Here is a 72,089-nt window from a genome sequence, read left to right on the forward strand (position 1 = left end):
TAACGTTCTTAGCTCAATGGCTAGTTCATTTTTCTTACATTTATCTTTGTGACCCACCTTTCAGATTCTCTGTGGATGGAACCCCCATCAGAAAATTCAAGAACATGGAGTCGAACGGTGTCGCATACCCGAAGAACCAACCAATGAGGATCTACTCGAGTATCTGGAACGCTGATGACTGGGCCACACGTGGCGGGCTCATCAAGACCGATTGGTCACAAGCACCCTTCACTGCTTCCTATAGAAATTTCAACGCCAATGCATGTGTTTGGTCTTCGGGCACGTCTTCATGCGATTCAAAGACTCAGTCCACCAACAACGGATGGCTCACCCAAGAGCTGGATTCAACTGGCGAAGAGAGGTTGAGATGGGTTCAAAAGAATTACATGATCTATAACTATTGCAATGATTCAAAGCGGTTTCCACAAGGCTTCCCTCTTGAATGCAACAACACCCAACTGAATTAGAATTAGAGAACTCAAATACAAATATGCAAATTCAATTCATTTATTCATGTTTTTTTTTTTTTTCGGAATTGACTTGTAATTAGTAAATACTATATTTTTCATTGTTTATAACAAGCAAAGGATTGTTTCTTCAAATAACAAAGGGTTTCATTTGAAGACTGTCATCCTAGTGGGCCCACATAGGATTGTCCCCCGTCACAAAAATGGCTCCTATTGGATGATCATAGCCACCCAATGATTGGATATTTTGGAGCTTGAATGTGGTGATTTGCCTTTGTTATTTTTTGCCAGTCTTTGCAGGCTCCTGATCGAATGGTAGGTTCAATCAGAACAAAAGCAGGAATTGGACCTGTGCGGAATTTAAGTCGGGCCTTACATCGATCAGATGATCCAGATTGGACCATCAACCCAGTGGGTTCGACTTAAGTTCCCCATGGTCCAAGGGCTGCTTTTATTATGAAAGATCCTAACCATTCAACTAGCTAGGGGCCTGCAAATGGATGGCCAAAAATAATCCAAGGCAATCATCACATACTAGCTTGATGTAGATCGGGTCACAGGCACTTTCATGGCGGACCATGCTCAATGGGAGGCGGAAATTATCCGGATTAGCCGTATCTCACAAACCTCACAAGCAAATAGGTTTTAGATATGATTTTGGGTAGAAGGACCTACTTAAGCCAACCAACCTCATATGCCAGGTTGCCCATGCCAAATTTATTAGATTTCATTAAATCGACCGTCAAAAGTCCTGTTTAGTTTTGTTTTTACCATAAATGATAAGTTTTAGTTCGAGTATAACTTTTGATTATTTGAGTTGTAAAAGTCATGCCTGGTATTAAAAGGGAATAGAAAAGTTAGGAGAATAATGTAATTGGGCTAAATTGGACACTCACTATTTTTCCCTTAAACCACAAAGTCTAGTAGGAATAGATGTTGTCTATAAATAGTAAGTCTACTATTTATGATAAGTCACATTTTTCACGTGTTGGTGTGGAGTTTTAAGTCTAAAACTCCATCGTAGGTTTGAGTTCCTTATTTAAAGAGTTGTAATTTTATTTGTTATGATTAATCATGTTATTTCAAATTTATTAGAAATTATTCTTGCTTTTATCCCTCGTGGATTCGAGGATGTTCTATGAGGAGTCTTGAGAAATCCATGGATTCAGAGTAGTTATCCCATGAATAAGATGATGATCAACCTCATCACGTCCCTTCCTGCGCCAAGTTGTATCAAAGCAAGGACTCTCTTCAGGCCGATGGAAACTCTAACAACGGAATGGACCAAAATCTGATGAACGTTGATACAAAGATTCGTTATCTGTCGGAAAAAATGAAAGCTTTCCACCAAGAGAGTTAGATGACCATGTAAGGCCCCAAAGGAAACCCTCGACCGTATTACGGATGTGCTAATTCTGCACCAAGCCTAAGGCAACACTCAGCCGCCCGTGATCGATGTACTACACAGCTCCTTTTTCCAAGCAGTGTGTAACACCCTGAAAATCGGGGGTAAAAACCATGGGACCTCGTCCAGATCAACAATCCACTATGAAGTAGAACGTTACAACCGATCATAAGTACACACTGCTTGGATCAAACCTTCTTCACTCATGCAAGAGTAGATAAACAATAAGAGAATAAAGAAAAATGGAGAGATCTCACCGATTATGAAGATTTAGAAGCGTTGAGATGTCGAGTGCACAATAGATCACCTCTATGAGCATAACCTCCCTTCCACAAGCTTCCTCTCTCTCTCTCTCTCATACCTTTGATAGCTATAAACTTTTTAACAAACCCTTGTAAAGCTTTAGGAAACCCTCTTGCATTACCTAGAAAAGCCCTAGGAATTTCTATTTATAATTTAGGCAACTCCCTTTCTCACCTCTTGCGAAACGTAACGCCCGAAAATCGAGGGTCGAGTAAAAGTCCAACTCCCGAGTTTCAACGCATCACTTATGCAACATAGTTAATGATGATTAAATGTTATCTATATTAGTGCATAAAACATGAATAAGATTAAGCCAAATCAGCAATACAAATCCAAGGACTGTTGTAATACGCAAGCGAAAAACTAAAACAAATATGTATAAATTGATAGACTAGTTTAAGTGGCCAAAGTAAGTATGCATTTTCAGGTCAATAATTACATGTATTGTTTCAAAATACAAAATATAAAAAATGTAACAGTCCACTACAAGTATAACCCTGAAACCCCGTCGATTCAGAGCGGTCTACGAGAACCCGCCTGAATACTGCATATATGAGAATGCCTCCTCATCATCCTCAAAGTTCGACTCTGCCTTCCAGGCTACGCCATCATCTAAACCTACAACAGGGTCTAGTTGGTGTTCAAGACACCGTCCCGTAATGTGAGAGTGAGTGATCAATTCAGTGAAACAATAAAGCAAAGGTTAACATGTTATCAATTCAGTCAAGCAGTAATGATAAATCAATACAATCAAACATCTCCAGATACTCTGATTAATACAAGAATGGTATGAATAAATGATGTATGCCCTCGCTTGCACTCCCTCAGCAATCTTCATCTAACGGTCGCGCATGTCAGTCACTTCCTCGTGCTCTCTACACATAGCCAAATGCCACATGCAATGTGGTGCATAAATATGATTACCAAGTTCTTATTAGTCCTTTCATACAGCAGAATTGGGAAGCTAAGGTACCTCCCTTGTATCAATTCTCAAATGATGATCCATTCTAGGGTCGTCAATCCTAGTAAATCTCATACGATGTTACGGTTCTAGGTCACTGCAAAGGGCTCGTCACCTTATCAGTGCAGGCCTAGTGTACTCTTGTTGCTATGTAAGGGCTCGTCGCCTCTACGCAGTCTTAGCGTACGCTCGAGGTCACTACAAAGGGCTCGTCACCTTATCAGTGTAGGCCGACAGCTCGAATACAGTGTCCCATACCACCGTATTCGGCTCACGAGTCTGGGTTGCTCACTGGTCACTACAGGGAGACTCGTCACCCCAGTGTAGGCCGAACTCAACCACGGTGTCCCATACCACCATGCCGGCTCATAAGTCTTAGCGGATCGAGGTACCAAGGTTAAAGGAGTTTTCACCAGTGATTTTGGTACATAAATTCAAGCAATGCGCTCATACATGGTGAACATACATCGGGTTACTTGACGAGCTCGACTAGTACGAGCGCACGTTGAGTTGACCGACATGAAGTGCGTAAGCACTCCGTGTGGCCTAACCACCGCCGACACAACTGAAGTATGACTCGGACTCATCGAACACGTCCCGTGTGGCGAAATCAACCTCGGCCACCTATTCAATGCCTATTACCGATTGCCGGACTATAACGTAGTCCCAAACACATTCAATTATATCGTATAATCATACAAGCTAATCGTAATGAATTGATCAACAATTCCAATCATACAAGCATGTGAGCATTTGATGGATTTCAACTTATACATGAATTCACACATATACAGTGTCTAAGTAAAACAGACAAAGAATATAAGTTACATGGAGGAAATCATACACATCGTTAAGGTAGTTGAGAATCTCTTCTCAACGCCCATATAAAGTACAATTTATTACACACTTGTTCATTCAGACATTTCTACAAACACTTAGACTACATATTCCAACATACATGACGTATGTTGGTGATAGCACGTATTAGGGCAAATCCTTTCACTAAGGAATTGTCACGTATACCTCAACCATATGTCTACAACAGTTAATCATGGCAAATCCATACTTATACAAACATTTCAACGAACCCAAGAATACACTATATTCAACATAGTTCATATATATGTGTAAAGTGCAGGAACAACATGTCTAAGCATGTGATAGCAATTCAAGTCAGTCATAAATCATTAACTGACATTGAAAGCCTTGAAAACCATAACCTAAACATTTATAGTCCGCACCTTTCGCCGGTAGACTCGTAGCGAACTCAGTTTTAAAAGTTAAGTCTTGTCTATGGCATCTATAACAGGGAATAGGTCAGCTATTTCATCTATTACAATAGTTGAAAATCCTAAGACAAGTTAGGGTTAGATTTTCTTACCTAAGTATGGAGTCGGAAATACAGGAACGGCGGTTGAGTGCGTGGAGTAGCGGGATCGAATTCCAGGAAGAATCTTCAACTCTCACTCTCACTTTCTCTCTTTTCCCTTCTCTTTTCTCTCCTCTCTCCCCTAGGGTTTCTCAAATTCGTATGGGGTGAGAGAGAGAGAGTTTATTGTCCTTATATAGGCTCGGGATTGATGAAAATGGCCCCAGGGCCAAGGTATACTTAAGTTATATCCAAATACGGATCGTTCCGATCCAACGAGCACTTCCGGTGGCTCCTTTTCCACGTGCGGTCGGACTTAAGCTCTCGACTATGGATCTAGGTCAGCCGAGTTTTCGTTCCGATCGGGTTTACAGATCGACTGTGGCCATTTCAGTTTAACGGTCACGGTCACTCGATCGTGGTCACAAGTACACCAACATGTGTGGGACATTTCTCCCGATCCGAGGGTATATTTGGGTGAGATTCTGACGGTCGAATCCTTATATTTGGTCCGCAAGCGACACAACTCAGATTAAAAAAATTGATTTTTTTCTAAATATTTTCACGTTTCTCACACACTTTGCTCCAGGCTCAAGTTGTGCATTTCTAGATACAATTAAGACTTGATTTCCAAGAGAGTTGTCAAGTCCAAGAATGTGGTCATATCCGAATAGTTTCGGGTAATCGGACTTTCGACGTGCGGTCCAGGTCCGATACGGAGTTTCGTTGTGCTCCGAGAGCAACCTGGTTTAGGGATGGATTTTAGATTTTAGGGTAATGTAGCGTCAATGACTCTGCACGGTTTGGGTCTTGCCGATCATATTTAAAGTGATTAATGCTAATTTCACAAGCACTCTAGTTTAGCACTTGCTACCATTAACTTAATTTCTAAAGGTTTTGGTCCTTAGTGATTTCCCGAAATCGGACTGAATCTGTGTAACCCTTTATTGCTCGAGCTAGGCCCTCGACCGGTCGAGCAGACTCCACGAATGGTTGAGCAACCCGGACTGTGGTCGTTGGACTTCGAGTCGAGCCAGGCCTCGATTGGTCAAGCCAGTACCCTCGACCAATCGAGCCTAAGGAGAAAATCCCCATCAAATCTCCCCCTTTCTGACTCAGGAGGAATTCACCTTCTTCAAGCTGGCCAGGTTTCTACAAACCTCATACTTGTCCTTGATCAATGTCTTGGTCATCATGTCTGGCTCATTATCATCTATATGGACCTTCTCAAGCTATAACACCTTCTGTTCCAAAGTATCCCTGATCAAGTGATATCGAATCTTTATATGCTTCGACCTGGAGTGCTGACTTAGATTTTTGCTCAAGTGTATAACACTTTGACAATCGCAATAGATCATGTGCTACTCCTGCTTTAGGCTAAGTTCCTATAGGAACCTCTTCATCTAAAGTATCTCTTTACATGCTTCTGTGACTACAATATACTTGACCTCTGTTGTCGACAATGCTATGACCTTCTGTAGCTTGCTCTGCCAAGAGACTGCTCCCCCTGCAAACGTGAATATGAACCCCAATGTAAACTTCCTAGAGTCTATGTCGCCTGCCATATCTGCATCTGTGTAGTCCTTTAACACAAGTTTTCCATCACCATAGCATAGGCTTAACTTGGATATGCCTCTTAAATATCGCAGTATCCATTTCACCATTGCCCAATGCTCTTTGCCAGGATTGACAAGATACCGGCTGACAACACCAACCGCATATGCTATGTTTAGGTGCGTACACACTATAACATACATCAAACTTCCTACCGCTGAAGCTTAGGGTATCTTCCCCATCTCATCCAATTCTGCCTTTGTCTTTAGACACTGCTTGCCACTTAATTTGAAGTGACCATCCAGTGGAGTATTGGCCTGCCGCATTCATATGAAACCGCTCTAGGACTTTTTAATATACCGTTCTTGTAATAAACTAAAGTTTCTTCTCTCATCACGGGTTATCTCCATTCTTATGATCTTCTTACTGGGCCCCAGTCCTTCATCGCGACCGACTGACCCAATTCCTATTACCACCTGTCAATTTGCTTGACGTCTGTTCCCATGATAAGCATGTCATCAACGTATAATAGCGAACTAAGAAATCATCATCTGAGAACTTGCGTGTGAACACATAGTGGTCCAACTCCATTTGTCATATTCATGCCTTAACATGAATGAGCCAAACTTCTTATATCATTGCCGTGGAGCTTGTTTCAGCCCATACAAGCTCTTCTTTAGCCTACACACCATATGCTCTTTGTCCTTGACTTCGAATCCCTCTATTTGGTGCATGTAGATCTCTTCTTCTAGGTCACCACGGAGAAAAGGCAGTTTTAATATCTAACTGCTCTATCTCTAGATCCATGTTAACCGCCAACCCAAGCAACACCTGTATGAATGTCATCTTCACCATTGGTGAGAATATCTCATCGAAGTCTATACCTTTCCTCTGACCAAACCCTTTCACCATAAGTCTGGCCTTGAACCTCGTTTGTGAATTCTTCTGATCAACATTCTTTCTTAATACCCACTTATTGCTCAGAGATTTCTTGCCCTTAGGTAATTTCACCATATCATAGGTGTCATTCTTATGTAAGGATTCCATCTCCTCTTACATAGCTTTCAACCACTCTCACTTATGCTCGTTGGCTACGGTCTCAGAATAATCTTCTAGCACTCCCCCATCAGTGAGCATAATGTACTCATGCAGTGAGTACTTCTTGGACGGATGTCTGTCCTTAGATGACCTCCTCACCTGTGGCTCAACAGGTGGAACAAGTGGGGGCTACTCCCCCGGTCCATTTTTTGTAGGAACTCTCTTGTCCTCTGTACCTTACTGTACTCCTCCGTCGTCAGGCACCACAGGAGGAATAATCGGATCCACGTCTTCTAGCGCACCTGAACTAGGCTGGGTCTTCTCTGGCTTACAAATGTCTTCTATACATTGATCTTCAAAGAAAACCACATCTTTGCTCCTGACAAGCTTCTTCTCAGTTGGATCCCACAATATGTATCCAAAATTTTCATTATCGTACCCCAAGAACACACATTGCCTGATCTTCGTATCGAGCTTGGACCTCTTGTCCTTTGGTACGTGAACGGATGCCCTTCATCCTGAGATGACTGTATGATGGATCTTGTCCAGTCCACACCTTCTCAGGTACTTCTCCATTCACTGCGGCTGATGGAGACCTGTTTATCAAATACACCACCGTGTCTATTGTTTCTCCCAAAAATGTCTTGGGCAACTTCGCATGGGATAACATGCATTTGATTCTCTCTACAATGGTGCGATTCATTCGCTCAGCCACACCATTATGCTGGGGGGTCTTGGGAACCGTCTGTTCATGCCATATACCCAGGGACTTACAATACTCATGAAAGTTGCCAATGTATTCACCACCATTGTCAGTGCAGATGCACTTCAATGATCTACCTGTCTCTCTCTCGACCATAGCATGAAACAATTTAAACACACCAAAGACCTCGTCCTTGGATTTCAAAGCATAAACCCAAACCCTCCTAGATGCATCATCTATAAAAGTGACAAAATACAATGCCCCACCCAAGGTTTTTGTCCTCATAAGACCACAAACATCAGAATAAATCAAATCTAATGCATGCGCTTTATTAAAATGAGAAACAAATTTAACAAATGCAACTCTATGCTGTTTTCATGATAAATAATCAATACAGATTTTAAGAGGCATACCTGTCACATCTAGAAGGAGAGGACCTCACTGTTGAGGGTTAAATATTGCATATTAGACCCTAGTTATTTCTTGCTTTATGTACCTCAAAAACTCGACCTGACGAGTTGAGGATGGAGCGTCATCCCTCTTGGGGACTGTTGGGGGTCAAATATTGCATAGATTTAATATTCTAAAATCACCAAGGCAAGGGATGGACCCCAAGGGACCAAGATTGAGGAATTTACTCACTAAAGATCCAAGAAGATCAAGTGATTGAGTTTAAACGGGCCTGAAAATCATCCAGAATGCAAGATCACAGGGTTCTTATAATTCACTTGAAACTTTATATCTGGCCTGAGGACCATAAATTAACCGTACACGTCAAAATTTAGCCCTTGGATCAGTGTATAAGTGACCTGATGGACAAGATCAGATAATAACCATTAAAAGAGCATCTTACTCATTCTTGAGAGATTATGGCACAAACTTGACCGATGAAAAGAGCAAGAAAAATGAGGAATACCTACTCAATTTCAAGGAAACCAGATGGTACATTCAAACATAACGCACTTCGGAAGACGGTGGCTAGAATGATGACAAATCTGTAAATATAAGGAACTCCATATGCATGCACATAAGTGAGAAGAGGTTTGCTTCAACCATGGGTATTGTCTCATCACAGATGGATGGTGTGGCCCACCTAGAGCTCAGATCTACTTCATACGTTGACCTATGAGCTTACAAGTTATTAAGAAGATGATGAGTGGAGTAGATCTCCGAGAATATCATCAGAAGTGGGCTCCACCTATTTTTTGAACAAAACATATGAACAGTGTCTTTCTCGCGCAAAACGCCCAGCGGACGCACCCAAGCCAATTGGGTTTTGATAGTGGGCCCCACTCATCATTCCATTAGATGATCTGGACCATCCATTGTGTCCGGAGGGAGGGGCATGACCTTCTCTTAGGTATCCCTTTAGCTCCTTACAAACGTACACACGTGGATCACCAGAAAATGCAAGATGGACGACGAGTTGATTTGATATAGTGGACCGCACTAACACCTGATAAAAACCACTCTTTTCTGACTGATTTTTCGCTAGAAATCCAATGAACGGGTCGAATTTCTCTTATAACAATGACAATAGGTCCCACTGATGCCCAAAAATTAAGAATTCGCACCCATTACGCACGCAGTTGCGTAACTTATGCGTAAACTCCACCGACTAACCTTCCTAATATTATCAAAGGAGAGAAGAGAGAGAGGGAACGACATCCAAGGACGTGTGGGGCAGTCGTGGAGGCAAGACTAGCAAAGAAGAGAAGGAGAGAGAGAGATGGCCAGCTAGGGAGTTTTCTCCCTCTTTCTTCTAGTCTTTTTTCCTTTTCCTTTCATGTTTTTAAGAGATTTTAGCTAGATCATGTTTGGATAAACCTCTTAACTAGGGTTAAGAGGTGAAGCCTGTAGTGTGATTATGAAGGTAGCTTTGCTTTGATTCATGGTTATTGAACTCTTATGGATTATGGTTTGATTATTAAGGAATACTTTTAGTTTTTAATGATTTATTATGACTCAAATTACGGTAGATCGCAATAGTTTTGAGTATGTTCTTTTCATTATGAGATTGTGAACTTAGGAGGCCTTGTTGTTCACCATTGTCTCCTGGGCATGGTTGGGTGATGGAACCCTTCCTAACTTTCACAATTCTCTTATGATTGGCTATGAGATTGGTAAATTCTTTGTTGTTTGCCATAATCTCTTGGGCATGTTCGGTGAAGGAATCACTTCCAAATCTTTACCATTCTTATCTATTGATGATTAGATCCATGAGAAGTTAAAAGATTTGACTCTCTTTTTGCCAATTGGATAAGATAGGACTCGATTCCAATTGTGTCCTTGAATCATTACAAGGTAATTTCTCAGTTCTACAAGTGGATCCTTGGCACCCTAGTTACCACCTTTCAATTTATAGTTTTAGTTTAATCATTCACAATTATTCTCAAATATACTCGATTTAGATTACATCTTCGCCTAGTTCTAGTTCTAGTTACTTTTAGATTACGTACAAGGTTCGGTCCCTGTGGATTTGAGCTCGGTCTTACCGAGTTTATTACTATATTACAACTCTATACTTGGGGTGTGAACAAGTTTTGGCGCCATTGCTTGACGGTTGCGTTTTTCGAAATTAACTAGTTTTAGAATTAGGTTAAGATTAGAATTTTTAACTTTAGGATTAGGTTCTTATTTTTTATTTTTAGAAACTAACCTAACTTTTTTATTTTGTAGACCCTGATATAGACTCTCTAAAGTGGTAACCTCTGTCTAATTTTTTTACTTTTTCTATTTTTAGGTTTAGGGTTTTATTTGATTTTTAGAAACTTTCTAATTGTAGGATTTCTTTTATTTTTAGAAACTAACTTATTCTCTAATTTTAGAAACTTTATAACTTTAAAAACTAATTTCTTTTGTTTTCTTTTACACGATCTTAACATAGGAACTCTAATATGGTAACTTCTTTTTAACTTCTCATTTTACTTTCCATACTACTGTAGGATCTTTTCTTTTAATTTTCTTTGGGTTAGATTTAGAGTTAGGGTTTCACCATGTATATGCAAGAGTGGGAACGTCGGTATGCTAAGAAGAATAATATATATTGGGATGATGATTATGACAAAAATCAAACTATGTCTCAAAATTTTTCTAAAACCATTATCAAGAACCGACCAGAATATAATATTGCATATCAGACCTTACTGCCTGATTTTACGTACACGATAATGCCTAATATTATAATTTAATCGTGTTTTTGTTGCAGGATGTAATAAGGAGCTTTGATTAAAAAAGAGTATTAAAAGCATGGATTTAATGCTCCGAAGTCACCAGAGCAAGGGATGGACTACAGGGGACCGAGATCGATGGATATACACGCCAGAGATCCGAGAAAATTGAGAAACTGAAGCTCAAGTGACCTGAAAGTTAGTCAAAATGTAAGATCACAGGGTTTCCACCATCTACTCGGCTCGAAACTTCATACATGGCCTGAGGACCATAAATTAACCTTACACATTAAATTTCAGCCATTAGATCCTCGTAGAAGTGGCCCAACAGAGAGATCAGAGGGCGCTAGCCATTAAAGAGCATCTTGGCAATCCATAAGCGATTGATGCTCAAACTTAGGCGCTAGAAAGAGCATGAAAAATAACAAATCCTAGTGAAATTTTGTGTCATTTGCAGGTGCAATCAGGAGATACTGACGGCATAAGTTATAACAAAAGAGAAGGGCAAATTTGTAAATAGATGTGTCATGCATGGCATCAAGCGTACGTGAAGCCGATTGTATTTTTAACGGTGAATGTTGTCCATACATCGGTTAAGGTGTGGCCCACCCTGAAGTCGGATCTACTTTAAACTAGAGGCCATGGGCCAAAACTATGTATAGGAGCCGATGGAGGGAGTGGATTTCTAGGACAGGCATCGCAGTGGACCCCACCTATTTTTTGCGCAAAACATCCAAATAGAAATGTTCCCATTGGGTTTTGACAGTGGGCCCCACCCATCATTCTATTAAATGATCTGACCCGTCCATTTGCTCTGGAGAATGGCCAAGACCCTGGATATGATTCCTTTCTGGTCCCATACAAGCGATCGTGTGAATTTCTTATTCAAACGGAAGACGAACGATGCGATGAAACGTTCCGTGGGCCACACCGAATCTAACCCAAAACCAATCAATTCTAAATGGTTTTTCGAGCGGAATCTAGTGGACAGTGTGGATTTCGCAAAAGTTGGCTAAAGTGGGCCCCACCGGCCTTCGCAACGCAAGAAACTTCACAACGCCCTACATCCGTGAAATCCGGATGCTGTGGACCGTTCCATGATCGTGATCTTGGTCAGATGAATTATCTAGACCATTCAAAGCTCTCCTAAGATGCGTTTGCCCAAGGCTAAGAAGGCCAAACGGAATGGATTGTGTGCCCGGGCTGTGTTTGGTTGAAACTGGCTACACTCGATGGTTTGCTGCGCACGTGATTTGCAAAGTTGTGTAAGCTGCACTCCACCACCTCTTCTGCCGACTACAGCACTGAATTCACTCCTCCCTGCTTCCTATAAGAAGAAAGACAGAGAGGGCCGTAGAGGGGAGGGGGAATCCTGGAGATCAGGGCAACCGTGAAGGCCAGCTTGGCTGGGGAGAGATGCGGCAAACGTGAAAGAGCAAGAAGGATAGAGTTTTGTTTCTTTTTCTTTTTCCTGTTATTTTTATTTTAATTTGTTTATTTTATTTTTAAGAGATCCAGCCCATCCATGTCTGGCTGAACCTCTTAGCTAGGGCTAAGAGATGAAGCCTGTAGCGTGATGGGAGACCCTTTGCTTGTGCTTTTTATTTATACTGAATGGATGTTGATTATAGTTTGATTATGAGAATGTTTTTAGTCTTTAATGGTCTGTTGTGACTGAAATTACAATGGGTCTGCAATGGCTTTGAGCATGTTCTCTTCCTTTTTATGTTTATGATGTCAGGAAGTCCTGTTGTCCACCATCGTCTCTTGGGCATGGTCGGATGACGGTACCCTTCCTAACCTTCATAGCATGTTGATTGGTTGGTAATTAGTTTAATTCTGTTGTTTGCTTTGTCTCCTGGGCATGGTTTGGGGATGGAATCCATTCTAATTCATATACCTTTCAGCTTTTTAAAATTATATCAGAGGAAGTTCAGTTTAATTTCCATGATTTTTGAAGCAGGCATAAGATCTCCCTGATCTCTACAAGTAGATCCTCTGAATCCCTAGTTTCTTATCTCTGATTTCTCTTAAGTTTTTACATTAATCTCTCACCATTATTCATCAATTTATATTTGATTTAGATTTCATCTTAGACTAGTTCTATTTCTACCTAGTTTCAGATAACGTATAGGTTTCAGTCCCTTGGGATTCGACCTCGGTCTCACCGAGTTTATTACTACATCACAACCCTGCACTTGGGGAGTGAACAACCCATGTGGTCTAACTACTGTCGCCCACACGCACTCGCCCAAATCCATGTGTTTAGCCTCAAGATGGTCCTACCAATGGGAATTATTATCATCAATCAGACAAGAAGAAAACAATGGGAGATTATATTATGGGTGATAATATGTATTTACAACCATCAGATTCTCCTACCTATGATCCGTATGACTATGATTAGTGGAAACATCAAGATTGAAAAGATGAACCAACAACATGTTATAGTGATTATTCTCTTGGATCCCCTACATGTGAGATTCATCTAGAAACGATCCAAGAGGATTCATGTTTGGATATCATGAAAAATCGAAAACTATTCAACCAACATGTTGTGGACATGATGAAATCATTAGAAGTAATTGAATCGCACCTCAATGAGAGGAACAAGGCTAGTTTACCTCATCCTCAACCAAATCTAGAGAAACAATACGAGGAAAGTGATCCGCACTCGCTTTTGAAGAAATTTAGAATTTGAAATGAAGAGTTGGATTACGTCAATGAGCATATGGTTCAATTTCCTGATGAGTCGATCTCGATGACTGTTCAAAAGAATGGTGAAGAGATATGGGTGTCTTTCAAATATAATGATGATGACACACTTCACTCACAAGACATACTAGATTTCAATGATGAGGAAGAGGTTGGTTTATGTGAAGCTCAACTCAATTTGAGAATAGAATGTGAGGAAAGCGATCCCATTCCAAGTGTGCACTGCAGTGAATTGGACGATGATGAGTATTGGGATTCAATCTCAAGTTTGGCCCACATCAGTGATCAAGAGGTTCGGGAGGTTGTCAACCAAAGTGATTTACTCCACCTATCTGACATGACCAATTTAAATGTGGAGGATAAGCTCCTTATGACCGACCCTTCTAACTCTTGTGAGACATGTTTGGTCCACTCCCCCGAATTGAATGATGATATGATTCGGGAGATGGACGAGCCGCTTAATATGACTCTGGAGTTTGAAACCACCCAGTTGAGGCCACGACCTGAGTTGTACACTTTTGACGATTCAAGGCCCATACTGATTAGCTTCAATGCAGAGAGTCCTCACATCAATACTTCGTCTATTGACCCTTAATCATTCTGTGCAGGGCTGAAGCAAGAGAGCATACCTTCGTCTCCTTTTAAAGATGATGAAATCTCAGAGCATCTCATTACAGATTTCAATGTGGAAAATAAGTCACTCTTAGTTGAATTACCCAACTCTTTGGACGATTGCTAGGAACATTTTTCAGTTTCAAACGATCCTATGATTAAAGAAATAGTGGATGCCTCACAAGAGAATATCTCAGTAGTCATCACTGACCGAGAGAACCCTTATTCTGAAGGCCCTCCTTCACCAGATCCTAAATGTCTACCATTAAAGAAGGAGAAGCTGAAATTGAACTGGAGTCTGAAACTTCGGAATGTGTTAAGACTACATCACTTCCTGAAAATTTTTCTTAATATTATCTACTTGTAGTCTCTGATTCACCATGGGGTATTAACTCTGAAACTTTCTCTGTCACAGGTGAATCATATATGCTTTGGATACCTCAAGCGAATCAACGACAAATTTTTGATGAGGTACGTAAGTTTCTCTAGAAAGTTATGCTCCAGGGCATCCAAGCCTATTGCAAAAAAGGCTTTTGGATGATCCTGTTGAGAAACCTACTGAGAAATTTATCACAATATTAGCCAGAAGAGGAACCTTGCGGCATAACTGAGTAGTTTTTCCTCTGCTTTCATAGGACTAGGATAGTTTGCTTGATGTCGTTCTAGGATAGTTGGCTTTAAGCCGTTAGGATAGTTTGCTTGCCAATTGTTTTAGGATTGTTTGCTTTTGTTAGATTGAGTCTTGTGTCGAACCACCATCACGCTAAGATCTCTTTGGAAGAAGCCTCTTAACTTCTTCATCAGGTATTATCTTTCCATCACTTCTCTTTCAATTTTGTTGTCTCACGTGCAGTACATGCTTATATCTTTTACATTGAGGACAATGTAGATTTTATGTTGGGGATGAGAGATTAGGTTACCTAATCAGTACTTTCTTGGTCTTGAGCAAAAATTTTGTAAAAAAAATTAAAATTTTTTTCTGAAAATTCTTGTGAATTCGAAGTGATGTTGAAGGATAGTCGTGATTTTAGAATTACAAGATATGTGATGTTGGTAACTTATGACTCTTAGATTCAGTTATCTGTTAGATTTCACGATTAAGTTCGAATTGTTAATCCATGACTAGAAGTTTTAAACATTGATTGAGTCATGATTTCACATGTCACACCTAGCTTACACATTAAGGCTTCTGTTCGATATTTAATTGATAACTTGGTAATCACTAAACATAGAAGGAGCCAACCTGAGGAATTTGTTCATCATGTTCAAAGAAAATAATGAATACCCAACTAAAAAACAATTGTTTTCGGAAAGGGTTGGGCGAATGGTCTCCACCATGGGCATGCTCCCTATAGGTGAGGGCTCGTTTCCCCTCTTTAGCTTTACCTTTAAAAGATTAACATAGCATGAAAGCCATCGATGGAAAAATCAAAAGCTGGAAGAATGAAAAGTTGAACTGTAAGGCAAGTTTTGGTTTAGGTTATGGTTATCCTGAATGCTCTTGTGATTATCAATGTTATCATAAAAATAAAGAATTGAGCCTCTGATTGTGATGAGTTTAGGTTTCACTATACGTACATGGAACTCAATGTTTCGAATTGTTCTCATCGATGGATTAATGCTTTGAACTTAACAATGAAGTTTATCATATGCTTGAGTTTATGAGAAGGTAATGGCCCAACATTGATTGACTGGATTATTTTACAAAATTCATTCGAGTTTATAGAAATTATCCTGTAGTTCTCAACTTATTTTTTACATACTTGGCTCAGGACTAGCAAAATGCTGGTTGGGGGTTGTGTTGAGGTTCAAATATTGTATATTAGACCCCATTTATTGTCTGGCTTTACATACATGATAATGCTTAACGTCCTATTTTAATCATGTTTTTGTTACAAGGTTAATTTAGGAAGCTTGGATTGAAAAGGGTACTAAAAACATGGATTTAAACACTCAGAAATCACCAAGGCAAGGGACGAACCCCAAGAGACCAAGATCAAGGAATTCACACACCAAAGATCCGAGAAGATCAAGTGATTGGGTTTAAATGGACCTGAAAGTTGTCTAGAATGCAAGATCATAGGGTTCCCACCATCCGTTTAGCTCGAAACTTTATATTTGGCTTGAGGACCATAAATTAACTGTACACGTCAAAATTCAATCCTTGGATCAGTGTATAAGTGACCCGATGGGCAAGATTAGACAATAACCATTAAAAGAGCATCTTAGTTATCATTGAGAGATTAGGGTCCAAACTTGACCGATCAAAAGAGCACGAAAAATGAGGAATATCTGCTCAATTTCAAGAAAATCGGATAGTGCATTCAAACATAACGCACTTCGGAAGACGGTGACTAGAATGATGGCAAATCTGTAATTTAAGGAACTCCGTATGCATGCACGTAAGTGAGAAGAGAGGTTTGCTTCAACGGTGGGTATTGCCTCATCATAGGTGGATGGTGTGGCCCACCTAGGAACTCGACTCTCAAAATCTCAGGTGCCATGGGTGCCCTAATGACCTTCAAATTTTAATTACATTTGTATTATCTCATAAACAATGGAGAGTTTAGCAAGACATGCAGCGTAAGTTAATTATAAAACAGCATCAAGTGCCACTAAATATAAAAATATCTAAACCACAAATCTCAAGTCATCTAAGTAGGGAACTAATCCCACTCGTACATGACCTAAAGCGACTAGAGCCCTGGCTCATACCCCGCGGTAGCCCGAACTCAAACTAAAAGGATCTGCCGAAAGTCTAGAAGTAAGGAAACTCTTCCTCCCTATCTATACTCACCCCGCTCGGCTCGTCGAGCTCCGCATCACCTGCATCTAGTAAAAGGGTTGGTTGGTGTTTTAAAACATCGTCCCATAGTGGGAGTGAGTAGCTAACTCAGTGGTTACTATTAGCCTTAAGTTACAACAAGCATCAATTATACAATGAATTTAATGAAAGACATACATTCACAGATCCCTGACTGATCTTATTAATGCATATGCATGTATTATGATATGATATATGCCTTCACAACAACACTCCCTAGAACGACTTCGTCTAACGATCGCGTATGACCAACTACCCTCACTGTGACCTTAACTGCCGAGTCGCCAAATCCTAACTAATGCGATGCATGGATAATGTTAGCCGAATATTTAGTTAATTCCGTTCATCTAGCAGATTGAGAAAACTGGTACACCCCACGTATCATTGCTCTCAACTGGTTGTGAGGCCAAAGCCCCTTAACGTCGAGGCCAAGACCTCGCGATCCTTGATCCCATCGGGTTCTCCATTCCCGACTTCAAGCATATGAGGAGTGCTGAAAAGAGGGATCGCTCACGGTCACTATGGAGAGGCTTGTCACCCCAGCATAGGCCGACAGCTCGGACACAGTGTCCCATTCCACCATGCCCGACTCTCGAGACAGTGAATCGGTTTCACACGATTATCAATAGGCTTCAATGGGTGAAGGGTGTTCCAGGTTCCATACAGGCGTGAGTAGACATGGTTGGTCAGTAAGCGAACTAGACCGTGTGAGTTCAGGCAAGTACGTGATGGGAGAACTTCTAGTAAAGGCTCATGCGTCGTAGAAAATGTAACACCCTGAAAATCGGGGGTCGTGTATGCACTCGACTCCCAAATTCCTAGGTATCACTTATAACAAATTTTACATATTTTGCGTGTAATCCGATTTGAAGAGCGGTATGGAATTTCTTGAAACATGAATCACAATCACAACTAGTCTACTGAATTAAAAGTGACAAAATGTATACAAGTCCAAATTAATGTCAATAGGTCGCACAAGGCGTTGCCCAATAAAAATACAAATTGCTACGTTCAAAAAAAGATGCGCTGAGTCCCCTACTCAGCGATGCAAGTCCGCCCGCGAAGTCAACGATGAACCGCCCATCAACTAGAAATAGGATAGCTCGTCCTCCTCATCCAAGCTCGTGCCGCAAGGCTCTTCATTTCAGCGTCACCTGTAACTACTGAAGAGTCTGGTTGGTGTTTTAAAACACCTTCCCGGAGTGGGAGTGAGTGATCAACTCAGTGGGTGTTATTAGTCTTAAGTTAAACAAATATCAATCATATTATAAATTTAATGAAAAGCAACACATTCATAAAGTCCTAAATAATCTTATTAATGCATTTGCATGTATTATGATATGATGTATGCCCTCGCCACAATACTCCCTTAAGCGACTCCGTTTAACGATCGCATATGGCCAACGCTCCCTCAATGCGACCTCGACTGCCAAGTCGCCAGCCTAGCTAGTGCAATGCGATGATGATGTTAGCAAAGTTTTTAGTTAATTTCATTCATCCAGCAAGTTGGAAAAACTGATACACTCCACGTATCAATGTCCGTAACTAGTTGCGATGCCTAGGCCCCTCAACGTGCGAGGCTAGGGCACAACGATCCTTGATCCTGTCGGGTTCCTCATCCCCGACTTCAAGCACATGGGGAGTGCTGAGAAAGGGATCGCTCCCGGTCACTACGGGGAGGCTCGTCGCCCCAGCGTAGGCCGACAGCTCGGCCACAGTGTCCCATTCCATCATGTCCGGCTCATGAGTCGGTGGATCGGCTTCAATTGGTTATCAATGTGATACAATGGTTATAGAGTATTCCAGGTTCCATACATGTGTGAGCAAATAGGGTTTAAAAAAAGGTTAGTCAGTAAGTAGACTAGGCCGTACGAATTTAGGCGAGCACGTGACAGACGACATCGGGTATGAGCGACCCATGTAGTCGAACTACTACCGCCCAAATCCACAGGTTTAGTCTCAGGATAGTCTTACCAACGGGACTACCGTCTCTCTCCTTAAATTCCTGACCAACCCAAGGGTTATAATGGTAGCTCATACCATGCCAATAATCAAGGTTATCAACTAGCATGAGTAATAGCATGCATTCATATTCTCCCGACATAGAATCTCAGATTTCTTTACCAAGCAAAGCCAATCATGTTGTGAACTAAAAGTGCATGTATAAGGTGTGGGTTAGTGAGGAAACTAAGCATGTCATACATCATAAGAACACAATGCACAAGGATTTATGAATCATACATGCTATAAGAAACGTCATACACGAATCGATCAAGCCATGAACATGCAAACATTAGATTCCTATCCCATCATATGAGAGACAACAAACATGCTATAAGGAATATCCCACACGAATCAACAAGACATGAATATGCAAACATTTAACTTCTATCCAAACATGTGAGTAACAATGACATTTCATAACTATTCTATGTAAATCGAGAGGATTAAGGGTAAGATCTTTCCTAGGTTTCCTCTAAATTCTCCAAATACATCATATAAGCAATAAAAATCATTAGATTCATAATAAAATTGGTGTTAGGCCACATAAGTATAATAGTCCGCACCTATGGATCGTTGAAGGCTTGGAAAACGACCTAGGGACGCCGAACTCGGTGTCAATCGGCCGGAATCCTAAGACGATGTACTTGCATGTTAGAATCCCATGTGAATCCATCCTCAACATGAGAAATTTCTAAGAGATGAGGGTTTTACCTACTCAATCGATGGAGAGGGGTTCTTCCGGTTGTGGGTGAAGGATTTGTTGAGGAAGATGTGAGGAGTTGAAAGAATCGGCCTCCTTTGGGCCTCACTAGAGCTATGGCCTACCTTCCCTCTTCTTCACTCTCCCTTCCTCTCTTCTTCCTTTCTTCTTTCTCCCTTTTCTCTCTTCTCTCTTTTCCTTTTCTAGGGCAAAATCGTATGGGGAGAGGGGTGTCCAAAAGAAGCCCCTTTTATAATGCCAGATTTAGTGCAAATGGCCTTAAGTGTTGAGTTTTCACTATACTAGTCCTATGGGAGAGTTTTTCTAGCTTCTAGGGCCCACTATGGGGTATACATGTGGATATACACCGTAGGATAGTTAGCCCTAATGATTATCTACGTATGGAAATGATCGGCCCGCCATTTAGATGCGCCGATCGACAAATATGATTAAAAATCTGTTCAACGGTTACCGATGGTCAATCAGGGCCACGGCTATACGGATATGAGCAGAGAAATATCCTTACTCCACCAGTAAAGTTTGTTCGTAAACCGATGGTTCGAAATCCTCAACTTAGGCAAAGACCGAACACAGATAAGTGACTTAAGTTCTTGGTTAGTTTCAAGAATATTCGCACAATTCATGCACCGACCTTGTAAGTCCAAGTTAAGTGATCTGAGTCACGACTTCGACTGGATGTCTCGCGATGGACGTCAAGCCCAGTAAGACAGACGTTATTCTATAGTTTTGGAACTAATGGCCCACTAATGAGCGGCCTAGAGCTTGTTCGAAAAATCGGAGAATTTTTTGAATGAATTAGGTATTGAGATTTCTCGTAATGATTAGGGTTTGGATTAACTATGTTCATAGTGTGACCTATTTATAATTAGTGAAAGTAGAGATTTGGTCATGATTACTCTAAATCATCGGTTTTAGGCTAAAAGAGTAACGAGGTTGATTTCGTCTATTAGTCAAGATCCGGGCCTTATCCGACTTGGATTCGGTTAGATCTTTAATTTAGTTATGATTGTCTTGATTAGTTAGCGATGAGTCGGTCAAATTTGGCCCCTATGTGAGTAAATGATGGGGCTAAACTTGATGTTCAAGTGATTAGGTGGATTCGTTGGCTTCCTACGGTTGATTAATCAGACTTATGCGATTCTTTACTAGTACCACCCATGTATAAACTAACATTGAGTGCTAATGGTCAGTAAGTGATAATATAAGTTAATTACATTAAAAAAAATTCAAGGATTTTTGAAAATCCAGAATAGTGAAAATCTAGGACGTTAATCCCTTCCCTCCTTAGTTCAGCCTTAGGATAGTCCTACCAACGGGACCACATTCTCTCACCTCAGTTTCCTGACCAACTTAGGGATTTAATGGTATTCAATAGCACTTCAACAAGTTAGGAAATATCGTCTTATAAAAGTGATGTCGTGTAATTATGCATTAAATATATAAATTCAAAATTTGTTATAAATGTAAACTATTAACAATATTACGAAATAAATGTGCATGTGTGTTGTGTGGGTTAGTGGAAGTCGAGAATTTCATATATCTCATAGTACAAAAATGCACAAGGGTTAATGCATCATACATGCTATAAGGAAACATTGTACAAGAATCAAACAAGACATGAACATGCAATCATCAAATTCATACCCAATCATGTGAGAGACAACAAACATTCCATAACCATTCCATGTTGATTGAGAGGATCAAAGGTGTGGTCTTTCCTAGGTTTTCTCTAGATTATCCAAATACATCACCCACATATTCATAATCATTATATTCATACTAAAATTGGTGTTAGGCCACCTAAGAGTAATAGTCCGTACTTTTAAGAAGGAATCTCCGATTTTGAGCTCCTAGGGTTAGGTTTTTAGAGAAAATTGTTGAAAGACCTAAACAAACATACAAGCTTATGAGATTTGGGACAAACAACTATTGAAATCCTAAATTATATTTGAGATTCAACACTTACCTCTAACCATTGTCGGGAAAGCTCCAACGACGACTCCGGCTACAGTGAGGCGGCTAGAGAGGGGATGAGAGGGCGGAGGTGCACCAACACCCACACCCCAAGATCTCTCTCTTCTCCTTTCTCCTCTTTTTCTTCTCCATTTCTCCCTTTTTTTCTCTTGCTCTAGGGTAAATTCGTATCGGGAGAGGGGGTGCCCAAATAAGGTCCTTTTATAATGTCAGATTTGGTGCAAATGGCCCCAAGGGTTAGATTTTTACTATACTAACCCTATGAGAGGGTTTTTCTAATCTCTAGGGCTCACTATGAAGTGTATATATTGATATACACCATAGGATAGTTAGCCCTAATAATGATCTACATATGAACATGTTTGGCCCGCCATTTGGATGCGCCGATCGACAGATATGATTAGAAGTCTGTTCAACGGTCACCGATGGTCGATCGGGGCCGCGGCTATACGGATATGAGTAGAGAAATATCCTTACTCCACGTGTGAAGTTTGGTCGTAAACTGACGATCTGAAATCCTCAACTTTGCATAAGAGTGGACGACCTAATTCACTTAAGTTTCAACTTCTTTCTTTAGGGTATTTGTACTTCTCATGCACTCATCCTTTGACTCAAGTTGACCAGTTCTGGATAGTACTCAGGTCCGACTCCCACGATGGACGTCAAGCCCAGTAAGACGAACATTATTCTATAGTTTTGGAACTAGTGGCCTATTAACGAGCAGTAGCTTGTTCAAAAAATTGGGGCATTTCTGGAATGAATTAGGTATTAAGATTTCTCGTGGAAAATGATTAGAGTTTGGATTAACTATGTTTATAGTGTAGCTATTTATAACTAGTGAAAGTGGAGATTTGGTCATGATTACTCTAAACTGTCAGTTTTAGGCTAAAAGAGTAACGGGGTTGATTTGGTCTATTAGTCAAGATCCGGGCCTTATCTGACTCGGCTTCGGTTAGATCTTTAATTTAGTTATGATTGTCTTGATTAGTTAGTGATGGGTCAGTTAGATTTGGGTCCAATATGAGTGAATCATGGGGCTAAACTTGATGTTCAAATGATTGGGCGGATTCGATGGTTTCCTATGGTTGATTAAACGGACTTGTGCGGTTTCTTACTGGTATTACCCATGTATAAACTAGCATTGAGTGGCAATGGTCAGTAAGTGATAATATAAGTTAATTACATAAAAAAATTTAAAGATTTTTAGTGCTTCAACGGTGGGTATTGCCTCATCATAGGTGGATGGTGTGGCCCACCTAGAGCTCGGATCTACTTTATACTTTGACCCATGGGCTTACAAGTTACTAAGAAGATGATGAGCAGAGTAAATCTCCGATAATGTCATCAAAAGTGGGCCTCACCTATTTTTTGAATAAAACATATGAACAGTGCCCTTCTCGCGCAGTGCACCTAAGCCGATTGGGTTTTGATAATGGGCCTCACCCATCATTCCATTGGATAATCTGAACCGTCCATTGTGTTGAAGGGGGGAGGGGGGCATGAACCTCGCCTAGGTGTCCGTTTGGCCCCTTACAAACGTACACACGTGGATCGCCAGAAAACGCAATATGGACGACGAGTAGATTTGATATAGTGGACCGCACCAAAACCTGATAAAAACCACTCCTTCCTGACTGGTTTTTCCCCAGAAATCCAATGATCGGGTTGGATTTCTCTTATAACAACGATAATGGGTCCCACTGATGCTGAAAACTTAAGAATTCGCACCTATTACGCACGCAGCTAGCTGCGTAACTTATGCGTAAACTCCACCGACCGACCTTCCTAATATTATAAAAGGAGAGGAGAGAGAGGGAATGACATCCAAGGACATGTGGGGCAGCCGTGGAGGCAAGACGAGCAAAGAAGAGAAGGAGAGAGAGAGATGGCCAGCTAGGGAGTTTTCTTCCTCTTCCTTTTATATTTTTAAGAGATTTTAGCTAGATCATGTCGGCTAAACCTCTTAGTTAGGGCTAAGAGGTGAAGCTTGTAGTGTGATTAGGAAGGTAGCTTTGCTTTGATTCATGGTTATTGAACTCTTATGGAATCTAGTTTGATTATTAAGGAATATGTTTAGTCGAATTTTCGCTATTTTGGGTTTGCCAAAATTCCTTTAAAATTTTTTTTTAATAACTAGTCACGTCATCACTTACGGATCATTGATGCTCGAGGTGAGCTTATACGCGGCTGGTACCGATAAAGAACTGTACAAATTAAATTGATTAACCGTAGAAAACCAATGAACCCAACTGATTACTTGAACATTAAGTTTAGCCCCATAATTTATTCACATAGGGCTCAAATCTAACCGACCCATCGCTAATTAATCAAGACAATTATAACTAAATTAAAGATATAACCGAAGCCGAGTCAGATAAGGCTCGGATCTTAACTAATAGACCAAATCAACCACATTACTCTTTTAATCTAAAATTGACGATTTAGAGTAATCATATCCAAATCTCCACTTTCACTAGTTATAAATAAGTCACACTATGAAAATAGTTAATCCAAACCCTAATCATTGTCCACAAGAAATCTCAATACCTAATTCATTACAGAAATGCTCCGATTTTCCGAACAAGCTCTAGATCGCTCGTCAGTGGGCCACTAGTTCCAAAACTATAGAATAATATTCGTCTACTGGGCTCGACATCCATCGTGGGAGTCGGATTTGGGTAGTGTCTAGAACCACTCAACTTGAGCCGAAAGACGAGTGCATGAGAAATGCAAATACCCTAAAGGAAGAAGCTAAAACTTAAGTGAATTGGGTCATTTACTCTTATGCAAAGTTGACAATTTCAAACCGTCAGTTTACGACCAAACTTCACACGTAGAGCAAGGATATTTTCTACTCATATCCGTATAGCCGCGGCCCCGATCGACGATCGGTGACCGTTGAATAGACTTCTAATCATATCTGTCGATCGGTGCATCCAAATGACGGGCCGATCATGTCCATACGTAGATCATCATTAGGGCTAACTATCCTACGGTGTATATCAATATGTACACCCCATAGTAGGCCCTAGAGGTTAGAAAAACCCTCTCATAGGGCTAGTATAGTAAAAACCCAACCCTTGGGGCCATTTACACCAAATCTGGCATTATAAAAGGGCCTCATTTGGGCACCCCCTTCTCCCATACGAATTTCATGCCCTACCTTGGGTGAAGGAGAAGAGAAAGAGAAAGAGAGATGGAGAGAAAATGAAGAGAAAGATAAGGGAGAGAGTGTTTGTGTGAGTGAGGAAAATTTTGATGCTTGTAGGGTTGGTATTTCCTCAACCAAACTGGTGGCTACTATAAAACCTCCACCAAATCTTTTGTAACACCCCGTACTTTCCAGTACTCGAGTGTTACCATGTAATCTAATTTAGTATAAATACAAGCCTAGCTTAAATGAACCTTCACGTTCATTCTAGCCTAAATCCAACCCTTGAAAACAATTCCCATTCATACAACAAGCCACCCATTCGTCAATTTCCAAGACGGATCACCATACCACCAGAGATACCTATTTTTAGTATCCCAATTCACTAATAGACAAACCTAACCCTACATCATCTTATGTAAGGCCTAGATTAATGGACCTATTACTCGCCAGGACCGTGATATCCCATCGGTCATGTCATCAATTGAGTTACATAAAGTAGATTATTTGATACAACACAAACTATTAGGTTCCCCTTAAACAGTTCCTAGGACTCCTTAGTACCAGGTCAATCATAGCTGATAAAGGTCTGACTGTTGGTTCATCAGGGTCATCAATTATTATTAGTTAAGAGCATAAATCAAGTTATAGGGCCACCAGAATGTTATATTAGCCTTATTCTTGGACTCATGGCCTTACATGGACCAACAGAATGAATGGTCCAGGTGGATCAGATTTGAAACCCATCCAACCATCAAGTTATAAAATCAATCCTTAGGTTGTATTTTGACAACCCTAGAAAGTAGTAAAACCGTCTAATGTGGACTGTGAAAGACTCTGACAGTAAATCATCTTGACATTTGTAACCAACTTGCCATATCCACCGTTCATCAAGTCAGTGGCATCTTGTTCAATGAACAAGCGGTAGATTGTGTGAATCTGACTACTTGATGGTAACACTAACTGATCATGTGCACCTAGACTAGGTTGGAGTCCTTTAGGACCGTTGATCATTGTCAGTGAGTTAATCAGACCTTAAAACCCATTTAAGACGAGCTAAGATCCTATATGAACCTTGGAGATCAGATTTAAAGATGATCTAAGCATTGAGTTGATGGAAACCCCCAAATATGACCTAAGAGTCATGTAGTGAGGCCCAGCTATGGTTTAGATATGCCCCATCCCTGCTTAAGTGTCCCACAACATGATTAAAATAAAATCAAATAAGTTTATTATAAAGTAACAAAAAATTATATCTTTCGGGTAATTGAATATATCGTTAAGACTCGCTTAAACAGGTCCTAAGGCCATTTTAACCGTTGATGTTCGATTTGCGATTAATCTAACCACCAGAACGATGATAATCATCAGTTAAAGGTCAAGATTTGGTTGGCATGGCCCACCTAAGCCTTGTATTAGCCTCATCTATGGTCAAATGACCCAGATGGGCCCATAGAGGAGCACAGACGGAGTGGATTTCTCACAAACATCACGGTGGACCCCAGACAGGTGTGGCATGTGCACCATGGGGGATGCACTCGTGGTGCACTATACCAGCAGGAGCAGTCAAGGCTACCTTGACCGGTACTTCCCTTAAAAAGAGAGATGATGTCCGTGTTGTCGATGGTGGCCCACAAGCCAGGGCTCACGTCCATGATCAGAGCCGTCCATCTTAAGTGGACGGCGTTTCTGACTAAAATCCACTTGATCCCACAGCTGGGATCACGCATGCATATGCATGAATTTTACTGTAAGCGGGTCCTACAAGCACCCCATTTCCAGAAACAGAAACTGCCAGCTGGCACGATCTGCGTGAGCCCTCCTCCCTCAATCTTAGCCATCCACGTGGCCGAATCCTAGCCCTACAAAGCTAGGATCTCAAGCAAAGAAAGAGGGAGAGAAACAGTAGCCGCACCAACTCCCTGTTTTCTCCTAGCTTCGAACCCACCGCTTAAACCTCCATGGAGCTTCGATTAGAAGCATCCATTAGCATCGTTGCAGTGATTCAAACAACCCAGAAGCCCCGTTTTGAGGAAATGCTCACCGAGTCGAGATCCACCATTAGAGGAGCTCGTCTTCCCCGACAGTTCTGTTCGTTCAACGGTGCTGCTAGGTGCTGCGTTTAAAGGAAGGAAGAAAGGAAATGGAATGAGAAAGAATAGAAGGAGGAAGGGAAATGAAGAGAATGGAGAAGAAGAGAGGGTGCGGCGTGGTGCTGCACTGAGTCACCACTTGACTCGCTGGCAGTTCCAGGTGGCGAGTCAGCACAGGTGTGGTGAGTCAGGGATAACTGAGTTCGATCTGGGCTGGACTGGAAGCTCAGTAGATTGACACAGGAGAAGAAACAAAGGGAGAAGGAGAGAGAAAGAGAATAGAGAGAGTTGGATGGTGGAGTTGCACCACATCACATTTAGTGGACCGAGTCGCTGACTCGGTTTAGGTTCGGGGCAGGCCGGTTTCGGCCCTGCTGTTGCTGACTAGGAAGTGAGAGCAATGACAGGGAAGATAAAAAAAGGAAAAAAAAGAGAGGGAGAGAAATAGGACGAAGAGAGAAGAAGGAAGAAGAAACTAGAAGGAGAAAGGACTGAGTTAACTCGGTTGGGGCCGAGTCCAGTTGGGTCGAGTCCAGGTTAAGCTGGGCTTGGGTCTAGTCCAAGTGTGGCTGGACATTCCATCAAAAGGAAGAGAAGAAGAAAGGGAGGAGAAGAAGAAAGAGAGAGAGAGAGAGAGAGAGAGAGAGAGAGAGAGAGTAGAATTGAGCCGAGTCAACTCGGATGCCGAGCTGAGTTGGTTCAAGACCAATCAACTATAGGTGACTTTTCTCTCAAACATTACATTGAGACTATAATTAGAACATTAGTAGATTATTTATGCTATAACTAGCTATTATAAACAAAAACTATATTTACCAAATGGAAGTAGTTTAATTGTCACTCTCAAAGATCATCGTTAACTATAGATCTTAGTATTTGGTTATTATTATTAGTATTACTATGATATTTGCAATTATATAACATGGATAACTATTAGGAGATTATCCATGCCTATATTAGTTATTATAAATAAATAATAAATTTTATGGTTATTAAATATTAACATTTTATTTATCATGCTTGAGTATTATCATTGATAATAGATTGTACAATTTAATATCATCACGATGATTATCGTTGCTGGGATAGATAGCGTTAATTGTAAAATTGATGTTAATAAATATTTTATAACTATTAAATTATAATTATAATTAATTACACACCACTAGGGTTCAACCTTAAAGATCTAGCCTAAACGTAAACTCTAGGATAAAATCTTAGACCTAAGCAACCTAAACTTAAGTAGTGTGTGAGATTGAATCTAGAATGGTATTCGATCCATCGTATAATAATAATAATAATAATAATTCAGGATTCAAATCTTAAAATCTAATTTTAGGACTAAACTCAAGGACGAAACCTTAATTATACATCAAATCCTAAGAATAATCAATTCAAACCTTAGGCCATGAGTCCATGGAACTCGAATCTAATTGTACAATTTCATAACTCATGGTAGGGTCGACCATAAGGGTGCATACACTTCCTAGCGATGACGTAGACGGTACAAAACATCAGGTGATCATTTCTTCCCCTTGAGCTTTCCATTTTCCCATTAACTTAAGTGATAGTTTTTATATTAATTTATAATTGATATCTCCATTATATAACCACATGTGTTAATTGTTGGAATTGAGTTGCTACATCACATGCTTAATGTTTATCATGTATATTTAATTCATACTATTGGATTACTTGTGAATTGCTTCTGGGATTTAAACTGGTACATTAGTGAGAAACCTCCACTTACAAATGTACACACATACTTGGGATGTAACTCAATTGATGGTGATGGCAATGGACCTTCGATCTAGTGGTTATTGAGTGATGGTCTAGATGGATCATTGATGTGAGCCTACCATACAGGGTTATTGTGTCTAAGTGGGTTTTAAGGATGGTCTTTTATCGCATAGTTTTGATACTTGCCCTATGTGGCTTAGTTTTAATAATTGCCCTATGTGGCTTAGTTTTGATATTCGCCCTACGTGACTTTATTTTAGTATTTGCCCTAAATGGGTACGATGTTTTATTTTTTTGCAACCATGCGATGGTAAGCCCAATATACTGAATATGATTGGCCACTAGTCGATGAGTTCCATTAAACATCCTAAGGTGGTAGTCTCATGAGCTAGGAATGATGGAATGGGACACTATGCGTGAACTATCAGCCTACGCTGGGTGATGAACCCCCCGTAGTGACCTTTGAGCTTTATTAAACTGGCTGGTTATAAATGAAATAATAATAGTTGGGCTAATCATGCATTCATAGCATACAGGTGATGATGAGTAGCTAATTCTAGATGTTGTAGCACGTGCCCTTAGTCGTGGTATCATTTCACTAGCTCCCAGACCATCGACTATTGACCCACTTTTGGTGAGTTTGGCACTATGCATGTACTATGTACTTTCGCTTGTGACCGACCACATTGCATGGGTTTTGCCCAAAAGCCAACTGGATGAGCATCCCCAGTTGATGTGCACTCATACATCCATGCATTAAATAAGACTGTAGTTTGTATTGTCTTGTATGACTTGTTATTTTTTTAAAAATTATACTTGTCTAAGGCGACGATTTGTAATCTTGAGGGGAATTCACACTGAGTTGGCCACTCATCCATCAAATATACAACCGTACATGTAGTACAGGTGGCTTAAGTGATATACAAGTTCAGACTGATGAGGAGCCGTTGTGATGGTCAATGATGCGTGGTTATACTCGTCAAGGAAGCTGCACGACCTTGCGGCTTTCGTTTATATATATTTTCTTTATATCTTTCATGTATGCAAATCTTGTAATTGTTAACTTTGAGACATTGGTTTGTATAAATCATTATGGGCAACCTCTTGAACATTCTAAATATAAATGTAAAATTTTCTTTTAGTTGATTTGTCCATCTACGCTCATCTGCTTACTCTGATAAAGAATACACACACACACACACACACACACACACACTACTTGTAGAGTTGGTATTTCCTCAACTAAACCGATGGCTACTACAAAACCTCCCCCAAATCCACCCATGCTAAGAATCGGAGCTAAGAATTGTATATTTTCCCTTCAATTAAGTAACCTAGTGTAGATTTCTAGTCATTAATGTTGTTTTTCTTGATTTTGATTTAGGAATTGGTGGTTTTACCCAAATCCCCAAATCCTAAGATCTCAAAGAATGGAAATCTCCTCTTAAGGTGCAGACCATTATCCCTAGGTGGCCAAGTACCAATTTTAGGATAAATTTAATGATAGTGGATGATAGATTGATACACATGAGTAATTTAGAGAAAAACTAGCTAGGAACCTACATGCTAGGTCTACCCAACACGCATGCGATGATAAATTGATGTTTGTATGGTCTTTGATTCGTTTGAACATGAAATGTGTGTTGCATGTCCATTCTTGCATTTGAAATTTGCATGTTCTTCCTTGTTATATGCATAATTGCACTTTTCTTGCTGTATAATTTTCTACACTATGGATGATGTGTTATCTTTTGCCTCTTAGGAAATTCGGCACCATACGCACACACATCTAACTTATGCTATTAAGAATAATTGCATTCATTCTAATATTCTGAAATTTCTATGTTTGATGTATTGTACACATAATTTGATCCATATTTGAAGATGAACTCTTAGCTGCTTAGGTGTGATACTGAGTACAACCCATTTTCTGGGTTGGTTAGGAAACTGAGAATTATGAGGGTCATTCTATTGCTTAGACCGTCCTGTAACTAGTCCGACTGATTTGGATGGACGCAAATGGGCGACGGTAGTAGGACTACATGGGTTGCTTGCACCCGATATCATGCGTTGCGTGCTCGCCTGAACTTGGACGGTCTAGTCCACCGACTGACCAACCATGTTTGTTAACCATGTTTGCTCACGCCTGTTTGGAACCTGGAACACCCCTCGCCCACTAACGCCCACTGACAACAGTTAGAAATTGATCCACAGTCTCGTGAGCCGGGCATGGTGGAATGAGACACTATGTCCGAGCTGTCGGCCTACGCTGGGGTGACGAGCCTCCCCGTAGTGACCGCGAGCGATCCCACTTCCCAGCATTCCCCATGTGCTTACAATCAGGGGTGGAGACCCCGATGGGATCAAGGATCGCAGGGTCCTGGCCTCGCGCGTTGAGGGGTATGGGCCTCACAAATGGATGAGGGCATTGATATTGTCGGGGTGTACCAGTTTCTCCAACCTGTTGGATGAACGGAATTAACTAAATACTCGACTAACATTATTCATGCATCGCATTAGCTAGAATTTGGCGACTCCGCAGTTGAGGTCGCAATGAGGGAGTGTTGGTCATGCGCGACCGTGAGATGAAGTCGCTTGAGAGAGTGTTGTGGGTGAGGTCATGCATCATACATAACTCATGCATATGCATTAACAAAGACTAGTTAGTGATTTATGAATTTATGCTTTTCATTAAATTCATCATGGAATTGTTATTTGATGTAACTTATGGCTAATGACACCCACTGAGTTAGCTACTCACTCCCACTCTGGGACGGTGTTTTAAAACACCAACCAGACACGTCATTAGATGCAGGTGAGGTGGAGCTCGACGAGCTGAGCGGGGTGAGCATGGATGAGGAAGAGGAGCTTCCCTGCTTCCAGACTTTCGGCGGATCCTTCTAGTCTGAGTTCGGGCTACCGCGGGGTATGGGCCAGGGCTCTAGTCACTTTGGGTCATGTATGGGTGGGACTAGTTCCCTATTTAGATGATTTTGGATTTGTGGTTTGGATATTTTTATATTTAGTGGCACTTGATACTGCTTTATGACTTACTTATGCTTCATGCCCTGCTAAACTCTCCATTGTTTATGAGATCATCCACTTTGATTCATGGTTATTGAACTCTTATGGATTTTAGTTTGATTATTAAGGAATTTTTTTAGTTTTTAATGGTTTATTGTGACTCAAATTACAGTAGATTTGCAATAGCTTTGACTATGTTCTTTTCATCATGAGATTGTGAACTTAGGAGGCCCTGTTGTTCATCATTGTCTCCTGGGCATGGTTGGGTGACGGAACCCCTTCCTAACTTTCATGATTCTCTTATGATTTGCTGTGAGATTAGTAAATTGTTGTTGTTTACCATAGTCTCCTGGGCATGGTTAGGTGACGGAATCACTTCCAAATCTTTGCCATTCTGATCTATTGATGATTAGACCCATGAGAAGTTCAGAGATCTGACAAATCCCTTCTTACCAACTGGATAAGATAGGACTCTGATTCCAGTTGTGTCCTTGAATTATGCAAGTTATCTTCCCAATTGCTACGAGTGGATCCTCGGCACCCTAGTTCCATACCTTTGATTTTTATAGTTTTAGTTTAATCATTCACCATTATTCCCTTCAATTTTCTTGATTTAGATTGCATCTTTGCCTAGTTCTAGTTCTGGTCACTTTCAGATTACGTACAAGGTTCAGTTCTTGTGGATTTGACATTAGTTTTACCGCGTTTATTACTACATCACAAACCTATACTTGGGGTGTGAACACTCACTCGTGTGAAGCCTTTTTTCACTCATGTGGCACAGACGCCTATGTCACATGTCATAGCTAAATCTTCGCTGCGTTCAACCCACCTTTGCACACACCGACACTTGCCTTATAAAGGGTGCAACACTTCTTTCTTCTGTGATCAACGAACCCTTGATGAGCTTCTAACGCGCCCACCAACAAATCATCTTTCATAGCCATCATCATCCAACCTTCCCGTCGACATCAAGTTGAGGCGAAGGTCCGAGATATGCCTGACATCCCTAAGAACCAATGTGCCCCACATCGGTCTTCACACAAATATCACCGACCCTACGATCTTTGATACGCTAGAATTTCTCATCTTCATAGTCCCAAAGTCACCTGACTTGTAGCTTGTGAAGAAATCCCTATGTGGAATCGTATAAAATGAGGCTCCCGAGTCTATCACCCGATCGGTGTCCCTGACTCGTAGTCATGAGACAAACATCATGATCTACGAAAGAATAACTATAATGTCATCATCTGAAGCAACCGCAGTGGACTCGATCGTCTTTCTCCTTTCCTTTTCCTTTCTTGTCGTTCTTCTTACTACGACATTCATGCTTGTAATGGCCTTTCTTGCCATAATTCCGGCATTCAACATCATTCCTGATACTCGACTTACCTCTTAATTTATCTTGGGCCTTCCCGCCATTCCTATTCTTTCTTTTGCCCCGCTCCTATGTCACAGGGACTTCTTGCTGAGTAGACCCCTGAGACTTCCTCCTTGTCTCCTCATTGAAGAGACAGTAGTTACCTGTTTCATAGACACCTTTCCGTCTTAGCGCAGAGTTACTTAACGATACCACCAACATCATCACCTATATCAGGCAATGAGCTAAGCAATAACAAAGCCTGTAATTCATCATCTAGGACTATCTTCATAGCGGAGAACTGGTTCAATATATTATTGACTTCATTCATGTGCTCAGCCACAAAACCACCATCTTTGAACTTGCGATTCACAAGCCGCCGTATCAAGAAAATCTCATTACCGGCTGTTTTCCTTTCATACAACCCTTGTAATTTCAGTCATTGGCTATCAGCTGAGGTCTCCGTAGACACATGGTGGAATACAGAATCGTCCAACCATTGTCTAATAAACCCTACTGCCTTCCGGTCCAATTTCTTCCAATCATCATCTGTCATATCTTTTGACTTTTCTGATATGCCTTAAATTAGAGAATATAAGTCTTTACAATAAAGCAAGTCTTCAATCTTAGCCTTCCATATGGTCCAGTTAGAACCATTGAGGCTGATCAACCTTGATGAACCACCTTCCATAATTCAGAACCGATTCCACTCCGTTTAATGAACTTAGCTTTGATACCACTTTATTGGGGGTTTTCCACAAAAACTTAGGATCTAGCCTCCTAAATCAAACTAGAATTATGGGATAATAAAGCAATGAAATAAATAAAAGCATAAACCACACCATACAAGAGATTTTTACGTGAAAAACTCTCAAAGAGATAAAAACCACGGGACCTCGTCCAGATTAACAATCTATTATGAAGTAGAACGTTACAACCTTCTTCACTCACGCATGAGTAGATAAACAATAAGAGAATAAAGAAAAATGGAGAGATCTCACCGATTACGAGGACGTAGAAGCACTGAGATATTAATTATATCGTAGATCACCTCTATGAGCATAACCTTCCTTCTACAAGCTTCCTCTTTCTCTTTCTCTTTCTGTCTCACACCTTTGATAGCCCTAAACCCTTTGGCAAACCCTTACAAAGCTTTAGAAAACCCTCTTGTATTACCTAAAAAAGTCCTAGGCACTCCTATTTATAGTTTAGGAAACTCCCTTCCGCAAAAACCGCCTCAAATATACACAGTCCGTACAAAATCCGAACATGAATCTGCGTAACCTCGACTGGTCGAGAAGAGTCCTCGACCGGTCAAGCGGCCCTCTCGACCGGTCGAGCACCTCCCTCGACTTTTCGAAAAGAATGGAAGCTATCCACTGAGAGAGTTCTTTTACCATGCAAGGGTTACAGGTAACCCTTGATTGTCTTGTAGATATACTAATTTTGCCCCGAGCCCAAGGTACTGCTCTACCGGCTGTGGTTGTTGTACGACATAACCCCGATTTTCGTAGAGCATTACCAGTGGTGAATTGTAGGGCTACACCTGATGATTCGGGCTCTAGCGATGAGGACCTTGATGAAGGCTTTACCCGACAACAAATCCATGGAGGCAATCATCTAAATCAAGCTGAAAAATACTATCGAGGTAAGGTTGAACTTACTAGTTTTAACGGTTTATTACGTATAGAATATTTTCTCGACTGGCTAGCCGAAGTAGAAAGATTTTTTATTACATGGGCATGTCAAAGAATAAAAAGGTGAAATTATTAGCATTTAAATTAAAATATGGTATTTATGCATGGTGAGAGAAATTATAACTCTCACGTGCTCAACAGAACAAGGCGACCATCTCATCATGGCCATGGATGAGACGCGATTCATCCGAAGTGATTACGAGTAGGTATTGTTCTCGTAATACAAAAATTGTTGACATGGGAATTGAACCATAAAAATTTACACTAAATAATTCCAACAGTTGAAAACACGAAGCGATTTGTCAGAAACTGAATCACAGAAGATATCATGATTTATAGGTGGGTTACAATCAGAGAATTATGATCGAGTTCAGATGCACTTGAAAGGGCTATGTTGATAATCATAAGTATTGTAAAATTTTGGTGTGCCAAACCAATTCAAGTTTGTTTCTTGATTTGTATCAAGCTTGTACATCTATATGCAGCAGTCTCTGCATGTAGGCGTTATTAGAATGACTCATCCAGCCGACCATTCATTGATCAGATTGGACCATCCACCAGTGGGGCCCGACTTAAATTCCCCACAGGTCCAATTCCTGATTTTGTTATGATTGATCCTACCCATTCAATTAGGAGCCACAAATAGACAACAAAAAATAAAACTGGCCAATCAACACATTCAAGCTCTAAAATATCCATTTATGGTGGGGCCGACTAGACAGACAGTCCCAATTGATGAGAGAAAATGAATTCATCTACTGAATTGCAGCATGAAAATGTTGAATTTAAAATGAAACCGTTTGTTATTTAAAGAAGATAATCCTTTGTTGGTTATAAACAATGAAAAAATAGTATTTACCAATTACACGTGGATTAAAAACAAATACATAAATGAATGAATTGAATTTGTAGATTAGTATTTTGGTTTCTGTCTCTAATTCTGCTGGGTGTTGCTGCATTCAGGAGGAAAGCCTTGTGGGAATCGCTTTGAATCGCTGCAGTAGTCATAGATCATGTAATTCTTTTGCACCCATCTCAACCTCTCTTCCCCTATTGAACCTAGCTCTTGGTTGAGCCATCCATTGTCGGTAGATTGAGCTTTTGAATCACACGAAGACGCGCCCGACGACCAGACACATGCATTGGCGTTGAAATTTCTATAGGAAGCAGTGAAGGGCGCTTGTGACCAATCGGTCTTGACGAGCCCACCACGGGTGGCCCAGTCATCAGCGTTCCAGAGGCTCGAGTAGATCCTCATCGGTTGGTTCTTCGGGTATGCGACATCGTTTGACTCCATGTTCTTGAATTTTCTGATGGGGGTTCCATCCATAGAGAATCTGAAAAGCAGGACCACCAAGCCAATGTTAGAATAATACACACACCGTTGAATAATGGATTGATTCAGTGTAAAACACCTACAGTAAAACTTTGCTATTGGTGAATGGGAAATGGGCCTTTCATTGTTTCAACATTCTATGAAGTGTTGGGATCAAGTGGGAAATAGGCCTTTCTTCAGTAATGTGTGTATGAATTAAGAAAATAAGAAGGCTTACATGATGTGCTGAGGATTCCAGAGGATGGAGTATGTGTGGAAGTCGGCAGTTGGGTCAAACCATAGGTAGAACTGTTGCTCTCTGTTTCCCTTTCCTTGTGTGAACACATTGGTGTGGAGAATGTAAGGGTCTCGGCTAAGGTTGTCTAGGAATTCATAGTCGATCTCGTCCCATGTTGGTCTTTGTGATGTTAGCTGCAATGCAATCACTTCAATAAACATGGGCTTATAGAAATTGCAAGGTTACATTTGGATGCTCAACTGAACTCAATTGCAATACTCCTATTCGCTATAGTAGAAATGAATATAATGGAATATGGTCATTTCCAATTTATCGAAACAAATTTATTGCAATTCAATTCAATTGTCCATCCAAACCAGCCGAAAAATGGATTGTGGCATTGAAACTTACGTAATATGCTGTAATGGTGCCAGCAGAGTTGCCAGGGACGAGCTTCAGCTACATATCGATATTTCCGAACAGATATTCGTTCTTGGATTTGAATCCGGAGCCGGAGGCCTTGTCGAGGGAGAGAGTGAGTAATTCGCCATTGTTTAGGATTCTGACACGGCCGTCGCCAAATGTGGAATCGAAGTCTTGGTAGAAATTAGCAGTATAAGCAGGTATTAAAGAGGAAGCTAATAGTAATAACGGTAACATTAAAAGAATATTAGAAGAGGAAGAAGAGGCCATGTCTAGTATATGATGGGAGGAGATGGGGCAACTATAGTGGAAAAGATTGTGAGAGAATGAGTTGTGTGTTTGATGTGGAAGAGAGATGGATGTAGGCATTTTTATAGCCGTGGGTAGGGAAGGAGAGACATAAAGGGCAGTGGAAGGTCCCTTTCGCTGTAATAGGGGAACGGATTGGCTATGGTTGGTATTATGTGGGCCCCACCATGATGTGTATGTTTCATCCATGCCATCCATCTGTTTTTAAAAATAATTTTTAAGTATGTATTCAAAAATGAGTTATATCCAAATCTCAAGTGGACCACATTACAAGAAACAGTGTTGAATAAGGGTCAACCATTAAAAATATTTTGGGAGCCATAAAAGTTTTGGATCAAGCTAATATTTGTTTTTTCTCTTCATGTGGACTTGTATGACCTAATCAACAGATTGGATGTCAAATAAACAGTATAGTGGGCCTTAGGAGGATTGTAATGATTGATATCCAATCACTATTGTATTCATGTGGTGTGGTTCACCTGAGATTTATATCCCTATTATTTTTGGTATCAAGCAATAAAATGATCTATAAAAATGGATGAACGGATTGGATGAAACACATACATCATGTTGGGGCCCACCGAGCACCGACCACCAGCCACGGAGCTGGTGTCAGGGGGAGTAGCCAATCCGTTTCCGTCTACAGATGGAGGGAGAGCGAAGGCGGCTTCTTGATCCCGTGGGGCACACACCCGGCTGTTTCCTAATGACACGTCCTATTTACAAGGGACGGATGCGGATTGGCTGGAGTAGGTACGTGTCGGCGAAGACGAGCACTTACGCTCCTCGAGCTCCGAGTTCTACGAACGGTTCAAAGGATATCAAAGTTTTATGGGCCCCACGTTGATGCATTTATTATACCTACACCGTTCATCAATTTTTAGAAATCATTTTAGAGCATTTTCATAAAACGAATCATATCCATAGATCATCCGTACCACATCATAAATAGCATTGGAGATAATGATTTTCACTGTTAAAAAATTTAAAGGACCCACCATAACGTATATTTTCCATCCAATATGTTCATAAGGTCATAAAGACCTGAACGAAGATTTCCTATTGATCCAAAACTTTTGTGACCCTAGAAAGGGTTTCAATGGTAGACGTTCAATCCCCTACTGTTTTTTGTAGTGTGGTCCACTTGATAATTACATTTTTCTTATTTTTCTTCTCAACTCTTAATAAGAGCTCGCCAAATGTATGGACGGTTTAGATATAACACATACCTCATGATCAGACCTGGCAATGTTGCTATAACACCAGCCCATCCCCTTCCCAGATGTCGCCGACTCACACCCACCGCCACTGATATTTTACTTGTGGTGCGATTCGCTCGAGTGGTGGCTGAGGAGATCATTTGCGGAGTTAATGCCAGCGTGGCTAATTCACGGGATATCTTGTCTGCTAGTAAGTCTGCTTTAGAAATTATCAGTTCTGACCAGTGATCAAATGGGCCACATGTATGTGGTTAAAATTAAGTGTTTGAAGGAATATGATCAATGGAATGGATTCTACACATTGGTTGGCCAGATTTGAGGCTTGAAGTATCTTGAATTTTGCGAAAGTCAAGGGATCCTTGTGATTCGCATGATAAATGGTATGGATTTTAAGGAAGTTTGTAAGTTGTCACGCGCACTGCGAATACTATCTTCCATCTCTACTTGCGTGAGTGAACACAGAATGACTATAACACTGAAGCACTGGATCATACCTTTTAAGAAATCCTAACATTTGATTAATGTTTGTGAAAATAAGACGGTCAGATATTTTTAATGTTTAACTGTCCCATGGATGTCCAAAAATATCCTCTGCTAGCTCAAAAATATCTTTTGCCCCCACCTCATTCTTGTTCCGAGACACGCCACCTCCCATAGTAGCCCACAGCTATACGTACATCTGTAGCAAAAAACAAGGCGAGGAATGATACTTAGCCGTCATTAGGCACCGTGGATTGGAGGGAATTGCGAATCTTCTAGTTGTTTGGCAACATAAAGTAACTTGCGTTTTCAATCCCCTCTTTGAGGGGTTTGTAATCCAAGGTAAAAGTTTGGATTACACCTATAATCATTTCAATGATTGCAAGTGTAACATGTGTATCACTATATACTATTATTATATTGGACACATGGCCTACTAATGATGATCAGTACCGTCCAAACATTGTTTAGCACTATCCAAACATTGTCTATGTAAATCAACGATTAAAAATCGTTGGTTAGTCACTCAGACATGATCTTGTGCTTGTGGCCCATTTGAGACTTAGAATTTCTTCAATTTTAGGCAAAGCATATATTTCAGCGGGCTTATCACAAACATTGTATTAAAAATTACATATCTCACTAACTAGAGATATTAAAGCTGATTTAGTAATTAAATTCAAACTCCTGTAAATATACCATGGATAGGTACTTTTAATTTAAAGTTGATTCACACTCCAGGGTGCCAAACACATGGGGAGGATTGCAAATCCAAGGGGTTTCTAATCCTAGGGGTTTCAAATCCAAGGGAGCGTGGATTTGGAATCCCTAGATTTAAAATCCTTTCGATGTTTTTGGCACCTTGGAGTATGAATTAACTTTAATCTAAAAGTAGCTATGCATGATATATTTACAGGAGTTTGAATTTAATTACCGAATCAACTTTAATATTTCTAATTAGTGACATATGTAATTTTTGATACAATGGTTGTGATAAGTTTACTGAAATATATGCTTTACTCGAAAATGATAAAATTCTAATTCTTGGATGGGCCACAAGCACAATATCATGTTTGAGTGATTAACCAACGATTTTTAATCATTGATTTACATGGACAATGCATAAGTGATTAATCAACCATTTTTAATCGTTGATTTATATGGACAATATTTGGACGGTGTTGATCATCATTTGTGAGTCATGTGCTCAATAGAATGATAGTATAATGACAAACATGTTACACTTGCAACTATTGAAATGATTTCAGGTGTATTCCAAGCTCTCACCTTGGATTACAAACCCTTCAAATAGGGGATTGAAAATGCGAGTTACTTTATGCTACCAATCAGCGAGGAGCTTTGAAACCCCATCCAATCCACGGGCCACGGTGCCAAACAACCTCTAAGTATCACTCCTTGCTTCGTTTTTTCCTAGCTGTGGGCTATTACGGAATACTACATATGTACGTATAGCTGTGGGCTACTGGGGGAGGTGGCGTGTCTCATAACAAGATCGAGGTGGGGCAAAAGATATTTTTGAGCGAGCAGAGGATATTTTTGGACATATAAACATTAAAAATATCTGACCGTCCTATTTTCACAAACATTTGTTCAGTAATCAAAGGTTAGGATTTCTCAAAGGGCATGATCCAGTGCTTCAGTATTATATTCATTCTTGGCTCATTCACGCAAGTAAAGACGGAAGATAGTATCCGCAGTACGCATGACAAGTTACAAACTTCCTTAAAATCCAGACCATTTATCATGTGAATCACAAGGACCCCTTGACTTTTTCAAAATTCAAGATACTTCAAGCCTCAAATCTGGCCAATTAATGGGTCGAATCAGGTTCATTGATCATATTCCCTCAAACCCTTAATTTTAACCACATATATGTGGCCCATTTGATCACTGGTCGGAGCTGATAATTTCTTGATCAGACTTACTAGCTGACGAGATATCGCATGAATTAGCCACGCTGGCATTAACTCCGCGAATAATCTCCTCAGCCACCACTCGAGCGAATCGCACTACAGCAAAAATATCAGTGGCGGTGGGTGTGAGTCGGCGACGTCCGAAGTAAAAAGCCGTTGAATGTCGTCTTTATCTGTGGGCCCACATAATGAAGAACCCGTGTCCGCTTTTTCTCCGTCTGTCGCCAACTCATAGAGTGAAAGGGAGCCTTCCAATGAAATCGGATTGCGTGCTGAGTTACTCAGTACCCTTTTGTCGTACTGAGTAAACTAATCCACTTCCCCTTCCCATGCATTTCATGGAGACGGATTGGCTACTCCCCCTGACACCAGCCCCGTGGCTGGTGGTCGGTGCTCCGTGGGCCTCATAATAATGTATTTGTTTCGTACATTTTAATATATCATTTTATGATTTAATGAAACAAATGGTAGGGAGATTAATCCCAGGTGAACCACACGACAGGAAAACAATATTGATTGGATATCCACTAATAAAATCCTCCTAAGGCCCACTGTACTGTTTATTTGACATCCAATCGGTTGATTGGGTCATAAAGGCCCAGATGAAGGGTAAAAATAAATATCAGCTTGATCCAAAACTTTTATGACCCCCAAAACGTTTTTAATGGTCACTGTTTATTCAACACTGTTTCCTATAATGTGGTCCAGTTGAGATTTCGATATACCTCATTCTTTTACACATAACATAAAATGATCTATAAAAATAGATGGACGGCATGGATGAAACACATACATCATGGTGGGGCCCACAGAGCACCGACCATAAGCCAAATTGGCTACTCCCCCTGCCCATCCGTTTCCTTAAGGAAACAGTGTGGGCCCCACAGGATCAAGAAGCCGCGTTCGCTCTCCATCCATATGTAGCCAGCTAATACAGCGAAAGGGATCTTCAACTATCCTTCATGCCTCTCCTTCCCTAGCCGCGGCTATAAAAATGCCCACATCCATCTCTCTTCCACATCAAACACACAACTCATTCTCCCACAATCTTTTCCACTATAGTTGCCCCATCTCCTCCCATCATATACTAGACATGGCCTCTTCTTCTTCTACTAATGTTCTTATAATGTTGCCGTTATTAATATTAGCTTCCTCTCTAATACCTGCTTATGCTGCAAATTTCTACCAAGACTTCGATTCCACATTTGGCGACGGCCGTGTCGGAATCCTAAACAATGGCGAATTACTCACTCTCTCCCTCGACAAGGCCTCCGGCTCCGGATTCAAATCCAAGAACGAATATCTGTTCGGAAATATCGATATGCAGCTGAAGCTCGTCCCTGGTAACTCTGCTGGCACTGTGACAGCATATTATGTAAGTTTCAATGCCACAGTTCATTTTTCGGCTGGTTTGGATGGACAATTGAATTGAATTGCAATAAATTTGTTTCGATAAATTGGAAATGACCATATTCCATGATAGTCATTTCTACTATAGCGAATACGAGTATTGCAATTGAGTTCAGTTGAGCATCCAAACGTAACCTTGCAATTTCTGTAAGCCCATATTCATTGAATTTATTGCATTGCAGCTAACATCACAAGGACCAACATGGGACGAGATCGACTATGAATTCCTGGGCAACCTTAGCGGAGACCCTTACATTCTCCACACCAATGTGTTCACACAAGGGAAGGGAAACAGAGAGCAACAGTTCTACCTTTGGTTCGACCCAACTGCTGATTTCCATACATACTCCATCCTCTGGAATCCCCAAATCATCATGTAAGCCATCCTATTTTCTTAATCTCTCTCATCTTTTAACACCTATGGTTGAAGTGATGGGGCTGAATGTTACAAATAGCGAAAATTCATTGTGAGTAATCTGATCCACCATAATGATAGTTTGGTGTGGGTAGTGTTTAACATTCACCCGTAGAAAACTTTTGCTATAGATGTTTGGGACTGGGTTGCATTTATTAATGTTTTTAGATCAATGGCTAGTTTATTTTTCTTATATTTTTCTCTGTGGCCCACCTTTCAGATTCTCTGTGGATGGCACCCCCATCAGAAAATTCAAGAACATGGAGTCGAACGGTATCGCATACCCAAAGAACCAACCAATGAGGATCTACTCGAGCCTCTGGAACGCTGATGACTGGGCCACCCGTGGTGGGCTTGTCAAGACCGATTGGTCACAAGCACCTTTCACTGCTTCCTATAGAAATTTCAACGCCAATGCATGTGTCTGGTCATCAGGCGCGTCTTCATGTGATTCAAAAGCTCAGTCCACCAACAATGGATGGCTGAACCAAGAGCTAGATTCGACAGGCGAAGAGAGGTTGAGATGGGTGCAGAAGAATTACATGATCTATAACTACTGCAGTGATTCAAAGCGGTTTCCACAAGGCTTCCCTCCCGAATGCAACAACGCCCAATAGAATTAGAGAGAGAACCACTGTGCAAAAATCTACAAATTCGATTCGTTTATATATGTTTTTTGTTATTCGTCTGTAATTAATGATACTTTTTTTAATTATTTATAATAAATGAAGGATTATCTTCTTTCAATATCAGAGTGTGCCATTTTAAGTTTAACATTTTTTGCATACTAAAATTTACTGCAAGGAAAACATTCTCTCTCATCAATTAGAGTCATAGAACAGTTCCTACTTCCGTTGGTATATTGGGACTGTTTAATCGATCAATCCAAACCGTCCATTAGTTTCATTACACATCAGATATTACACTAGTATGGAATAACCCAACGCATGAAATTACTGAATTAGAACAAACCTCAGATGGATGAACCTACTAGGCCAACGGTCCATTCAACACACGTATTGCCACATGTACAGTGTGGATACTGTAAACCGGATTCAGAACTAGGATCAGTTGGAAGCTTGTGTCTTGATCAGCCGTGTCTTGGGCTGGTCTGCAAGTAGGCGTAGGAGTAGGTAGGCCTAAAATTTGAAAGTGGGCCTAGCCCAGCTTAGGAGTACGTGGTTCCAGCCCAATGGCTACCCATGATCAGCCCTGGCCCACTCTTATTAGCCTCAAAACTCTTGACCACATCCTACCCTCTGGCCTTTATTGGTGCAGGGGAGGAAGTGATGAGGTCAATCACCATCTTCCTAAGAGATAATCAAGAAACTCTCAGGACTCGGATGACTTCCTCCATTTCACTAAAGATAAAAATAGAAATAATTTCTAATAAATTAAAAATTAATTAATTGATGATAAATAAATAAATGAAATTACAATCCTTTAAATAGTGATTTCAAACTCAGGAAGAAGTTTTAGACTCAAACTCTCTAAAAAAGTGACAACTTATTATTATAGGCTGTTATGATTCCTATTAGACTTTATGATTTTCGGCCAAAAATAGTAATTATTCAATTTGGCTTAACCATGCAATTCTCTTAATTTTTCAAGCCCTTTTCATGTTGGGCATGAGTCTTACAATTCAAAGGATTAAGACTTATGATCAAATTAAAACTTACTATTTATACTAAAAATGGATATAAAATGGGTTTTTGATTGTCAATTTGATGGATTTTCCCAAATCCGGCGTGGGCAACCCAGCCTAGTAGGATTGGTTGGCTAAAGTAGCTTCTCCTACTCCAAAAGCATATATGATATGGTCGAAAAAGGTATTCTAGTTTGGGGAATACAACCGTCTTCTTTAAGATTCTGACAGTCCTAATCATTTTCACATCCGACTGAGCCTTCTCTGGTCCATCTTGGCCATGAAAGTGTCCGTGACCCGCTCTACATCATTTATCCTCAGCCCAAATCAAGCTCAGATGAGTGAGGTCTAGGGCGCCGCTATCCACCGTTTCCTCATGTCCACCCTGCTTCTAGCAACCTGGCTTAGACTGGGGCTGTTAATGGGACGATCTGGCCCGTCAAGCTTTTGGACTTAGCCCACTCTGAGCTGGGTTCGGACTGAAGTATGAGGCCAGGGGCGGAGCCGGGGCCTAAAATTTAACCTAATTTTTTAAGTGGACCATGACAAAGAGGCAGTCACCCCTGCCCCGTTAAGGGCTTTTTGAACATTTTTGTCATATATCATCTATGGTGGGTCCCCGTTATGAACATCCCAGATCTTTCACAAAAGTGGGTGTGCATTTTCTGGCTAGATTTGGGCTCTTTCGTTAGTCCGAAGAAGGGCCGGGCTGGCCTGGGCTCTTTCCAACTTCTCAGGAGAAGGCGACAAATATGCACGGAGTTCCCAACAACGAACAATGACAGTGGGAGATGTTTTATAGACAATCTCATGTGTACCAGTGGGAGTTATTTGATACTCTACACCGCATGTTGCTTGATACGCCAGCACCCAGAAATTAAACGCATGGCATACATCAACTCAAATTAATCCGATTAAGCAGTCGATCCCAAAATCAGATTGGTTGAACAATCCTGGCCTTTGATTAGTAGAAACCTATCTGTTGAAGCAAAGATCATTTGATTTTTGTTGCTCTTGACCGTCCAATTAATGCCTCACAATCCTATTGTATGAGAATCAAACAAGTGTAAATTTCTGCTTAAAGGTACTTCTAAAGAGGGCATTGAATATCAAAATCTCCCGTGAGCCTAAGCTTTATGGGGACCACTGTGATGTCTAGAGTCGGTCGCGGACACTTTCATGGCAAAGATGGATAGAGAAAGCCCAACGGGAGGCAGAAATGATTAAGATTGTCGTAACCTTAAAAAAGTCACATCTCAAAAATCAGAATGAGCTTTTCTATGATTTTTAGGCTGGAGAAGGTACTTTATCCAACCAACCTTGCTATGTAGGTTTCCCATGCTGGATTTGTGAGATTCCATCAAATCAACAATTAAAAGTCCATTTTATTTTCATTTTTACTATAAATAGTAAGTTTTAGTTCGATAATAACTTTTGATACTTCTAAGTTATAGGAATTGTACCCAACATGAAAAGGGCTTAAAAAAATTAGGAGAATAACGTAGTCAGGCCAAATTGACAACTTACTATTTTTGGCTGAAAACCATGAAGTCTATCAAGAATGGTGACGGTCTATAAATAGTAAGTTTACTACTTACAGTAGTCTAATAGGAGTGGTGACCATATATGAATAGTAAGTTTACCATTTATAATAAGTCACATTTTTTTAGAGAGTTTGAGTCTAAAACTTCGTCTTAAGTTTGAACTCATTACTTAGAGGACCGTAATTTTGATTTTTTTTTTTTTTTTATATCATCAATCAAATTTCTTTTGAATTTATTAGAAATTATTTCTATTTTATAACTCATGGATGTGAGGAAACTCTCTAAGAAATACTATAGATCTCTATGAATTTAAAGTGGTAATCCCCGAGGAAGTCGGTGATTGACCCCATCACCTCCTTCCCTACGTCACATCAATTCCGTCCATCCATTTTACTTGCTCATTTTATGACATGATGACGCAGGGATGAACGTGATGAGTATAACTGCTCCGAATCCACGGAGCTTCTCTGGACTCTTCACAGAGACTTTTCGAATCCACGAGGAAAGAAAGCAGGAAATAGAAATAAACTCTAATAAATTTGAAATTGATTAATTGATCGATAAAAACGAGTTCACAACCCTTTAAATAGGGGTACCAAGCAATGAGAAAGAAATCAGAATCAAACTGCAACTAAAACTCCTAGAATCCACGACTTACTATTTATAGACGATCGTGATGTCTACTAGTGCGCAAGGTTTTCGGCCAAAAATAGTAAGTGTCCTATTTGGCTTCACCAAACCGTTCTCCTAATTATTCTAAGCTCTTTTCACGTTGGATGCAACTCTCAAAGCCCGATGGATGAAGAGTTATAATCAAACTAAAACTTACTATTTATAGTAAAAACGAAATTAAAATAGGGAAATGACCGTCGATCTAGGGGTATTTCGCAAATCCAGCTTGCGCAACCTGGCATAGCGGGGTTGGTTGGCTAAAGTAGCTCGTTCTACCCCAAAATCATATATTTTACGCCTGATAACTCATTCCGGATTATGAGATACACCCAATCTAAGGTCCGACGGTCCGGATCACTTCTGTCGTCGACCGGGCCTTTTCTGATCCATCTTGGCCATGAAACTGTCCGCGACCCGCTCTACATCACATGATCTAAAAAAACGAGGCAAATTAAGAGTTCAAGTGGGCCATACTACACAGGAAACAGTGCCCACCTTTGAATTTTAACTGGGTCCACATTACCATCTAATCCATTCATAAGGTGATTGGGACTTGTATGAAGGGAAAATTCAAATATTAGTCTAGTCTAAAACTTATCCGCCCCTGAAAAGGTTTTAATAGGAAGTGGATTGTGTCCTACCCCCACCGGATAATAATGTGTATAGGCAGGGCTCTGTGGGGCATAATGTAATGTGTAGGTTTTATCCACACAGTTCATCCATTTTGTCGAATCATTTTAGGTCATAAACTAAAAAATGAGGAAGATCCGAAACTCAAACGGATCACACAATGTAGATTGAACATCCATTGTTAAAAACTTCTTAGGAGCTGTGGAAGTTCTGGATGAAACTAATATTTCCGTATGACAGGATGGATGGAAAATAAACGTCACGGTGGTTCTTAGGAAGGTTTCAACAGTTGTCATTATCACTGCATTTTGTGTGATGGGGTCCAACCTAAGCTTTAATCTGACTCATTTCGAAGCTCATACCCTAAAATGATGAAGGAAAATGGACGGATGAAACCCATGCATCATGGAAGGCTGCACAAAGCCCTTACCTGAATGGATTATCATCCAGGCAGGGCACAACGCGACATTCAATGGCCATTGTTTTTGTGATGGTCCTTGAGATGATGTCCTAACATAAGTTAGCATAATATTAGAGTATAACTGGCGTCCATCTAAGCTAGTGGCTTATAATTTGAACGGTTTAATTTGAATTATTCACATGCCACATTGCCACGTAAGTAATTTTGAAACAATTGCTCAGTGTCTGCATATTATACATCAACCCTGGCTAGAGTATTAAAGTTCTTCTCATAAATAAAAGATGGCGGTGGGAAGCCCAGCAGCAATTCAAAAGTCAAAATTTGAAAAGCACAATTCCAAATGCACACACAATCTTTTCCTTCATATTAATATTTCTATAATAATAAATAAAAAAAGGAAGGCACATGATTTCTCAGGAGTACAAAAACAATGAAATAAATACCATATCAATAATAAAAATAATTTTAAAAAAAAAAAGAAAAAGAAAAAGAAAAAGGGTTGGATGCTATGTCCATCAACGGTCACATTTTCTAAGAGGATGTGGAACTTGAACATTCAGGAGGAAGGCCTTGTGGGAAACGCTTAGAATCAGTACAATAGTTGTAGATCATGTAATTCTGCTGCACCCATTTGATTCTTTCATGGCCCGTTGAGTCAAGCTCTTGTGTTAGCCATCCATTGTCAGCTGTCGAAGTAGAGTTGGAACTGCATGAAGACTTGCCTGATGACCACACGCATGCATTGGCACTGAAATTTCTGTACGAGGCTGTAAACGGCGCCTGAGACCAATCTGTCTTGACAAGCCCACCACGCGTGGCCCAGTCATCAGCGTTCCAAAGGCTCGAATGGATCCTCAATGGTTGGTTCTTAGGGAATGGGACACCTATCGACTCTGAGTTCTTGAATTCTCTTATGGGTGTGGTGTCCACTGAGAAACTGAAAAGATGGTACACAAGCAAACGTTAGTAACTATGAAAAACTATCCAATTTGAATATGATCTGGTGTGAGACAACCATAGCAGAAATTTATTATGGGTGAATGTGAAATGGGTACCACTTGGTGAGGATGAAATAAAGCCCATGGATCATGTAAAAAAAAAATTTAGATTTGTAAATTCGTAATTATAAAATTTTAAAATTAAAATTAATTGTAAAAAGAAATTAAAACAAAAATTAGAAATTTAAATAAAGAGGAATTTAGAAAACTTATTTAATTCGAAGTGCTACATTTATACGGACGCACTCAATGTATGAATACCAAAGAAGTCATAGACTTCAAAGGTTGCCTCTAGCTGTTGGATTTTTTAAAGAAGAAATATTTTTGTTTTCCACCTCGCATGTGGGTGTATCCACACGCAAACTACACCACACCACACCGCACCGTGCCACATCAACAGCCCGATGCACATGTGTGGTTCATGACATAGATTGGGGTTGATGGCATAGCCCCCAGACAACCAAATTCACGTGCCCTTGACTAGGGGCCTGAGTCCTATGCAGAATCTTCTTCTTATAAATTCAAATTTTCTTCTTGCCTATTCAATGTGTGACTAAATCCACACCACTATGAGATAAAATGCTTTTCTTGCTATTTAAAAATTTTAAAGTAATTTTTTAAAATTATATAAAATTATATATTTATTTATTTAGAAACATCAAAAATACAACAGCCAAAGTCTGATGCTAATGCTGATTAGATTCACACACAGCCAACTTTCGATAATGCTGTAGTGGCATATCATTTCTTTTGATAACTAGCTGGCGGTAATTTGATCAAGTGTAGTCAATTTCCACCAAAGTGCAATGCTCGCTCACGACCAACTTTCATTATGGGTGTTTTGAACAAGATATAAAAAACTTACAGTATGTGCCGAGGATTCCAAAGAATGGAGTATGTATGGAAGTCTGCAGTGGGGTCGAACCATAGGTAGAACTGTTGCTCTCTGTTTCCCTTCCCTTGTGTGAACACATTGGTGTGGAGAATGTAAGGGTCCCCACTAAGGTTGCCCAGGAATTCAAAGTCAATTTCATCCCACGCTGATTCTTGCGAACGAAGCTGCACCACATCAATGAAATAATCAGACATCCGCTATGGTAAAATTACTAGGCACATTGAAAAAAAATAATTCGTACTTGTATAACTTTTCTATTAGGTGGGCGATTACAGATTAGATTGATCATCCAATGAGTCTTAAAGCATATATCAGAACTCCAAGAATAAAGAATGCATGCATATGTGTGTTTGTATTATATATAAAAGGGTTGTTTGAATGCATGTAAAATTCTAAGTTGTAAATGTAAAAATTCTATCAGGTGTGGGCTTTATTGATTAATGGTCTGTATTACCTTAAGAGTTTGATAGTGTAATCGGGAATGCCAGTGGACCCTGTAAGGGGTGGTGAGATACAATCGTGTCAAACACAGTGTTCTACTCGAACTGGGATTACAAGCCTTAGTGAGAGAACTTTCAATGAGTTTCAAACTATTCAATCATTTAAACTATATAAACATAATTGGGTCCCAAGCCTACAGTCAAGCTTACAACGATGGTGTCTCAATTAGGTACGTACGTCATTATTATAGTTATCAGATCTCCATAGTCAAGTTCTTTGCAATTCCACATAAAATTTGCGGTAAACACTATCAATCTTATATTTATAACTCAACTGTCATGTTTACAATCTACCAAGTTTAGTTTTAAGATACAAAGTATTTATAAAAAATAAATAAATAAAAAAGACTGTTGGGTCTTTAATTAGATAATTGAAATTGAAAACCCAATCAAATTTAAGAATTCTAAAAGCTCTTATAAACGGTAAATGATTTTAAGAACATCCAAACGACCACTATTTAATATGGACACTCACGTAGTATGCAGTAACAGTGCCTGCAGAGTTTCCTGGGACGAGCTTCAGCTGCATATCGATCTTTCCGAATAGATATTCATTTTTCGATTGGAAGCCAGAGCCAGAGTACTGGTCGAGAGAGAGCGTGAGCAGTTCGCCATTGTTTAGGACTTTTCCACGACCGTCACCCCATGTGATATCGAATTCATCGTAGAAATTACCAGCATAAGCAGACATTAGAGAGGTTGCTAATAGCAAAGCTACCCACAGAATCCTATCATTAGGAGGAGAATAAGAGCTGGCCATTGTTGCAGGAGATGGTAGAAATTGAGAAGGAATGGGAATGGTGTTTGTGTTTGTATGGATATTTGAAATATGGGTCTGGTCCCATTTATAAGAAGTCGTAGGGCCTGTGGCACACAGATGTACATTTGAACTTTCAATGAAAGTGTGAAGAGACATGACGGGGTGATTCGCGAAAAGAGGTGGGCTACTGCACGTGCCCAGCATGACACGTGTGGGCGATCTGGGTCACTCATCAGGTGGGTGTGTTTGAAGGAGCTGTGGTCCAAACGGGGAGAAGTTCATGGGTATATTATATATAGACCGTTTTTCATCCTTTCTCTAACAGTTTATTCTTATTGTACATTTATGGCCCACCTGATCAAATTAACAGCCTGGGTTTTTGTTGAGAGAATGATAATGGTATGCTTCACCTGATGAATGGTCTGGATCTAACATGCGTGTCCCATTTCAGAACATGTGCTTCAATTCACTTCATCAATCTCTTCTTCCGCGAATATCGTGTAAATTTTGAAACGCGTAGGTGGGTTTGGGTTCGACGGAGTGGTATACAGCTAGCTATCAGGGCGTGGGTTTGGCTGTCTCTTTTGGAATACCGGTTGCAGAAAGAGCATGCGCTCTGTGGGCCCACCCCAATGTTTGCATGACATCCAATCCGTCCACGCGTTTCCAAACATGTTTTTCGATCCTAATCTCGAAAAATTCATGCCGATACACAATCAGGTGGGCCACACAATAACGAAGAGTAGGGATGCGACCCCACCATAGAAACTTCATGCGGCCACCATGTTGTTTATGTTCAATCCATCCTGTTCATCTTGTGGGACACAACAAGATAAATGTATTTTTTTAAAAATATCGTGATCCAAATATCGTATGGGCCACACAGAGTGAATTTAGAGGTTTTAGACGTGATCTTAAATTTCTTAATTGGTGTGGCCCATTTAAGCAGATATTGATCTGATTTTTGTTATTTAAGGTTATAATGCTCTGTTTCAATTGATAAACAGAGTGGATTTTACACGCACATCATCATGGGTCCAACAGAACTGAGTCTCGAACGCGCTTCCAACCATAGGTTGTCGAAGATTCTAGATTTCCAGTGCGTCTCCGTACCACATCTTTCCGCGTACACGCGCTTCCAGGGTGAGGGACCACATTAATATATGTAACTTAAATCCACGCCATCCATCCGTTTTGAAAGCTCATTTTAGGACATGATACGAAAAATGAAGCAGATTTAATTCTCAAGTAGAACACTCCATAGTAAGAAGTGATAATTGAATACTTACAGTTAAAAACTTCTTGGAGCTCCTGGAATGTTTATTTTCCATCCAACTTGTTGATAAGGTCAAAAATACCAGTATGAAGGTAAAACACAAATACCAGCTCGATCCAAAACTTTTGTGGCCCACAAGAAATTTTTAATGGTCAATCACCACTGTTTCTTGTAGTGTGGTCTCCTTGAAATTTAGATCTCCTTAATTTTTGTATTTATATGTTAAAAGGAGCTATAAAAACGTATGGACAGAGTGGATGTAAGAAAAATAAATCAAGGTAGGCCCAGGGATCGACCGACCTTAGTGAATCCTGCGATCCACCGAAGCCGTGTCCGGAACCCGGGGTGAGACCGTGAGAGAGAGACAGGACGCGCATAAACAGCAGGCAACAGCTGTGATTTTTGTAGCGTTTGATAGTACACTTAAATGCAATCGTCTCAATCACAGCATACAATTAATATCTTTTCCATCTTTGAATCTGTACCACTGTGAATGGTGCACAAGATGAGATTAGGTGGTCCCTGCCCTCGCTTCACTCATCACATGGGCCACGTATATATCAGAAAATCGATGGCTGGTAATAAATGAGCAACGGTCTGTCTTAAATGTTGAATTGTCATCTAACTGATGAATCGATTGGCCTTGGGTTTATTTCCAAGAAATGTTCTTTGTGGGCCTACCTGATGAATGGCTCTGATCCTTCATATGTATGCCATGTATGTACTTTTTCCGCGAATTGCTTCTTCAATCTATAGCTCGTGTAAATCACCTTGCCGTTTGTTGCCTACCATGCGTATATGGAGTCGTGATATTGACATATTCGTCCGTCTAGAACGGTTTGAGGCTGTCGAGCGCCCCACCAACCACATTTGATTTTTATAAAGGAGAGGTGAGACACGTGTAGAGATATCGGGGGACGGCATACCTGTAAGATATCGAGAACACTCATCAGGCAGAGGACCGTTCACATTGTACCCTAGCTGATGAATGGCCCAGATCTCTGCCACGTGTTCAGTCCCCTCACATGTGGGGCCCCCTAAATGGATCACGAACCATTTTCAAATACCGACTACGGCAGCAGATGTTTGGAGTTTTATTACAGGCGGTTGTGGGAGACCAGTCTTCATGAGATAAAATGAGAATAGTTCTAGTTGGCTTATACGAACTGAGTCAGCGAATGAAATTGGACCATCCATCTGGTGGACCCCACTGTCCATTGTCATTTGCCAAAGAGTTCTAGTTGGCTTACTCGAACTGAGTCAGCCAATGAAATTGGACCATCCATCTGGTGGACCCCACGGTCCATTGTCATTTGCCAAAGTATCCAATCTAATTGTTGAGGCGTAGAATATGTTTGTTCCACAACTCTCGCGCATGGGCCCATCTTAATGTTTTTAATGATCGAATCCGTCGGTGAGGGTTGATCCACCGTAAAATTGAGATGCTTCTGAAATCAAGCCGATCCAACCAAGAGGATGACCCCAACGTTAATCAGAGGTTTTTTGTCTAACATGGTGTGGCTGAGAGTGATGTTTTTATACCAGCCTGTCATCCAGTAGGCGCCAGCATGAATGAATGGACGCGGATAGAAACGGATTGGCTACTCACCCTGCCACTAGCCAATGTCTAATGGTCGGTCCTACGTGTGCCCCACCATGGTGCATGTGTTTCATCCATGCCGTCCACCCATTCTTCCATATCATTTTATGGTATGAGCCCAAAAAAGAGGTTGATCCAAATCTCAAGTGGACCGCACAGGGTTGATTGAACGCCCACCGTTAAAAACTTCTTGGGGGCCAGAAAAGTTTTGGATCAAGCTGATATATATTTTTTCCATTCATCCGAGTCTGTATGACCTAATCAACAGGTTAGATGTCAAATAACCATTACAGTGGGCCCTAGGAGGTTTTTAATGGTGGACATTCAATCACAACTGTTTTCCCATGGTGTGGTCGACCTGAAATTTAGATCTAACTCATTTTTGGGTTCAAGCTCTAAAATTATCTTTCAAAATGGATGGACGGCATGGATAAAACACATACATCATGGTTACCTCATTTTTGGGTTCAAGCTCTAAAATTATCTTTCAAAATGGATGGACGGCATGGATAAAACACATACATCATGGTGGGGTATACATAGCACCGATCACTAGCCACCTGGCTGGTGGCAGCGACACTAGCCAAAACGGGTCCGACGCGGATTGGGTACTCCCCGGCCATAGAGAGGAACGGACAGGATCTATGAGGGTCCACCATTGTGTGTGGATTTTATCGACACTGTCCATCCATTTTGAAATATCATTTCAGGGCAAAAGCTCAAAAATGATGCAATTCCAACTCTAAAGTGGACCACAAAGTGGGGATTAAATATCTAGAAAACATTTTGGGGGCCACAGAAGTTTTGAATCAAGCTGATATTTGTGTTTTCCATTCTTCCAGGTGTATGCGACCTTATAAACATGTTGGATGGAAATTAACCTTCATGGTCGGCCCTAGGAAGATTTCAACGGTGGATGTCATCATCACTACTGCTTCCTGAGGTGTGGTCCACTTGAGCTTCAGATCTGCCTCATTTTTGGGCTAGTTCCCTAAAATGATATGAAAAATTGGATGGGCAGTGTGGATAAAACCCATGAGTGGCTCCTCTGCGTTCCTGTCCATTCCTAACCAGGGATGGACGGGCTAATTAAATCCAATCGGCGTCCTATGGTGAGTGGTGTGATGGCCCAACGTGATGATGGGCGTATTGGCCTGAATTTTGGGGGCGTCACACGTTTAAGGTGGGGCTGCTGGGCCTATTAAATTCCGTACGTACAATATGGTGGGCCCCACCATCACAGTGTTACTTTTAATTGTGGGGTATTAACCATCCGTCCAAACAGATAGATTCAACCGCTGGTGTGAATTTTGGTTGGGGTGATCCAGACCATCAGTAGCCTCCAGAAATAATACATCATCAGGGTGCAAGTGTGCCACGTTGAAACCTTTCTATAAATCCAGCCGTAGAATGATATGCCAGCAGTCCGAATTCTTGATACGTGCCAGGTCAGCTAGATGAGCGGATAGTATTGCCTGTCTGGCCAGTGGCTTGAATCTCATACACGCGTCGAATGCCGGCACGTGTGAACCGCCAATGTACGTGGATCAGACCAAATGCGTAAGTCCGGTTCGGTTTCCATCACGGATGACGTGGCACTAGAAAATTTCACTCATTACGTGTGAATACCAAATCAACGGACCGAAATCGTTAAGAACACCTATTTTATGGAGCCGCGTAAAACACCCAAGCTCTTTGGTGCCCAGCATGTTTTATATGTAAATCCACCCCGTCCATCAGGCGAGAACCATTATTTTAACCGTACATACAAAATGTTAGCCTAATAAAACAGTAATGAACCACATCTACGGGAACAAGTAAACTGCATTTAAAACATCTAAGCTCTCACGGTGTGGCCCACCTAATAGCTAGATCAATCGAATTTTTGTATTTTTCACCTCATCCTGGTAAGTTTCACCTGATTAACGGGTTTGATGAAAGATAAACTCCGATGGTGGCCTCACACACAAACCTACGGTCGGCTTCCCATCCCCGTTGTTCCCTACGGTGCAGCCCACCTGAGTTTAAGATCTCGCTGATGTTTTGCTCCAGGTTCTAGGATCGATGACAAGAAACTGATGAACGGAGTGGATTTCATATATACAAGTTGGTGGCCCCCACAAGGTTGGTGATGTAGAGGACTCCGGTCCTGATCAACTAGCCAGTCTGAGAGAGCCGGTCATGGCACGTTGATGACTCCAGGGACACCATCCTCACATCACCAGCCACAAGCATCGATGGGCTTTTAAAAATGTTGGGCTAGGCCCATCTCGAGCTTTGCTTTTTGGCAACGGGCCAGGCAGCCCGTCCGACCTGGCTTGGAGCATTTAGCTAGGCTGTGGGCCACACATGTATGGCGTGCTTAATCTTCCGGCCTGATTTTGGGCTCAGGACCTTTTAGCCCGACCTGGCCCGGTTGATTTGTATATGTGTTTCATCCAGCAAATATCCATTCAAATCACCGGTTAGGTTGCACATGAATTTGGATGTAGACGGTTGGTTTCATTTTCTCTATGAATTTTTATTTCTTCATGACGTGCATGTAAGACTTTTATCAGGTGAGTCACACGTGATCATCAGTTTAGATTTGACTGTTGAATTATTTAGATGGAGCGATTCACTAGGCCCATTATAAGTATGATAGTTGTAAATAAGTTTGAGGCAAAACACTTGAACTGTGGTCCCTATACACAATTATTAAGCGGGATGTAAAAACCTATAGTGTGAAGATCCTATAAAAAAAGAAGTGTGATAGGTAACCTTTTCTAGCCACTTTTTTTAATAAATAAATGTCTTGCTCCTCTCAGCCACATAAGAGAGAAAGCCCTAATTCTATTAAGAAGTTCTAATAAGGGTGTGGAGTGCGGAAGATCAAGATTCCCATCAATGACATCTAGACATCAATAATGTCTTTCTAATCAAGTACACTTTTAAGATAAAATCATTAAATCTTCATTATTGATGTATAGACGATCATTCAAATTTGCAATTCAGGGTTTCACAATGCAATTCATCTTATCAACGAAAAGTTTACAAAAATAAGGATTTGATATATCTTTAGGCAGGCCCATTCTAGGAGAACTCCTAATTGCATTGGAACACTTGGTCAGTCCAATCTGATGATACAAATTGTTCATTAGGTACAGCACATATGAAATTGGCTACCATGCAAACATCACACCAAGCTTCCTATCAATGGTATTTAATACAGATAGTTAAGATCACTTACACAATAATAAGTCCAACTGAAAATTTGATCCATCTATTTGTTACGGCCCATCATGGATTACTTATGATTTTGATGAATCATTTTTGTTAGATATAAACCATCCCATCAGTGGCTTTGGAAATCAATGGCTGGAGAAAGTAAGGCCAAATCAAGGATGAATAGGTTTATTACACCCTGATCCATAGCTCAAGTGGTAGACCGAGTGAAAGATACCTCGCTTCAACACTGAGGTCTTGGTATCATTTCCCTAGTGGGGGTGGCTAATAGTGAAGTGTGAACTGGCTGTGGGGTGTACTAACAAGCTAACCAAAAATAAAAAAGGATGAATAGGTTTATTGGATTCGTATGATTTTTCCATGATACCCCTATAAAATGTATTCTGGACTCTATATATGCACAGTTTAAATCAATCAATTGAACCATCCAACTGAACCGACAAAACTAGGAGCACTATAACTCAAATCCAATTTATTTCGAGTCACCCAATATGAAAGTAGGACACTAATAATCAAGCTAATCTAACGATCAATTGATCCACCTGTTGGTTGCCTGGTTTGTTTTAAATTATGCAGGCATGCCAGAATCGATATAGCGGCTCAATCTAAACCAATCAACTTTGACCCCAAGTACCAAAATAAGCAAATATGTCCAATATAAATGTATATGACCAAATTCTGAGTAGATTGGTTGCCTGCTCAACCAATAGCAGAATTTAATAATGATCGGGTGATAATCGGAGGATAGTGTTCTTTCGCTGAAGATGCATTATTTTGTGCCTCTCACAAGAAAAGACTTTCAGAATACCAGTGTAAATCAAATAAAAAGAAAAAACTGATGATCGGTCATTAATTAGGAGCGGCGGCAAGAATACGCCTCTTGAAAGAGCCGCTTGATATTAGATAGAGAACAAATCCAGTGTGTGTGCATAAACTTGGATTACAAGTAAGATTATAGCTAAGAATTACTACTACCGTATTATTATCGTTACTCCTAGGACAAGAAAAGATAAAGAAAATTAATAAGATAAAATTTGATTTGTTGGTTGGTTGATCAATTATTGAGATGATGATTCTGTTACATTTCTCTATTACTTATAAAGTTTTATTGTAGTTTATTCTTCCAAATCCTTCTTTTATTATTGTAATGGTTACAACAGTTGAAAAACCTCTTTTTATCCATTTTTCTGTTATGTTTTTCATTTGCAACCTTTCCTCTTCCAAACACTTTTTAGTGACCAAAGTTTTGTTTAAGCTGTCGTTAGTTGCCATTTACATCCTTAAATAGCTTGATTACGCTTCTCGCGTATCAACTGCAACACTCCGTCAACCACCCTCTGACTTATAAAGGTAAACTAGTGTTAGCTGTAAACCTACGAAAGTGCTCCAAATCTTTGAATATCCTTTCTTATCCACATTATATTCCTTATACAATGCCACATGTCATTCTCTTATTGGCTTTTTCAATATTGTCAGAATTAGGGTACAACACCACCATCATTGTCCTGACTCTCATAATCCTTGAGTTTGATAGCATATGCAAAACATGGTGGGCCTAAACATAGACAACTTGGAAAAATGTCTAAGTTAACAGGATAGCTTACCTAATAGTTTCATTGACCTCATTTTTCAGCATCCAACTTTCATGGTAGGGTGACATAAGAGTAGCTCTAGCCGTAGAAAAACAATGAATGACCATCTAAAAGCATCCAAGTTCATGTGTGGGCCACCTAATGGTTGGATTGACCTGACTTTGGGCATCCTACTCTCACGAAGCAATCATTTGGAACTGGTCTAATACCACACACACCTTGTTGGGCCCCATGCGCTCACCTGAATAAGCTCATTCTTCCGAGGAGTTGTTGAGGAGCAGGCCTCATTTTTCTTTTTTGCAACTTTCTGTTTGACGCCGGAATTGTTAGTGGGTCGGCCTGTCCTGCTGGGCATTTTCAGGCCTCGACTGCTTTGTAATAAAAAAATAAATGTAGGTGGGGGCTTTGTGGGACCCACCATGATATATGGGCTTTATCTGCATTGTCTATCTAGGTTTTATCTGCATCGTCTATCTATTTTTCTAATAAGTTTTTTTTTTTTTTTTTTTAATATAAGCCCAAAAATAAAGCAGATCCAAAGCTCCAAGTCAACCACACTATAAGAAGTAGCGGTGATGATGACCCTACCCTGAAAACTTCCAAAGGGCCACCTGATGTTTATCTGCATCTAATCTGTTAACAAAAAGTCATATAAACCTAAGGAAAGGAAAACACAAAAAACGGCTTGATCCAAAACTTCGGCAACTTTAGCTGCTCACAAGAAGTTTTTAACTATGGGCATTCAATACCCATTATGTGGTCTACTTGAGCCTTAGAGCTGCCTCGTTTTTAGGTTCAAGCACAGAGGGCCTACTTGGATACCACCAAGTAAGTTACTTTTTCTACTTGCAGTAGTAGATAAGTTATTTTAGATCAGTATGTTTGATTTATAATTACCTATAAATAATTCTTTGCTTAAAAAGTACTTAATCATTTCAGTTATATTTTCTATAGCTTTTATACTTCTAATATCTCCGAAGAGAAGCAGTAAGAGAGACGATAGAGAGAAGTTGTATCAGCTTAGTAAGAAGAAATTAAGATAAGCTATTTGAAGCATAAGTAGCTTTTTTTCACACGCAGTCGCATCCCTGCACATTCATACATGTGCGGTTTCACCGCAATGGGTACTTGAACCCATGACCTTGTGTTGAAACTCTTGTGAGTCTGTCATTAAAGCATAACTTATTTTAAGTAACTTACCATCCAAACACCCCCTAAAATGGCACCTCCACTCTCTTGAGGCAAGGGTTCTATGCGGCCCACTGCCATGTATGGGTTTCATCCATGCTATTCATCCATTTTTCCAGATTATTTTAGGTTATCATCCCAAAAATGAGATAGATCCAAGGTTCAAGTGGACCACATAATGGGGATTGAATGCCCACCATTAAAAACTTCTTGGGGCCACAGAAGTTTTGGATCAAGTTAACATCTATATTTTCCTTTTATCCAGGTCTATTTGACATCATGAATAGGTTGGATGGCAAATAAACATCAGGGTAGGCTCTGTGAAGGTTTCAACAACATTATTATCACTGCTGCTTCCTTATGGTGTGGTCCACTTAAACTTTGAATCTACATTATTTTTTGGCTCATAATTTAAAATGATCTTTTTAAAAAAAATAGATTAATGGCATGGATAAAAACTATACATCCCGCTGGACCCACAGAGGCCATGCCTGTACCAATTTCCGTCTAGCAGAAACAGGACACAATCGCTCCTCTAAGTCGGGCTGTCAACGGGCCAGGCCTAGGTAGGTTTCAGCCCGCATTTTGAACTGTTTCGGGCTGGGCCTATTCGAATTTTCAATTTTCATGCCCGAGCCCGCACATTTACACCCCTGCCTCTTACATTTATAGAGATGGAACTGTGCCCCGCAGGATCATAAATACCTGTGTTTGTGTGTGTGTGTGTGTATCCATTGATTGGACCTAGGGCTGCAACTTGGGCCAGGGTCGACCTGAACCAGATTAATGCAACCCGAGTTTGGGTCAGATTGTTAAGGTCCTCGGGTCGGGACAAGGTTGAAAAACACTATTCTGAAACCGGGTTAGGTTCGGAAAATGCAGGTCGGGTTAGGTTAGGTTGGGAGCAGTCACATCTATCTGGTTTGAATTGGCTCAGTTAGGGTAAGTTAGGTGGAGTGCACTGGAGTTCGGGTTTGGTACCTCATATTGAGATTTGGGTCCTGTTGGGTTGTGGGTTAGATCCTCTCGAGGTTGGGCAAGCTCAAGCTGACCCACACCCAGATCCATAGCTCAACTGGCAGACTGAGTGGAGATACCTCGTTTCAACACTTGAGGTCTTGGTATCGATCCCTAGTGGGGGTGGCTAACATGGAGTGTGTGTACTGACATGGGTGTGTACTAACAAGCTAATTCACCTAAATAACACTTCTAGTTGTATCGAATTGATGTTGCTTTAACTTCATATTTCATTTTTAAAATTAATTGGGTTGTACTGGGTTGAGTTAGTGGAGTTTGACCCAATTACAATTATACTTGTTGCCATGGATGAATTTTAAGTGGATTGAGTTGGGCAGGTCAAAGGGTAATGAGTCTAGGGTTGAGTTCATGTTAGAATTCATGACCCACTTATCTGACGGCTATGATCATCCCATGTATGTGTATTTCGAAACTTTTTTTGTCCATAGCAGGACTAGCATATGGGTGGTCTTCAACGATAAGTCAATGGGCCAAGCCGTTAATAAGTTGGGTCCCATCAGCTTGATCCACTACCATGAAAACCAATCCCATCCACTCATTAGATGGGCCACCGGGTAAAATTTTAGCTAATACAATGGTCCAATCCATCTGAAACTTGGCCACCATTCCAGTGCATTGCTAGGATACTTATGATTATATGGTCAGGTAACTCCTTACAACAGCAATCAACCCATCGTTCAGGTATCGCAGCCGTTGACACTAACGTCTCCAATGTGAATGAACCATGCAATAATAATCTCCTTGGCAAAATCTGAAACCTTCATCAGGTGACAGAAATTAAGCACTAAAGAAAAATAATAATAAATTAACGATTTGTAATCAACTAAGAAAATGCCAGAACTTCTAAGCTATGGTCATCTAATTCAGAGGCAATTTTAGTGTATGGCCTATGTCATGCCCCAAAATTTGATACCTGAGTTGGCCAGGCCCGAACCCGAATTCCATAACTGTGAGTTGACTTTAAACAAAATATATACCACAACCCAAATTATTTTCATGATTTTTACGGTAATCAGAGCAACTAAAAGAATAAAAAATCATTGTCATTAAATAATATTTAGTAATCAATCCTTGAAATTTTACTTATATTAATATTCAAAAATAAATAATAACAAAATGCATTAAATTTTAATTAATATTTAAATAAATAAAAGGAAAAGTCTTCAATCTTGTCCAATTGACTCTTCATACACAAACCCTGCAAAATAATCTGTAGATAATGAAAATTCGAGTCGTAGTGCGTAGTATCGCATGCTAGTAGGGGCCTCGCACTAAGGGTTCACAACTTGAATATAAAAGGACATTAATATTTCACTAATAAATAATGAAATTCTGAAAATGAATTCAAATAAAACAAATTAGTTTTTGATCCGTTTTTGGACTTTACCAAGGCAAAGCACCCGTGCACCCATTTTAGAGATTAACCCAAGGCAGAGCACCGTGACCATTTTGGACCTCCCAGGGTAAGGCACCGTGCATCCAACATTTTAGGGGGTCCAGGCAAAGTGCCCACGTGTACATTCATTTAATCTTAAATAAAGAAAATATGACTTTCATCCTGGAATACGAGTCAGGGATCGAATATTTAGATATGACACATCTTGAAACATGGACCAGGGGTCGAATATCCACAATTGGTAAAATTTAAAATACGGTACAAAATAAACATCCTTTTCGAGAATGACCCGGGTAGAGCACCTATAACAACTTGATCATTTCTAGGGTCAAGCACTCATAACTTACTCATATTTAAAAGAATGTAGCAATAATCAATTGAATTAATTTCACATATTAATAATCAAATAAATGCATTTTATTTTACGTGCACCCAAAATTAAATAACTTGAATCAATAATATGAAATAATAATCAATGGAAATCAAAGTACATACTAATGTAGGCTTTTCAACCGTAAAGATCACCTACCTGATTTAGTGTGACATATCCTATGTATGACTGGATTAGGCGAGAAGATCTAAGATCGATACAAATGCGGTTCATTCGTCCCAGTTAGATCAAGTTCAACTCAGTTCAACCCAATACCACTTGGACTAGTAGCACTCGGTAAATATTTTCAATGTAAACGAAGTTATTCCTACACAAATCATACATGCTGATTTATTAAGACCTACACTAAGGTTTCTAATTTTTTAATATTAAAATATAAAAAAATAACACGTTAAATCACTGAGTTGACTCAGTGAGTCGACTCGAATCGAGGCTTCTCTAACTTATGAGGTCAAAGGATGGAGAATAGAATCTTAACTCATAAATGGTTAAGTCAGCCTCTGAAATCAGTTCGAATGATCGGACCAGTGGGTCATCGGGTTAACTTGCTGAGTTAACTCGATGAAATTGCCTAATTCTCTTTCTTCCTTTTATCATTTTCTTTTCTTCCTTTTATAACTCTTTTCTTTTCTTCTCTGATATCTCTCAATGTTACTCTCTCGATTTTCTTTCTCTTGTTGATGGAATGACTGATTTGCAACCAGTGAGTTTTCCTTCGTTATGAGGTTGATGGACAATGTAGATTAGCGTATGAAAGCTTATAAGTGCATGACAATGGAGGTCCAGTGGGTTTTTGCCAGTGGGTTCTTGGTTTAAAAGTTCCACATGTCACAAGTTGTTAACGTGATCTTCTTGAAGTATTTTATGGTGTTGAGGATAATTCCAATGAATTTTAAACAGCCCGAATGTTGTGATGTGAGAATGATGGAGAAGGAAGCGAGCAATTTGGATCGAGGTGGGTGTAGGATCCACCACATCTGCCAAAGGAGAAGGAAGAGAGAGAGTCCACTAGGGAGTAGGGAGAGGTGACGTGCAAAACACGTCACCGCAAAAGAAGCTTTTCTTTTTCTTTTCTTTTTTTTTTAAAAAAATTATTATTAATGAGGCAATGGGCCTTACCGATATGTTCAAGAAAAATCCACGCCGTCCATCTATCTTATTGGATGATGTTGGGACATGGGCCAAGAAATGAGGTAGTTTTAAAGCTTAAGTGGGCCACACCAAAGGAAAGAGTGAAATTTTGTTCCCACTGTAGGAAAAAAAAACAGGTTGTTACAACCTATATGTAGTGAGACCGATGAAACCATCGGTTAGGATTGCTGAGACATGGACCATGCTTGTACAAACTGAGAACATGAACAAAAAATCTCAAGAAACCAATATGAGTTAGGGCCTTTTTTCAGTTGAATGTGGACCGTTGTTGTAATTCTCTTCTCAACTATCTATATCTAGTGCACCAATTTAATAATACTTCCCAATCGAGGAAAACTTAAACTTATGGTCCATCCATGGTGGGATGCAAAAGACCAACGGTCTGGATTACCTTCCCAAGGTCCCACTTGTCAGAACTCAAAAGCGTGTGTATAGAGCCGCATGCAGTGCAAAATCCAGACTCGAAAGAATTCATACCTACCGAGTGGTGACTCATTCACCACCACGTGTGATCCCAGCAAATAAGGGGTCCACATGCAGATATCTCCAATGATCTGAACCGTCATCGTCTGGGAAATATTCTCAGTGGCCAAAATAATCTCTCTGGAAAGATGATTCTGAACATTGATTCCTAGAGCTGAATATCAGCCGCTCAAAATTTTTATATAAGCAAAATTCATTTTGCTATGAATATCAACGGTCAGAATCATCCATTGAGCGTAAGTTTCTCAGTGTCGAACGTCTAGCGTTGGTTCCACGACACGGACAGTTCCAATCAACATATTGTTTCTACATGCGGGGCCCACCAGGGAGACGGATGTTACTGATCCTTAGTCGCGATGTCGACAAAAACAAAAAGAAAAACTTTGTTACTCTGGCGGAGTGTGATGCTTGATACGTAGGCACTAATAAATTGCGTACAGTACCGTATAACGTGGAGACCAAATTAATAAAGCTGATAGACCGAAAATTATTCTGATATGATTTTAAAACATTGGTGGATTGGACGTTTGACAAATAGGTCATTAATTAAAGGTCTTTGACCGGTAAAACAATCTATTGCTGGTCCCACAAATTTGGGTGGTTTAACTTCAGTTATTTTATGCTATATGTAAAATTTCTCAGCGGCTGAGTATCAACCATCACAATATTCCAGTGTATCAAAGAACTCCCAAAGATGAAAATACGAACCCAAGAAAGTCAATCTGGACCATCCATCTAGTGTGACCTACCACGTATAATCTACGGCGTAAAATCAATAACAAACGTTCCGATCAATGGCCTCCCCACATTTGAATGTGGATCATTGACCTTTCGTCTTATCACCATCCAATTTAAACGGCATGAAATGAATACGGAAGATTATGGGTTCAACATGTTTTTCGAATCGTGGGCCATCCATGGTAAGTCCAACCACGTGGACGGTCCCGATTAACCCAACATGCTACCACATTTACGTTGGGGCAGCAACAAATCATGACTGGTGGGCCACTCACTTGAATATCGGGTCTTGTTGGACATGATTAAGTTAACCAAATATGGTTTTTTTTAATGAATGAAAAACAGATGAAGGGACGTAAATATCCTGAGAAAACGTTGGATACTCTGACAGAGTGCATTGTTTGATACACAGGCGCTGAGAACTTGCGCGTTTGGCATTTAGGTAAGTTAAATAAAACCATCCAAATAGTGGGGTCGGCTTTAGATCTATCATTAGCTGAAAATTACAGTGATTCAATGTCTCAACCGACCGATTCATGGACATCTAACGGATAGACGAAACGAATACCCTCAACCATCCAATCCCAACAAACAAATGGCCATTGATCGAAGGTTGGGATCGTTTAATCAATCTGACTTTTGGATGATACATTATCTACAGTGGATCCCACAATTTGGACAGTTTACTTCCGGTCAATTACATGCCACGTGTACAATTTCAGTGTGCCCATGGTATCAACTAACTCCCCACGCATCATTCACTTATTTTATTCGTCTGTATATATGGTACGGAGAGAGATCAAATCGTATGGCAATACATACGCTCTTTGTTGTGTCCAGTACGATCTTTTAATGCCATCCAAACCGTTCATTATATGCATCTCCGCGTACTAGGTCTACGAGAAAAACAGTAGGCCGATCCTTTACAAATACAGGCCACACTAAGGAAACATTTTAGGACATTAGGAGAGTGATCTCCACCATAGAAATTTTCATATAGAATGTGAGGTCCAATTTATTGTTTATTTAATATCTAAATCATTCATTATGTGAGACCCATCAGGATGAATAGTGACCAGAGATCACAGGCCATTCCAAAGCTCATGTGGGCCAAACCACGTGAATATATAGGTTTTAGCAATGAATCGTACATTTCCTTGTCGTTTATTCCACCTGAGTTTTGGATCACGATGATGTTTTGGATCTACGGTGAAAATGAAGAGTACCAGAAGATGCACCGTTTGGATTCCAAACACATATAAGGGGTGGGCCCCACAGATCGAAAGAATGTGACCATTCACCATCTGGTATTAGCTCCGCAAATAAAAGAAGTGGGTCAGATGCCGGTGGCTGTGGCGTGAAGTGACATCGCCGGAAAATGACTTAAACAAAGATAGCAAAAGTCGCTGTGAAAAGAAAAGGATCGGAGTTAGATGATGCGAAGGTTATGAAATCATGGCCAGTTTGACGGGCTTTGTTGTTTTTGTGGGAGGAGTTATTAGATACTCTCAAAGAGCGTGACACTTCATGCACATGCACTTCCCCTCCTTACGTGTGAGACACAAATGCCATAATCCAACCGTTCTAATATTCAGATAACCACCGTGGACGAAGCATAAGCCAAAAAAATGCACGTAGAGGACGATACTTTTCTTTCCAATTGGCGGCCATGTAATGAACGGTCAACAGTCAACGGCATGATTATGTAACGAAATGTACATTAAATGAAAGCTCGGTCATACAATGCCGAATCTAGCCCATTTGATATATGGCTCATTATCCAAAAAAACTACATACCTGGCGATTGTGACAGCTGATCAATGGCCATCAAATGAACGGTTGGAAACAAAATTGGCCAACAGCAGGATACATCCAATCAATCCATTAGTGTATAGATTGGGCACGTGCATGTGTATGGATCTTCATGCTCTGCCAAAGCATCTAATGTTGGTGGAGCACGCATGCGGAGTTGAAATGATGGTATTGGTGGAAATAAAAGTGGTGGGAGGAAGAAAACATGAAGCTGGAATTTGAGAAGAAGCCTTTTGCTTTTTTCCTCTCTTGTTTTCCTGCCGGACCAAACCCTATATCATTACGCCGTTGAAAATTTCCCAACCGGGATTGCTGTGGCGACTCGCGCGAGTAGATTCCGAAAAGGTGTATATTGTGGAGCACGTGTTTGAGATCCTAGCCTACTACTAGCTGGGGCCTACTATGAAACATTTCTCATCTGTTAATCATGCCCCTTTAATCACCATTCAAACCATATTCATCAACGGCTCTTATTCATTGTAAACATGTGGCCCACATGGTTAGGGGAACAGACTAGATATCAGCACGGTCAATGTTTGCTCGTAGGGTTATTCGGTACGTGACACGTATGCTCCACGTGGGAATGCGTGTATGGATTCACCTCTTCAAATGCGACTCGCAGTTCGCTTTTACCTTAGTCGCGACTTAGCTTGCATCGTGTATCAGCGGCTACTGGGGCCCATATGCTGATCTTTTTTATGATCGAATCCGTCCATAATGTGGAATCTGTTCTATTCGGGAGTCGAAAAGAAATAAAAGCAGAAATGATGATTCTTTCCATCACTATATGTAGTTGAGTTTTACATGTGAAAAGAACATTTTGATGGCGTTCAACTTTGAAAAGCAAAGGTTAGGATCTTTAGCGAGGTGTAATTATGGCCTAATAGCCTTTTTTGTAACATTATAAAGAACTTAGACCGTTCAAGTCATTGTACAATCTTATGATGTGCGCCACAGTGGGTGGTGTGACACGGTGGATCGTCAGCCGCGACAGAGGCAGAAGGAACTTCGTTAGTCGTTAGGCTTCCCTCGACTAAATTGGAATATCGAGGAGTTGAAATATATAAAATATAAAATAAAAACGGAGGAATTTGATACTTCGGCAGAGAATGATGGATAATACTCAGGCACTTGCATTTTAAATTAGTCATTTAAGTGACTCAATCTGAACTGTCCAAATCTTACAAACAACTCTGGATAGACTATAAATTTGAAAATTGTGTTAGGTAAAATAATTTTATCGCTGATTTATGAAAATCTGTTTGTTTAATTTTAACCGTTGATAATTTTTGATGGCTGCTGTTCTTTACATATCAACTAATCGACCATTTAAAATGTTATATCAGCATAATTATTGTTTTGTAAACATCTAAAGTGGGTTGAACTATATGAACGGTTTAGATTGAGTTACATATTTTTCACACAGTCAATTTCGAAGACCCGAGTATCATTCATCGCACTCTGCCATAGTATCAAAGTCTCTCCCACATATAAAAAGAGGCTAAAAACAGACGTCAAAACCTACTTAGGTTGACGGTTTAAACCGGCAGTACGGTCGGCATGGCCGGTTTTGAAAAGAGAGGAGATAGCTTTTGGTGTCTCCCCGGACAAGTTGAATAGGTGTGCCGTTCGAATCTCAACCGTACGCTGTGCATGGGGTACAGCCCTTGGAATTGTTGATGATGTTGTCTACGTGCTTGATCGCACCAATTGAGCAATCCTAACCTTCTGATTAGTTTGATTTCTCGTGGACCATATTCCACGTGGAAGATTTCCGATCATACGGATGGTTAGGATCATCTAATTTCTTGGAACCAACCATGTGTGGTCCACCTATTTGGATGGTTCACCTCTTTAGTGGTTCTCTAATGACACTAACCTTTTACCAAATGTGAAAACCATATTACTTATTTTATGTGAACAGACATTGCATTGATGATTAATAATAGCATAATCAATAGTCAAAATACAATCTTTTGGATTTTGGGGAAGGGTCGTGAGACTACTATTAGGAAGAAACTGCTTCTGTCGTCAGCCGTAGGAAATTAGTATTTTTATGGGCTGGGTGGGCCCCACCTAAGTGGGGCTGTGGCTCGACCGTTGACCTGGAATAAGATCATGTGCATTTTGAAGCTTTTCTCAGCCGGTAAGGTTGGGATGATAGTTCAGCACTATTTTTTAAATGGTGGTGACTCACTCCACCGTAAATGTGGTATTATTATAGGACAATCCAGAACGTCCATATCGTTGACCCGATCTTGGATGGATAACAACCCAAAAATTATTGTGATCAGATTATATAAACCATATGATTTTAAAATAGGACTTTGAACCATGCACTATTTTACTTCTAACCATCCATTTGATAGCTTTCAATTAAATGGTTAGGATTGCTTCTGCGGTGTGAATCCATTCAGAATATGCCCCAAATTTTGGACGGTCTGGATAGCGATGCCACATGTGAGGTCGATGGTCACCACCATATTTTATGGAAGTCAAACATTTGTAAATGGCGTGGAGCCATCCATGGTGCACACGTCGCATTGGTGCTGTCAATCGCAGGGTCGCGGCTTCGGTGGATCCCCGGATCCTTCGATCACTGAAGGTTGGGCCCACCTTGATGTATATTCCTTATATCCATTCCGTCCATCCGTTTTGAAAACTCATTTTAGGGCATGACCCAAAAAATTAAGCAGATCCAAATATTAGGTGAACCATAATACAGGAAACAGTTGTAACAGATCATTAAAAACTTCTTGTGGGCTAAATTGTTTTTGGATCAAGCTTATATTTGTGTGGTCTCTTCATACAGGTCTTTTTACACTTATAAAAAGGTTGGATGGAAAATAAGTATTCCGGTGGCCCCCATAAAGTATTTAATAGTGAGGTTTCAATCATGACTGTTTCCTGTGGTATGGTCCATCTGAGATTTGGGTCTACTTCAATTTTGGAATCATGCCCCATAATGATATGTTTAAATTGATGGACGGTTTGGATGAATGTCACATACATCGTAGTGGGCCCCGCAGTTAGAGATCCACCAACCTCAGTGAATCCGGGGATCCACCCAAATGGCGCCACAATCGTAGTACCTCGACTCATCGGTTCATCTTGACCGGCTAATTTCTGCCTTTGAATTTGGAGCCATGAGCGTTGACTTTTTTAAGTGTCCACTTTGGTGACCAACAAGTGCATGGTCCGTTTTGATCACCTTCTTAAAGCATACGATCCGTCCTGAAATGTCCGACAGTTGGACAGTCTAGATTGGACCACGTGTGATTGCGAAACTAGGCACGATTAGATACTGACAGGTTGAGTAGCCACACTGGCTACTCAAGTGACGTCACCAAGTACTGTGGAGCCCACCATGATGTATGTGTTGTATCTACACCGTCCATCCATTTGGATAGATCATTTTAAGGCATGAGACAGAATGAGTAAGATCCAAATCTGGAGTGGACCCACCACAAAAAATATTAGGTAGAGGGACGCCTACCATTGAAACCTTCCTAAGGTCCACTATGATGTTAAAAATGGTGGAGTCCACTTGAGATTTGGATCTGACTCGTTTTTTGTCTCATGCCCTAAAATGATATCTCCAAATGGATGGACGGTGTGGATACAACACATACATCATGGTGGGCCCTATAGAACTTGATGACGTCACTTCAGTAGGAGTCTAGCTACTTAACTTGTCAGTATCTAATCCGTGTCCCTGGGCACTAGCCTGACGTGGAGGGATCAACTTAAAAAAGAATCTGACGTATATATCCATTAAAAAAGAAGACGTACCGAATTCAGTGTAGAAATCATATCTAATGTACACGTGTCCATCATCAGGACTTGTAACGTCTTCAACTAACCATAGCCCAGAAATTGCCACGATTGAATGATCTTAACCGTCTGATTATTGGGTTTTTGTTTGGGCCATGATTTCATGAGGTGGACCCCAGTTGGACGTTTAATAACTCCGAACGCTGTATCTTGTTTGTATAGACTGGCCCACATGATTAACAGATCGACCTGATTTTTAACAGCAATTATACTCAAGAACGAAGATACTTTTTCAACGGCTCGGATGTCTTTTGCATGGGTATACGGCATCCCAATCATTCATGAGTGCACTACTCCGGGGATACACGTTCAAACGGAACCCTGTCCTACGCGTTAGACGGGACAAAGGAACATCGACCCTACTATCCCTCGTCATGATGCAGGAAACCCGCCCTTTCCCAGGTTCCTGCCGGGAGATTTGATACTCTGGCAGTGTGTGATAATTCATACAAATGCACTTAGACTATGTACACGTGGAGGACATTTAGCTCAATCTAAACCGTCCAACCACAAAATTAAAATTACAATGGAATAATATCCTAAATGTCAGTTGGTGGATATTGAAAGAAAAGTTAGAATGTAAACAGTAAAAAAGTGAACATTAATCAAAAGGTATGATGGATTAATCGATTTTGGACGATTATCTAAAAACAGCGGGTCCCACGATTTTGACGGTTTTGCTTCTGTTGATATGTGTCGCTTGGACCACTTCCGGTGCCCGCGCAGGAACTACCATGCTTTGCCAGAGTATAATCAAATCACTCCCCAAAACCATCCCCTATATATACGGACGCCGATTGGGTACTACTCCAGCCCGTTCCTAGCTAGGAACGGACAGTAGCTCTGAGGGACCGCCGTGATGTACGGGTTTAATCCTCATCGACCATTCATTTTTTCATATCATTTTAGGTTACAGAACAATATATAAGGCAGTTCCAAGGCAAGTGGACCACACAGTGGGGATTAAACACGTACCGTTGAAATATTCTGGGGCCCACAGAAGTTTTAGATCAATCTAATATTTGTGCTTTCCCTTCTTCCAGGTTTATGTGACCTTATAAACAGGCTGGATGGAAATTAGCCATCACGGTGGGCCCTAGGAAGGTTTCAAAGGGGTGCCATTATCACCGTTGCTTCCTTTGGTGTGGTCCACATGAGCCTGTTATCTGCATCATTTTTGGTGTTTTACCATGTAATGGTATGGAAAAATAGATGGACGGTGTGGATAGAACCCATATATCACGGTAGCCACTCAGAGCCCCAGTACGTTCCTAGGTTCTGGTGGGGGTAGTACCCAATCCGTGTCTTACATATACGCATCGTTGCACAGTAGAAGTTCTCAAGTTCAAACTGTTGGACCACAAATTACAGTCCACCATCATATAACTTCCAAGCTTTTAAGTCCATGTAAAATCCAACCATTCCAACAGGGTGGCCCACCACAAAGATTTGATAAAGAAAAAATCAACCTCATTGGTTTATCAGGTGAGCCATACCATTGAAAAAGATAGCCATATTGAAAAGTATATAAGCACTGCCCACTCAATGAGTGGATGTTGCTGATTTTTTTACTAGGTAGTCATCATGATGTGGCCTACTCATTGGACGGATTTGATTTTGTACAGACATTAAAGATTGGAAGTGATCCGCTGGGTGGACCGGAACGTGTT

At 40.5% G+C, this 72,089-nt stretch overlaps 3 protein-coding genes, 1 long non-coding RNA gene and 1 pseudogene across 4 annotated transcripts in view; 3 read left to right on the top strand and 2 right to left on the bottom strand.

Annotated features, from left to right (window-relative positions):
* Positions 1-592, top strand: part of LOC131217232 (probable xyloglucan endotransglucosylase/hydrolase protein 23) — a 1,472-nt gene extending 880 nt beyond the window's left edge. The window contains exon 3 of the mRNA XM_058212084.1: positions 65-592. Coding sequence (XP_058068067.1) covers positions 65-467 — 403 coding nt within the window. The 3' untranslated portion in view covers positions 468-592. The remainder of the gene's footprint in view (positions 1-64) is intronic.
* Positions 593-35,664: 35,072 nt separating this feature from the next.
* LOC131217225 (probable xyloglucan endotransglucosylase/hydrolase protein 23) lies at positions 35,665-37,216 on the bottom strand (annotated as a pseudogene).
* A 4,605-nt stretch (positions 37,217-41,821) lies between these two features.
* On the top strand, positions 41,822-43,376 carry LOC131217227 (probable xyloglucan endotransglucosylase/hydrolase protein 23). Its single transcript, XM_058212079.1, has 3 exons — positions 41,822-42,179; positions 42,397-42,590; positions 42,850-43,376. Exons 1-3 carry the CDS (start codon positions 41,898-41,900, stop codon positions 43,244-43,246), a joined length of 873 nt encoding a protein of 290 aa, XP_058068062.1. The 5' UTR covers positions 41,822-41,897; the 3' UTR covers positions 43,247-43,376.
* Positions 43,377-48,015: 4,639 nt separating this feature from the next.
* Positions 48,016-50,760, bottom strand: LOC131217224 (probable xyloglucan endotransglucosylase/hydrolase protein 23). The gene is made up of 3 exons (XM_058212077.1): positions 50,410-50,760; positions 49,405-49,598; positions 48,016-48,478 (listed from the first exon to the last, which is right to left on the bottom strand). Exons 1-3 carry the CDS (start codon positions 50,692-50,694, stop codon positions 48,073-48,075), a joined length of 885 nt encoding a protein of 294 aa, XP_058068060.1. The 5' UTR covers positions 50,695-50,760; the 3' UTR covers positions 48,016-48,072.
* A 21,279-nt stretch (positions 50,761-72,039) lies between these two features.
* The window catches only part of LOC131257581 (uncharacterized), a 1,193-nt gene continuing 1,143 nt past the window's right edge, over positions 72,040-72,089 (top strand). The window contains exon 1 of the long non-coding RNA XR_009177507.1: positions 72,040-72,089. This exon is cut by the window's right edge and continues 260 nt beyond it. This is a non-coding gene — a long non-coding RNA (uncharacterized LOC131257581).

Source organism: Magnolia sinica, chromosome 10 (genome assembly GCF_029962835.1).
Source record: "Magnolia sinica isolate HGM2019 chromosome 10, MsV1, whole genome shotgun sequence".
Taxonomy (NCBI): Eukaryota; Viridiplantae; Streptophyta; class Magnoliopsida; order Magnoliales; family Magnoliaceae; genus Magnolia; species Magnolia sinica.

What these genes read in the sequence shown, in the direction of transcription:
- LOC131217227 (XM_058212079.1), top strand. Translation starts at nt 41,898, where the DNA reads ATGGCCTCTTCTTCTTCTACTAATGTTCTTATAATGTTGCCGTTATTA. An exon ending in GCACTGTGACAGCATATTAT is followed by an intron (nt 42,180 to 42,396) that starts GTAAGTTTCAAT and finishes ATTGCATTGCAG; the next exon opens with CTAACATCACAAGGACCAAC. An exon ending in TGGAATCCCCAAATCATCAT is followed by an intron (nt 42,591 to 42,849) that starts GTAAGCCATCCT and finishes CCCACCTTTCAG; the next exon opens with ATTCTCTGTGGATGGCACCC.
- LOC131217224 (XM_058212077.1), bottom strand. Translation starts at nt 50,694, where the DNA reads ATGGCCAGCTCTTATTCTCCTCCTAATGATAGGATTCTGTGGGTAGCT. An exon ending in GCACTGTTACTGCATACTAC is followed by an intron (nt 49,599 to 50,409) that starts GTGAGTGTCCAT and finishes GATGTGGTGCAG; the next exon opens with CTTCGTTCGCAAGAATCAGC. An exon ending in TGGAATCCTCGGCACATACT is followed by an intron (nt 48,479 to 49,404) that starts GTAAGTTTTTTA and finishes CCATCTTTTCAG; the next exon opens with TTTCTCAGTGGACACCACAC.